This window comes from Somniosus microcephalus, chromosome 7, assembly GCF_052327205.1.
Source record: "Somniosus microcephalus isolate GS21.2 chromosome 7, FLI_Smic_1.0, whole genome shotgun sequence".
NCBI classification, from domain to species: domain Eukaryota; kingdom Metazoa; phylum Chordata; class Chondrichthyes; order Squaliformes; family Somniosidae; genus Somniosus; species Somniosus microcephalus.
In genome coordinates this window covers 237,318,793-237,390,881 of record NC_140993.1, presented here as the reverse complement: position 1 = coordinate 237,390,881, position 72,089 = coordinate 237,318,793, and the positions used below count along the sequence as shown (strand labels likewise).

At 50.8% G+C, this 72,089-nt stretch overlaps 1 long non-coding RNA gene across 1 annotated transcript; it reads right to left on the bottom strand.

The window, feature by feature from the left end:
- Nucleotides 1–15,994: 15,994 nt before the first annotated feature.
- LOC147115165 (uncharacterized) lies at nucleotides 15,995–44,408 on the bottom strand. The gene is made up of 3 exons (XR_015078931.1): nucleotides 44,283–44,408; nucleotides 16,547–16,633; nucleotides 15,995–16,127 (listed from the first exon to the last, which is right to left on the bottom strand). It is a non-coding gene; the product is annotated as an uncharacterized LOC147115165 (long non-coding RNA).
- Nucleotides 44,409–72,089: the final 27,681 nt, after the last annotated feature.

Genomic DNA, 72,089 nt, shown 5'->3' with positions numbered 1-72,089 from the left:
TAGAAAACTAAGCTTTAACTGAAAAAATGACATTTTGCAATATAAAATAAAAACTGCTCTACAGTTTTAAGAACTCTACTTCTACTTGCCAAGCCAGCCAAACACTCAAGCGCCTGTTAATGTGGGCAGGATCAACATGAAATTCAGTGCGAGACTAATCAACATGTATTCTGCAAGTATTAATGAGACTCGCACTGGACACCAAAAAATCTGCCAAAAGCTGGCTGTTTTCTTTGCTGCAAAATGCGGCGTACAGCACATTGGGCACACAGGCACGCATGCCCAACTTTAACCTCTGTTACCGATTAGCTAGGCTCCATTCTACCATCAGAGCCTTGTTAGTACGGGGCTCTAATTTCCAGGCTATGTCTAGCATAATGGCTTGTCACCGCCTATTATAGTTGTGATAAAACTGTTTCCCGCCTCCCAAATTATATCCAGAAACATCCAGCTACCTTTATAAAACAAGGCGATGGCTGATAGTGCCTTTCCTGCTGGACCGGTTTTCGTCTGGGCTGGAGAGGTCGCTTCTCCTTCTCTACATTTCTCCCTGTCTCTCGTCCCCCTTCATAGTTTCCCTCAGTAACCAACCTCAAAGAAATGATCGTTATGCCTCCTCTCATTTTTCTATGCCTCTGGTTCCCTGGCTACCTACTGTGAAGCTTTACTCTGGCTGCTGGCCACCAGCACAGCTGATGTGACCTGTATGTCCTCTGGTGGAGTCCCCTGGAGAACCAGGCTGTGAAATACACTGTAGGATAAAAGCATACGATCATTTAATGCATTCAGCTGAAATTTCCCTCTGCTATTTTAGCAGAGGTGTTAACTCATTTGTTTCAAGGCCATAAGTTTATTTCCATTCAAAACCTGGATTATTAAGAATGTTGATGGGTTTCAGGGTTAAAAAACAAAGTTGAGGTTTCTAGTCAATTAGTCTTAGTTTCAACAGAAATAATGGCCTTGGAATTTGTGGTCTGAATGACGGTGAACTGGCAGCGTTTGCCATCATTCTGCCTTTGAAACTGATCGCAACTTCGGGAAGTTGGGGTCTGTCATTCACTGCTCCGACACAGGCTGCGCTGTGACCCCCTACAGAGCCAGCAATCAGTGCAATCACTCAAATCAGGGAAACTGATGAAAACTTCAGCACTTCTGCAGTAATTACGCTGTTAAATTCCCCATTAAAAGTTAGACCCAAAGGGATTAGGTGTAATTGGGGTTTTAACAGCGTCTTCACCGCTAAACAGAATTCTGTGTTTTGATTGGCTGGTTACACAGCTTGTTGATGTCACAGCAGTTCGCACAAGGGGATCCTCACTATACCCCGTTGATTTGGATTGAACGTCGGAAAACCCAAACTTCTCGACACAGAGATCGCGAGATCGTTGTGCGAAGCTTACTTCGGGGCCAGCGGTGAACGCCTTTGCTTCGCCGCCTGCAAATTCCGGGCCAATATTTGACCTCTGTGGCGACTTATTACTGCCGAAATGGACCTTCAACTAAAGTAAACACTAATCTGGCAGGAAATTGCATTGGTTTGGTCTGTGTTTTTTTCCCCATGTGTGCCACTGTTACAAGAGGTGATTCAATGATCCCGTGCTCCCAGCAGGGAAAAGCACTGACAGGGAGCACATCTTTGGAAACCACAGAGAGCCAGCCTGTGACATGCGCTCTCTACTAGTGCAGCTACCCGCTGGGAGTGCCAATTTGTCGAATCACCCCTATAGGGTAGATTTCATGAAGCCAAATAATGGACCTCTGCCTGCCCACCCCCCATGTACTTCCGAAGCTCTACGTTGGGAGCACAAATTCATAAAATCTACCATTATGTGCTTTAACATTTTTTGTGAATATACGTATGCACATTGGGCTAGATATTTTGCTTTTGTGGAATTGGGGCATAGCTTCGGCGTGGTGCAACATCCGTCCACCACAAAGATTTATTCCTGGCGCTGGATGGTTTTCCGGTCTTGGGGTTATATACATAATTTGATGGGATATCTGGCCTCTGCCAGGAGTCTAACTGGGGGAGTTGAAGTGAAGATTGGTTGTGGCAAGCCTCGTAAGCTACCAAAGTATAGTGTTGCCTGCGGTCTCTGTGCTACCAATAAAAGTTCAGGAGAAATATGTTTATATTTTCAGAATTTGGGGCCATAATCCTGCCACAAATTCCACAGGCTTTCTGGGCTGTAAAATTTTAATCCTCTCCCCCTTCGCCATAGCAACACTGAATGCCAAGGACAAAACAACAATCCTGTCATCCAATGTTGCTATGGTGCAAATGACAGAAAATACGTTGAATGACGTATTCTGTCACTTGGACAATATTTCTGCCCATATATGGATGGATATAATGCACACTCATGGTAATTTCCAGCAGGAAGTCCCAGAAATTAAAGGATGCAGCATAGAGCCAGCAGTGTGGCTCAGAAACAATTTCCTACCCATGCCAAACTAGAGATATGCCACCACCCCGGTGTAACTCCATCAGAAAATATAGCCCATTGGATATACATACAATTTATGTGCACACATTTTATATACATATAAACATGAGGCTCAAAATTACTTTACTCCTGGCAGTCTCGCTTGCTAAAGATGAAGACCAGAGAATCAGGGGAGGAGGTCAGTGTACCAAATATGCAGCGCTCGCAATTTTCTGGTCATTAATGAAGGCCATTAATTAGTCCCTTACCCTATTTACTGAAGGCAATTTACACTAAATCTCACTATATCTTTGTGTTCGTACAGAATTGCAATTAATTCATTCTCTGTGATGTGAAAAACTGATATCAAGTCCACAGGAACCATCCGCTGCCCAGCATAGTTTGCAGTGTCTTTACTGTAATCGTGGTAGCACCAGTGTGGCCCTACTCTATAATCCAAGTGCAGTGAAAGTTACTCTATTCTAATCACTGTCCACTGCCTGACATTGTCCATTTGTTAATTTCAAAGATGTAAGTGTGCTGCCAATTCATTTAGCCTCTAGAGTTCCAAATTCTTCACCTCAGAACAAACAACCCACCAGTCAAAACCATTCCTACCCAATCAAGTCCACCACAACCAAACAATTTCACCGTGTGGGAGACAGATCATGCACAATATTCTCAATTTGATATCCATACTTGTAGCGTGCCTCCTTCTGAGCTTGGTACAGGAGAACATAACAAGGATAGACAAGTCTAACTTTATTGGGAGAAAAATGTGGAAGCTCTAAAGCAAATATATTTTATTTTCATATTTAATCAGCCTTCATTCAATTCTTGGTCAAGCTAATGGTCATTCTTGACAATCACAAAACAACCTGATAAGTGGTTTTCATTTTTTTTCAGCCTGAGCTCCATTATAAAACTCGCAGCCTCTCGCCCTCTAGCTAAGGATCCTTGTAATTTTAAGTCTGCAGAAAAATGCTCATCCTCGCCTCCTTCACTTCTGTTTTTCTCTCTCTCCTCCTTCACTTCTGTTTTTTGTCCTTCCTCCCTCACTTGATTTTCTTTCTTTCAGTTCTGTGTTTCACGCTGTCCTCTTTCAGTTCTGTTTCTACTCTCTTCACTTCTATTTCTCACACTCTCCTCTTCCGCTTCTGTTTTTTAATCTCCTCCTCCATTTCTGTTTCACTCTCTCTCTTGTTTTTATCTATCTGAGTTTCTCTCCTCTCACCTTCATCTCCCTTTCTACTGTTTTTCTTTGCATTAAATTTTCACTTCCTCCTCCTTCTTCTTAGCTCTTTCTCAAATGTTGCTTCTGCAACAATTTTCTTTTATAGGAACAGGAGTAGGCCATTCAGTCCCTCGAGCCTTTTCTGTCATTCAATTAGATCATGGCTGATCTGCACCTCAACTCCATCTACCCGTCTTTGCTCTATGACTTGATACACTTACCTAATAAAAACCTATCGATCTCAGTCCTGAAAATTTAAATAGGCCCAGCATCCACAGTGCTTTTGGGAAGCAAATTCCACATTTCCATTAACTTGTGTGTGGAAAAAGCCCTTCCTGATTTCACTCCTCGATGGCCTAGCTCTAATTTTAAGATTGTGCCCTCTTGTTCTGAATTCCCCCACTAGAGGAAATAGTTTTTCTGTATCTACCCTATTGAATCCTTTAATCATCTTACACCTCAATTAGATCATTCCTCAACCCTCTAATCTCAAGGCAATACAACCCAAGTGTATGCAACCTGTCCTCATAATTTAACCCTTTAAGGCCCAGTATCATTCTGGTAACCCTGCACTGTACCCCCCACAAGGCCATTATGCTTGCTGAGATGCGGTGCCCAGAATTGAATGCGGTACTCCAGCTGGGGTCTGACCAAGGCACTGTACAACTGAAACACAGCTTGCCCTCCCTTTGTACTCCAAACCACTTGAGTTAAAGGCCTACATTCCATTCTTGATTACTTTTTGCACCTGTGCACCAGCTTTTAGTGATTTGTGTACTAGGACACCCAAATTCCTTTGTTCCTCCACTGTTTCTAGTCTTTCATCATTAAGAAAATATTCCAATTTGTCTTTATTGGATTATCTCACTTGCCTATACTGAACTCCATCTGCCACAGTCTTATCCACTTACATAATTTTGTCTATGACCTGTTGTAACTTCCTGCTCTCATCTACACGACGTTCCTCATAATTTAATCTCATCTGTAGTCTTGGATATACTACTCTATGTTCCTTCATCCAAGTTGTTGATAGGTATGGTGAAAAGCTGAGGCTCCAGTGCAGAAACCTGGGAAACACCACTTACCACATTCCTCAAATCTGAATACATTTCCTTTATCCCTACCCTCTGTCTCTTACCTCCCAACCAATTATCAATCCATGTCCCAAGATTACCTCCAATTCTGTGCGCTCTCTCATTTTTGCTAATAATCTCTTGTATGAAACCTGGCACTAACAAGGGCATTGGCTGAGTGGTTGGTGGGGGAGCAGGCATGCTGTAATCCTGAGAGACGACAGTAGATGCCTCTCCCATGGAGCCAAGGCCACTCTCCTGAGATTATGCCTCAGCACTCCTGTGGCTCTGAGTGAGAACAGACATTCTTGAAGTCCAGCAACAGTGGCCCCAAAGCCATGATGGCAGCTGTGAGAGCGGTCAGGAGAGGCTCCATGAAGGTGGGCGCCACTGTCGTGTTGATGGAGATGCCCACTCGGACAATGTTGGACAGAATGGTCTTCATGCGCTGCGCAATGCCTTGACACAAGTTGGAGCTGGGCTCTTGCAGGCTCTTTGACATTCTGCACAATCTTGCCGGCAGCCTGTCCAGTATCCATAGCATTTCACGGTGTATGCCCATCAGCCTTCTTTGGTAGTCTGGGACCTTTTTCTTATAGTAGTAAAATTAACTATGGTACTTCCTTTCTGCAATGCATTTTTGTTACCATTGTGACTGTACTCCCTTTTGTAGCTTTCTTTGCTGTCCTCCTACTGTCATGCTGCCCTCATTCACTTAAGACTGAATGACCTGGTGGCTTCACCAACAATGTTGACCCATATTGGTCAAAGAAGGGCAAAATTGATGGACAGTACAAACCTTCCTGTAAGTTTTGCATCCTCCTGTAGTGAAATACTCCAGTCCTGCAACATATTCCCATGAAGCAGCCTGACTGAGAACTTGTAAAACTATCCTATAGAGAACGATTCCTGCAACAAGTCTAAAAGAACGTGCATGACCTGCTCCAAATTCACATGAACAGTTGGTCAGAATAGCAGAATTTACACCTCTTAATCAGAACAGATTGTGTTGGAAAGTGTTTTTTATATAAACAACTTGCTAGTTAAAGTCATTACTCAGACAAATTGCTTTGGACTGTTCAACACTTTCTCTGGTTTCCTTCTGTGAATATGTTGAAATTGACATAGTATCTTGTCTTCGGAGAATGTGAATCTTCTTGCTTATTGAAATTACCTGGCTAGCTTCCCAGAACTCTGAGAATCAATAAAATAAATCTTGAAGGTTACACAAGAAAACACTCAATCACAGAAGCCAGAATGAAAATCTTTAGTGCAATGCTATGTCACAGGCAGACAGTACACAGAATTATTTTACTGGTGTCTAAGTTTTGAAAAAAATTGCATAATAATAATCCTGGACAAACCATACATCTTAGTGGAGCACTGTCTAAAACAACTGCATTTGCATTGCCCAAGAAGATGGCTTATGCATTGCCAAAGACAAGTATCTGTACTGATTTCCTCTATGCTGATTTGCCAAATTGCTAAAACTTAGAGGATTTATTAATAATAAAATGGTGCTTTTTAAGACATAAATGGCAGAGAAATCATTCCAATCATCTCAACTAGAAAAAGAATTGCATTTATACAGTGCCTTTCACATCGTCGGGACATCCCAAAGCACTTTACAACCAATTAAGTACTTTTGAAGTGTAGACGCTTTAAAGTGTCAGCTCGACTCTGTTAGTAGCACTCTCACCTCTCAGCCAGAAGGTTCTGGGTTCAAGCCAAAATCCAGAGACTTGAGCACAAAAATCTAGGCTGACACTCCAGTGCAGCACTGAGGGAGTTCTTGTCCTTCCTCTTCCTCGTCTACATGCTGCCCTTTGTGACATCATCCACAGACATGGGGTCAGCTTCCACATGTCTGCTGACAACACCCAGCTCCAGCTCTCCACCATCTCTGTCCACTCTCCACTACTCCACATGTCTGCTGACAACACCCAGCTCCAGCTCTCCACCATCTCTCTCCACCCTCCACTACTCCACATGTCTGCTGACAACACTGAGCTCCAGCTCTCCACCATCTCTCTCCACCCTCCACTACTCCACATGTCTGCTGACAACACCGAGCTCCAGCTCTCCACCATCTCTCTCCACCCTCCACTACTCCACTTGTCTGCTGACAACACCGAGCTCCAGCTCTCCACCATCTCTCTCCACCCTCCACTACTCCACATGTCTGCTGACAACACCGAGCTCCAGCTCTCCACCATCTCTCTCCACCCTCCACTACTCCACATGTCTGCTGACAACACGGAGCTCCAGCTCTCCACCATCTCTCTCCACCCTCCACTACTCCACATGTCTGCTGACAACACCGAGCTCCAGCTCTCCACCATCTCTCTCCACCCTCCACTACTCCACATGTCTGCTGACAACACCGAGCTCCAGCTCTCCACCATCTCTCTCCACCCTCCACTACACCACATGTCTGCTGACACCGAGCTCCAGCTCTTCACCATCTCTCTCCACCCTCCACTACTCCACATGTCTGCTGACAACACCGAGCTCCAGCTCTCCACCATCTCTCTCCACCCTCCACTACACCACATGTCTGCTGACACCGAGCTCCAGCTCTTCACCATCTCTCTCCACCCTCCACTACTCCACATGTCTGCTGACAACACCGAGCTCCAGCTCTCCACCATCTCTCTCCACCCTCCACTACTCCACATGTCTGCTGACAACACCGAGCTCCAGCTCTCCACCATCTCTCTCCACCCTCCACTACTCCACATGTCTGCTGACAACACCGAGCTCCAGCTCTCCACCATCTCTCTCCACCCTCCACTACTCCACATGTCTGCTGACAACACCGAGCTCCAGCTCTCCACCATATCTCTCCACCCTCCACTACTCCACATGTCTGCTGACAACACCGAGCTCCAGCTCTTCTCCATCTCTCTCCACCCTCCACTACTCCACATGTCTGCTGACAACACCGAGCTCCAGCTCTCCACCATCTCTCTCCACCCTCCACTACTCCACATGTCTGCTGACAACACCGAGCTCCAGCTCTTCACCATCTCTCTCCACCCTCCACTACTCCACATGTCTGCTGACAACACCGAGCTACAGCTCTCCACCATCTCTCTCCACCCTCCACTACTCCACATGTCTGCTGACAACACCCAGCTCCAGCTCTCCACCATCTCTCTCCACCCTCCACTACTCCACATGTCTGCTGACAACACCGAGCTCCAGCTCTCCACCATCTCTCTCCACCCTCCACTACTCCACATGTCTGCTGACAACACCGAGCTCCAGCTCTCCACCATCTCTCTCCACCCTCCACTACTCCACATGTCTGCTGACAACACTGAGCTCCAGCTCTCCACCATCTCTCTCCACCCTCCACTACTCCACATGTCTGCTGACAACACCGAGCTCCAACTCGCCACCATCTCTCTCCACCCTCCACTACACCACATGTCTGCTGACAACACCGAGCTCCAGCTCTCCACCATCTCTCTCCACCCTCCACTACTCCACATGTCTGCTGACAACACTGAGCTCCAGCTCTCCACCATCTCTCTCCACCCTCCACTACTCCACATGTCTGCTGACAACACGGAGCTCCAGCTCTCCACCATCTCTCTCCACCCTCCACTACTCCACATGTCTGCTGACAACACCGAGCTCCAGCTCTCCACCATCTCTCTCCACCCTCCACTACTCCACATGTCTGCTGACAACACGGAGCTCCAGCTCTCCACCATCTCTCTCCACCCTCCACTACTCCACATGTCTGCTGACAACACCGAGCTCCAGCTCTCCACCATCTCTCTCCACCCTCCACTACTCCACATGTCTGCTGACAACACCGAGCTCCAGCTCTCCACCATCTCTGTCCACCCTCCACTACACATGTCTGCTGACACCGAGCTCCAGCTCTTCACCATCTCTCTCCACCCTCCACTACTCCACATGTCTGCTGACACCGAGCTCCAGCTCTCCACCATCTCTCTCCACCCTCCACTACTCCACATGTCTGCTGACAACACCCAGCTCCAGCTCTCCACCATCTCTCTCCACCCTCCACTACTCCACATGTCTGCTGACAACACCGAGCTCCAGCTCTCCACCATATCTCTCCACCCTCCACTACTCCACATGTCTGCTGACAACACCGAGCTCCAGCTCTTCACCATCTCTCTCCACCCTCCACTACTCCACATGTCTGCTGACAACACCGAGCTCCAGCTCTCCACCATATCTCTCCACCCTCCACTACTCCACATGTCTGCTGACAACACCGAGCTCCAGCTCTCCACCATCTCTCTCCACCCTCCGCTACTCCACATGTCTGCTGACAACACCGAGCTCCAGCTCTCCACCATCTCTCTCCACCCTCCACTACTCCACATGTCTGCTGACAACACCGAGCTCCAGCTCTCCACCATCTCTGTCCACCCTCCACTACACCACATGTCTGCTGACACCGAGCTCCAGCTCGTCACCATCTCTCTCCACCCTCCACTACTCCACATGTCTGCTGACAACACCGAGCTCCAGCTCTCCACCATCTCTCTCCACCCTCCACTACTCCACATGTCTGCTGACAACACGGAGCTCCAGCTCTCCACCATATCTCTCCACCCTCCACTACTCCACATGTCTGCTGACAACACCGAGCTCCAGCTCTTCACCATCTCTCTCCACCCTCCACTACTCCACATGTCTGCTGACAACACCGAGCTCCAGCTCTCCACCATCTCTCTCCACCCTCCACTACTCCACATGTCTGCTGACAACACCGAGCTCCAGCTCTTCACCATCTCTCTCCACCCTCCACTACTCCACATGTCTGCTGACAACACCGAGCTCCAGCTCTCCACCATCTCTCTCCACCCTCCACTACTCCACATGTCTGCTGACAACACCCAGCTCCAGCTCTCCACCATCTCTCTCCACCCTCCACTACTCCACATGTCTGCTGACAACACCGAGCTCCAGCTCTCCACCATCTCTCTCCACCCTCCACTACTCCACATGTCTGCTGACAACACCCAGCTCCAGCTCTCCACCATCTCTCTCCACCCTCCACTACTCCACATGTCTGCTGACAACACCGAGCTCCAGCTCTCCACCATCTCTCTCCACCCTCCACTACTCCACATGTCTGCTGACACCGAGCTCCAGCTCTCCACCATCTCTCTCCACCCTCCACTACTCCACATGTCTGCTGACACCGAGCTCCAGCTCTCCACCATCTCTCTCCACCCTCCACTACTCCACATGTCTGCTGACAACACCGAGCTCCAACTCGCCACCATCTCTCTCCACCCTCCACTACACCACATGTCTGCTGACAACACCCAGCTCCAGCTCTCCACCATCTCTCTCCACCCTCCACTACTCCACATGTCTGCTGACAACACCCAGCTCCAGCTCTCCACTGAGGGAGTGCTGCACTGTCGGAGGTGCCGGCTTTCAGCTGAGACATTAAACCAAAGCCCCGACTGCTCTCTCAGGTGGACATAAAAGAATTCATGACACTTCTTTGAAGAAGAGCAGGGGAGTTATCCCTGGTGTCCTGACCAATATTTATCCCTCAATCAACATCACTAAAAAGAACAAATTATCTGGTCATCACCACATTGCTGTTTGTGGGAGCTTGCTGTGCGCAAATTGACTGTTACGTTTCCTACATTACAGCAGTGACTACACTGCAAAAGTGCTTCATTGGCAGTAAAGTGCTTTGGGGCATTTTTAAGTTGTGAAAGGCGCTATATAAATGCAAGTCTTTCGTTTTTTCCACTGTCGTAATGTAGGAAACACAATTTGCACATAGCAAGGTCCCACAAACAGCAATGTGATAATGAGAAGATAATCTATTTTAGAGGTGTTGGGTGAGGGCTAAATATTGGCCAAGATACTGGGAGAACTCCCCTGCCATTGTATCTTTTGTATCCACCTGAGAGGGCAGACATTTAGGGCAGGATTTTCATTGGGCCGTGGAGGCGGGATTGGAGGTGTTTGGGGGGTCAAAATCTCGAAATCGGGGGGCACGAACCCTTCTCGCCCCCAACCCACCTCCATGCCAGTTTCAAAGGAGGCGGATACCCGACCTGTGCTGGGAGCCACCTCCCCGAGGCGGGAAGGGGATTAGTGCCAATTAACTGCCTGCTAACAGGTAGTTAACAGGCAGTTTTTAGCCTAATCACTATTTTTATTCCTGAAGTGTGGGATTCCCGACGGCTCCAAACCACGCCAAGTTAGCGAGGCGGACCGTCGGGCTGAAGGGCTTGGAGGGGTCGAGATGTCCAGTGTTCAGGTGAGTGATGGGTGCATGAGTGCAGAGGTAAGTGTGTTTGGTGTGTGTAAAGTGTTTAAATAAGTTTTACTTACCTTTTCTTACCTTTACAGCCTTTCTTCCTTCAGGTCTCGGGAGTCCCTCATCTCACCGGCACAGAAAGCAGAATGGCTGTGAGCTGTCAAAAGTTGCAGCATTCAGCTTTCTGTTCTGGAGAGATCTCTAAATCAGCCTGAGAGGAAGGAATTAACTTAGAGTACAGATTGTCAGTGTGTGACAGCTTCAAAGAGCTATCAAACGCTGATATTTCATCTGTCAAAAGCTCTTGACAGATGAAATGTCAATCTGTGATGTCACCTGTTGCCGGGTGGCCCTTAATTGGCCTGCTGAGCCCGCAGGGCGGGCTCAACAAGGTCAATCAAGTGAAAATTGCGTGGGTTGGCCACAGCTCGATGGAGGCGGGACTACAACCCCGAAAGTTGTAGTCCCGCCTCCTACATGCCTCCAGTATCAAAATCCAGCCCTTATGTCTCATCCGAAAGATGGCACCTCCAACAATGCAGCACTCCCTCAGTACTGCACTGAAGTGTCAGCCTAGATTATGTGCTCAATTCTCTGGAGTGGGACTTGAACCCACAACCTTCTGACTCAGAGGCGAGAGTGCTACCAACAGATTCACTGGCACCAGAACATTTGCAACAGAAGAGAATGTTGCAGATGTTGCAACCTGCAATGATAGAAAACTTCAACAACAAACAGTTTCTATTTTCGTGACAAAGAACCAGTGGCTGGGTTACTGGGAGAAATTGGCTGTGTAAACCAAAAACAAAAATTGGGCTGAATGTTATTGCATATTCATGTTGGTGTGGGTAATGATGCACTGTGGCTTGCTGTGATAGATAATAATACAACTTAAAACATAAGGCATGGTGCTCCATTAACCTTGTCACACTATCTACTGATCTTCATTGTTCAAGACTCCAGTATTTGAAACTCATCTGTTGTATAAATAAATATACAAGGATTGTTTTCCCCTTGGGTGCCACTATTAAGCATTCAAGCCCAGGGGCAGGCCTGTGGTTGCCAACTCTAATTGGAGGTATTCGTGAAGGTGACACCGGACCATGTGGCACATGATCATATGACATCTACAAATGTTATTGCATTTACCATACATCGGTTAGGTCCTCTGTAGTTGAGAATCTTTGCTGGTGGTGTTGCGCCAGCAGCTGTTATGCATAGAAGTTCCGAGAACCATCCTAGAAGCCACCTGTGAGCAGACGAAGAAGGGAAATGGATGACAGAGAAGAGGGGAAAACTGAAGGTGGGAGGAGGGATTCGCAGGGGAAACCAGAGGATATGTGATTCCACCAGTAACTCACCTAAATTGCACTGATAACTGATAGTAATACTGGTAACACTTAAATTCCCCAACTAACCAACAGTAATACAATAACTCCGTGATAGTTTATATGCAGATAGTAGTAATAGGTGTGATATCCTACCTGTAACTAATAGTAATCCTATAGCCCACTGATATTCCCCCTGTAATTACAGCCAAGAATTCCCCTGCACTACACAAGATGTGGTCATGCTCCCTAGTCGATGCCACTTTTAACAGGCTCCATCTCTCTCCCCATCTCCTTGGACTCTGGTTTGGATTCCGGTTCCATGTGAAGGTGGGGGGCTGGATTTTCATTGAGGGGTCGGGTAGGAGGCGGGACTACAACTTTCGGGGTTGTAGTCCCGCCTCCATCGAGTTCTAGCCAGCCCACATGATTTTGACTTGATTGACCTTGTTGAGCCCACCCAGCGGACTCAGCAGGCCAATTAAGGGCCACCCGGCAACACGTGACGTTACAGATTGATATTTCATCTGCCAAGACCTTTTGACAGATGAAATATCAGTGTTTCACAGCTGTTTGAAGCTGTCAAACACTGACAATCTGTATTCTAAGTTAATTCCTTCCTCTCAGGATGATTTAGAGATCTCCCCGGAACAGAAAGCTGAATGCTGCAATTTTTGACAGCTCGCAGCCATTCTGCTTTCTGTGCTGGTGAGATGAGGGACTCCCGAGACCTGAAGGAAAGAAGGCTGTAAAGGTAAGTAAAGGTATATAAAACTTCTTTAAACACTTTACACACACCAAACACACTTACCTTTGCACTCATGCACCCATCACTCACCTGAACACCGGACGTCTCGACCCCTCCAAGCCCTTCAGCCCGACGGCCCACCTCGCTAACTTGGCATGGTTTGGAGCCGTCGGGAATTCCACACTTCAACATTAAAAATAGGGATTAGGCTAAAAACTGCCTGTTAACTACCTGTGGTGTTCCCAGGGGTCGGTCCCCAACTCTTTACAATCTATATTAACAATTTGGAGGAGGGGACCGAGTGTAACATATCAAAGTTTGCAGATGATACTAAGATGGGAGGGAAAGTAGTGAGTGAGGAGGACATAAAAAACCTGCAAGGGGACATAGACAGGCTAAGTAAGTGGGCAGAGATTTGGCAGATGGAATACAATACTGGAAAGTGTGAGGTTATGCACTTTGGCAGGAAAAATCGTAGAGCAAGTTATTATCTTAATGGCAAGAAACTGGAAAGTACTGAAGTACAAAGGGATCTGGGGGTCCTGGTGCACGAAACTCAAAAGGTTAGTATGCAGGTGCAGCAAGTGATTAAGAAGGCCAATGGAATGTTGGCTTTCATTGCTAGGGGGATAGAATATAAAAATAGGGAGGTATTGCTTCAGTTGTACAAGGTATTGGCGAGACCGCACCTGGAATACTGCGTACAGTTTTGGTGTCCATACTTAAGAAAGGACATGCTTGCTCTCGAGTCAGTGCAAAGAAGGTTCACTCGGTTAATCCCGGGGATGAGGGGATGGACATATGAGGAGAGGTTGAGTAGATTGGGACTCTACTCATTGGAGTTCAGAAGAATGAGGCGATCTTATTGAAACATATAAGATTGTGAAGGGGTTGGATCGGGTGGATGCGGGGAAGATGTTCCCGATGATGGGTGAAACTAGAACTAGGGGGCATAGTCTTAGAATAAGGGGCTGCTCTTTCAAAACTGAGATGAGGAGGAACTACTTCACTCAGAGGGTGGTAGGTCCATGGAATATGCTGCCCCAAAAAGCTGTAGAAGCTACATCATTACATAAATTTAAAACAGAAATAGACAGTTTCCTAGAAGTAAAGGGAATTAAGGGTTACGGGGAGCGGGCAGGAATTTGGACATGAGTCTAGGTTCGGATCGGTCATGGCCCTGTGGGTAGCGGAGCGGGCCCAGGGGCCGTGTAGCCTGATCCTGCTCCTATTTCGTGTGTCTAATTCTGTTAGATTCAGGAGATGGTTCTGTGATAGTGGATTGGCGGTTAGGATCAGATCAGCCATGATCTTATTGAATGGCGGAGCAGGCTCGAGGGGCCGATTGGCCTACTCCTGCTCCTATTTCTTATGTTCTTATGTTCTTATGACCACTGCTTTTCTTGGTATATATTAATGACTTAGACTTGGGTGTACAGGGCACAATTTCAAAATTTGCAGATGACACAAAACTTGGAAGTATAGTCAGTGAACAGTGAGGAGGATAGTGATAGACTTCAAGAGGACATAGGCAGGCTGGTGGAATGGGCGGACACATGGCAGATGAAATTTAACACAGAAAAGTGCGAAGTGATACATTTTGGAAGGAAGAATGAGAGGCAATATAAACTAAAGGGTACAACCCTAAAGGGAGTGCAGGAACAGAGAGACCTGGGGATATATGTGCACAAATTGTTGAAGGTAGCAGAGCAGGTTGAGAAAGTGGTTAAAAATGCATCGAGGATTCTGGGCTTCATAAATAGAGGCATAGAGTACAAAAGCAAGGAAGTTATGATGAACCTTTATAAAACACTGGTTTGGCCTTAACTGGAGCACTGTGTCCAATTCTGGGCACAGCACTTTAGGAAGGATGTGAAGGCCTTAGAGAGGGTGCAGAAAACATTGACAAGAATGGTTCCAGGGATGAGGGACTTCAGTTACATGGATAGACTGGAGAAGCTGGGGTTGTTCTCCTTGGAGCAGAGAAGGTTGAGAGGAGATTTGATAGAGGTGTTCAAAATCATGAGGGGTCTAGACAGAGTAGATAGAGAGAAACTGTTCCCATTGGCGGAAGGGTCGAGAATCAGAGGACATAGATTTAAGGTGATTGGCAGAAGAACCAAAGGCGACATGAGGAAAAACTTTTTACGCAGCGAGTGGTTAGGATCTGGAATACACTGCCCGATAGGGTGGGTGGAGGCAGATTCAATCGTGGCTTTCAAAAGGGAAGGAAACAAATTTGCAGGGCTACGGGGAAAGGGCGAGAGAGTGGGGCTAGCTGAAGTGCTCTTGCAGAGAGCCGGCACGGGCTCAACAGGCCGAATGGCCTCCTTCTGTGCTGTAACCATTGTATGATTCTACATGGTGAAGCATTCTATGGTCTAATAGCTGTGCCCAGGGGATTCATGCCCCATTCCAGGAGACTCCCGGGAAATCTGGGAGATTTGGCAACCATATTCTTAGATGATGTACTAAATGTTGTTGATTTGAATCTTACCATTTTGCAAGAAATCAAATGATGAGAGTTTCAAGCTGTAGGTACTGACATGAATCAGTCATTCATAAAAGAAAGACTTATGAAATGATACTGAGCGGCCTGCGGGTGGCGCTGTCCAGGGAGTGTATAAATACTTGGGCACAGGCCCAGCTTGCGAGGGACATTCTTAACAGGAACTAGTGAAGGACATAACTAGATCTCCATATTGAAAAACAGTTGATTAAAGCTTTGTTTAACGCTTAGACCAAGTGCCTAGTAATTTTCTTACGTCAGGTACTCCCCGAAAAACAGTATACGTACCAAAATACACTGCTACTGATTTAATTTCTCATAACTTGGCTCTCCCTCAACGACCATACAGCACCAATGTAGATGTTGTAAATATTTAACTTTACTGCTTAGTGCATCAAGGATTAAGGAGACTGATAAAGGAAGTGTAGACTGGTTAGAAATCTTTATAAAGTCATCTGCATGATATTCCATTGTTGGTTATATTCCTTTTCAGCACATTTGCACAGCTGCACAATATTCATCATAGTTCCTGCAATGCAGTGGGTGGGTTATTAATAACTGAAGATCATTGTCAATAAATATCATTAGCAGCAGCAAAGGAAACAATTTAAGTAACTGATGTGATTTTCCTTACATTAATCCAAAAAGGCAATGTATGTTAAGAGAGGGCAAAACATTTAATGCATTTAAGAGGAAGCTAGATATGTACATGAGGGAGAAAGGAATAGAAGGTTGTGCTGAGAGGGTGAGATGAAGAGGGGTAGGAGAAGGCTCGTGTGAAGCTTAAACACCGGCATGGACCAGTTGGGTCGAATGCTGTAATTTCTATGTAACTCTATGTCGTATTTCATCCCAGGGTAATTTTCCAATATGGGCAGTAAATGTCATCGTAAGGTACAGATTCAATAATGCTCCTCTTGGGTGGATGACACTGCTCTGGAAACCCACCTGGTATGTCACCATTTCCATTATGCACTACTTTAGATCAACACTTTTTTTCAATGTCGACGGTGAATCCTCTGTAGCTGTTCAGAGCTGTGGAAAGAAAAACAAACAATTTATTTCGTAAAAGATGAGCACGCATTAGCCATCAAAGAAGATTCAACAAGAATGATTGTAAAAAATGTAACACTTGTATTTCCACCCATAGAGTGGGCATTTATGAAGGAGCCAATGACACTTACAAGTGGTGTTGAAACAGGGACAGGGCCTAGTGGGGCCTGAGAGACAGGGACTGGCGGGGCGGGCCTGGAGAGACAAGGGCCTGGCGGGACAGGCCTGTGGATGCTGGGCCTGGCGGGGAAGGCCCGGAGAGACAGGGGTCTGGCGGGGAAGGCCCGGAGAGACGGGGGCCTGGTGGGGAAGGCCCGGCGAGATGAAGGCCTGGCAGGGAAGGCCTGGGGAGATGGGGGCCTGGCGGGGAAGGCCCGGAGAGACGAAGGCCTGGCGGGGAAGGCCTGGGGAGACGGGGGCCTGGCGGGGAAAGCAAGGAGAGATGGGGGCCTGGCAGGGAAGGCCTGGGGAGACGGGGCCTAGCGGAGAAGGCCCAGAGAGATGGGGGCCTGGCGGAGAAGGCCCAGGGAGACGGGGCCTAGCGGAGAATGCCTGGGGAGACGGGGGTCTGGCGGGGAAGGCCTGGAGAGACGGGGGCCTGGCGGGGAAGGCCTGGGAAAACGGGGGTCTGGTGGGGAAGGCCTGGGGAGACGGGGGTCTGGCGGGGAAGGCCCGTGGAGACGGGGTCTAGCGGAGAAAGCCCAGGGGCCTGGTGGGGAAGGCCCAGAGAGACAGGGGCCTGGCGGGGAAGGCCCAGGTAGACGGGGGCGTGGCGGGGAAGGCCCGGAGAGACGAAGGCCTGGTGGGGAAGGCCCGGAGAGACGAAGGCCTGGCGGGGAAGGCCCGGAGAGACGAAGGCCTGGCGGGGAAGGCCCGGATAGTCGGGGGCCTGGTGGGGAAGGCCTGGGGAGATGGGGGCCTGGCGGGGAAGGCCCGGAGAGATGAAGGCCTGGCGGGGAAGGCCTGGGGAGATGGTGGCCTGGCGGGGAAAGCAAGGAGAGACGGGGGCTTGGCAGGGAAGGCCTGGGGAGATGGCGGCCTGGCGGGGAAGGCCTGGGGAGATGGGGCCCTGGCGGGGAAGGCCTGGGGAGATGGGGCCTAGCGGAGCAGGCTCTGAGAGAAGGGGGCCTGGTGGGGAAGGCCCAGGGAGAAGGGGCCTAGCGGAGAAGGCCTGGAGAGACGGGGGTCTGGCGGGGAAGGCCTGGGGACATCGGGGTCTGGCGGGGAAGGCCCGTGGAGATGGGGTCTAGTGGAGAAAGCCCGGGGGCCTGGTGGGGAAGGCCCGGAGAGATGGGGGCCTGGCGGGGAAGGCCCAGGGAGACGGGGCCTAGCGGAGAAGGCCCGGAGAGACAGGGGCCTGGCGGTGAAGGCCCAGGTAGACAGGGGCCTGGCGGGGAAGGCCCGGGGAGATGGGGGTCTGGCGGGGAAGGCCCGGGGAGACGGGGGCCTGGTGGGGAAGGCCCGGAGAGACAGGGGCCTGGCGGGGAAGGCCCGGAGAGACAGGGGCCTGGCGGGGAATGCCCGGGGAGATGGGGCCTGGTGGGGAAGGCCCGGAGAGGCAGGGGCCTGGCGGGGAAGGCCCCGGGCAGATGGGGGCCTGGCGGGGAAGGCGGGGGGGTCGGGGCCTGGCGGGGAGGGGTCGGGGCCTGGCGGGGAAGGCCCGGGGAGACGGTGCTTAGCGGAGAAGGCCCAGGGTGATGGGGGCCTGGCGGGGAAGGTCCGGGGAGACGGGGGCCTGGTGGGGAAGGCCCGGAGAGATGGGGGTCTGGCAGGGAAGGCCTGGGGAGATGGGGCCTAGCGGAGAAGGCCCAGTGTGACGGGGCCTAGCGGAGAAGGCCTGTGGCGACGGGGGTCTGGCGGGGAAGGCCTGGGGAGTCAGGGGCCTGGTGGGGAAGGCCTGGGGAGATGGGGGCCTGGCAGGGAAGGCCTGGAGAGATGGGGGCCTGGCGGGGAAGGCCTGGGGAGATGGGGGTCTGGTGGAGAAGGCCTGGGGAGACAGGGGTCTGGCGGGGAAGGCCAGGAGAGACGGGGGCCTGGTGGGGAAGGCCCAGAGAGATGGGGGCCTGGCGGGAAAGGCCCGGAGAGATGGGGGCGTGCTGGGGAAGGCTCGGGGAGACGGGGCCTAGCAGAGAAGGCCCGGAGAGACGGGGGCCTGGTGGGGAAGGCCTGGGGAGACGGGGTCTAGCGGAGAAGGCCCGGAGAGACGGGGGCCTGGTGGGGAAGGCCTGGGGAGACGGGGCCTAGCGGAGAAGGCCCGGAGAGACAGGGGTCTGGCAGGGAAGGCTCGGAGAGACGGGGCCTTGCGGGCCATCACCAGGACCAAAGTGACTGGTGCATGACGGAACGGGCAGATTTAGGGCAGTCGGACTGACGGTATACATGTTGTTGACCACTGCTCATTTTATTTTTACTGCTACTGTTAATAACAGTGGCAAAGGAAAGTCAGGCATCTGGTGTCTCTGATTTATGGAACCCCATCAACACAGTGGGTTTCATTAACTTGATTTAATTTTCATTTGTGTTTATAGCGTCAAAGGAAGCTGAATCTTGCATTTATTCAGATTCTGTTTGCCATGATAAGTAGGGAATTAGTTCAAAGTATCGTAGCAGGTTAATAAATGAAGTTTGGGTGGATTAGCGATTTAATGGGCCTTGAGATAAGTGGCTGGCTGGTTTGTCGAGCCAATAAAAATTAGTTCCTACCCCTTGTGAATTGAGAGAAAGATATTACAATGACACAATAGTGGCTTTTAAATTATTTTCCTTTGAGCTGGATCTGGCGGCTCCTAATAATAAGTAAAGTTGTGTTTGCATATTGCATGCCTGTAGGGCTGTAGAAAATGGAAATTAAATAATCTGATATCAAGACTGGCAACTGATGGCTCAGTTCGTAAAAGGGGCGTATCACAGCGATACAGACCAGACAGTCTCGAGCTCGATTCCAGGTCTGTGCTAAATTAGCTGATCTTGGCTAGGATGGCAGTAAAGGTGCTACAAATGGCCTCAGCACTTCTGTTCCAATGGGACAGGGCAGACAGGATGGTGGAGGGGAGGGAAATCAGCCAGGATTCCCAGCCCTGATCACTATCCAGTGACCACTGCTGGATGGTGGACCATTCTTAAGTCTATGATTATTTAATAACAAACTTATTGGATGAGAAAGCCTTGCCGTAAAACAAGTAGAACTATAGGGTGGGGGGTTAAACTGGATATGACCCAAAATCCGGTGTGGGGATCGCGGTGCACGACTAACCCGCACCTGTTCATTGCATTGCAGGCAGCACGTTAAATTGGTGCTGCCTGCTGCTTTACAAGATTGGTGTGTGCAGCCAGCACTACCCACGCTGCTCATTGGCTGCACCTATCAGCAGGGGGCCCGATATCGTGAGTGACTAGCACTACTTAAAGGAAGCCTGCACCTCTTAAAGGGGAGATGCACTGTGGCTGGAACAGATGGAGGGAGTCCTTTGTGAACTGAATCTGTGCTGTGAAAGATTGAAGAATGGCCGAACATGCAAGAGAGCGTGCACCAAGGTTTTCCGATAATGCACTGGAGGCCTTGGTGGAAGAGGTAGAAAGGAGTCCATCAATCTGTTCTCCAACAGATCAGTAGAATTGCTGAGGCACTGCCCCAGAAGAGTGGCTCATGGAGCACGAACCTGCTGTCCTCTCTCAGGATGACAGCATTCCTGCTTCCACCCCTGCCACTCTGCCAGTGCCCTTGTTGTTGCCCGTCAGCCAACTAGCCCAGAACACTGTAGCCCAGGCCGAGATGGTGCAGTCTGAAGTCAGACCTTCTAGGCCCAGAGCTGCTCAAGGTTGTCCTCCAAGGCCATCTGCAGTCTCCTCAATTGATGGTCAGCAGCCTTCCACCATCAATGCTGCAGCCACTGGGGAAGCACCTCATAGGAGCACTAGGACAGGCAAAGGCACACGGAAGACAGGCACTGAGGGAATGCACAAGGGTGATTAGTTTATTTTTGTTTGCATTATATAATGATTGAATTTATAAATTTAGATTGGAATGTGCATTTTTTGCTTGTTTTTATTTCTGTGTTGTCTAAAAGAGGATGATATGATGGATAGTGATAGAGGAAAGGTAAGGAATCTGGGACTGTTGGTGAATGGGGAGGTGTGGTTGAGGTTACTGGTATCGCTCATTAATTATTTCATCATGGAGAGCCCGGGCACAAAGGGGCTGTCTATGTTGTAGCCTCCCTTCCTCCACTTCTTGTTGCACTTCCTCCTCCTCCTCCTCTTCCTCTTCCTCATGCTCCTAATCCTGAGTTTCTCGCCTGATAGGTGGTGGCCAGGTCTCTTCCCTCAATGGCCAGGTTGTGCAGCACACAGCATACTACCACAAATCTTGATACCCACTCAGCTGAGTACGGCAGGGCTCCTCCAGAGCGGTCCAGGCAGCGGAAGCGTTGCTTGAGGACGCTGATGGTGTGCTCTATAATGTTCCTTATGGCAGCATGGCTGTCATTGTAGGCCTGCTGTGCACATGTGCATGGGTTCCAGACCGGAGTCATGAGCCATGTCATGAGTGGATAACCCTTGTCGCCCAGTAGCCAGCCTTTGACTTCCCAGGTGGCACGAGGACTGCCGCAGAATGACGGAATCGTGACTACTGCCAGGATATTGGGCATTGACCTGCACGATGCACTGCCCATGGTCGCACACCAGCTGCGCATTGAGGGAGTGGAAACCCCTTTTGGTTCAGGAAAATGGCAGGATTCACGAGGCGCACGCAAGGCAATGTGCGTGTAGTCAATGGCACCCTGCACCATGGGGAAGCCTGCAATCTGAGCAAACCCTCATGCTCGCTCCCCCTGCTTGCCTCCGGCAAGAGGGAGTGAGATGAGGCTGTCTCTCTGTGTATAGAGAGCCTCAGTGACCTACCTTATGCAGCAGTGTACTGCAAACTGCGAGGTATTGCTTATATCTCCAGCAGCAGCCTGGAAAGAGCCAGACGCATGAAAGCTAAGAGCCATGGCCATCTTGCCAGCCACAGGCAATGCGGTCCTTGCCCTGCTTTGAGGTTGGAGTTGTGGCTGCAGCAGTTGGCAGATTTCAGTCACAACCTCGTTAGTGAAGCGAAGACATCTCAAGCGTTAGTCGTTGCTGAAGTTGAGGCAAGAGAATTTCTTCCTAAAGACCCTTGGCGGATATAGCCTCCTGCTGAGAGCCCTTCGCCCCCTCCTCCTTCTCCCTCTTCTAGCAGCTAGTCCTGCCCTGCGTGGCACCTCTTCATTCTCCCAGTCATGCTTAGTTCCAAAAGGAAGGCCTAACAGGCCACCCATATCTGGAAGCAACTTGTTTCAGCACAAGCTTTTAAATGAACAAAAAAGTACTTCAGTGCCAGCCAGACCACTCCCTGTAGACTACTGAAACTTTAGGCAAGTATAGAAAAGCTCCAAAAATATGTACAATTGCACCAGCAGCCAGAACCTACACCACAGCAACTAACCTGTAGGTAATTCACAATCCCTTTAAGTAGCACTGGTCGAGGGTGGAGGGGGTGGTCCTTCATGGCATAACATCATGATCAGATGTGCGAGGTTAAGATAGGGAGTAGGCCAGAGCATGGCATTCGGAAATGGCAGCGCTGGCATCAAATCAGCGTTGCACACTGATTGAAGTCATAATCTGCCTGCTCTGCATGCAGGTCATTAGTTGCGTGCGCACAAACCCCTTTACCAAGATGGCATTTGGCACACTTCCTGTCGAAAGTGTGCGCACATCACTGACATCATTTTCGAGTGTTAGGAAGCCACGTAGAACCTAAAAGAAGGGTGCTACACAGCCCAATTTCTCCCCCGTGGTCTTAAAGCAGTGGTGGGCAGATTAGGGCCCGGGGGCCGTATCCGGTCCATCAGTTCATTCTATTCGGCCCACTCGAGCTCGAGCTGCACATACGTCTGAGTCTTGTGAGGAGGGCCCCCCCACCACCCCCACGAGGAGAGCTCGCTCAGGCTTACTGCAGCCTGGGAGTAGGCTGCGGCCCTCAACCGGGGCAATTAAAAAATAAAGCTGCCTGGACTGCTGCTAGATGTCTGATGCAGATCTGCTTCCCTTTTGTGTCTCGGAGCCGGCCTAACCTCTGCCTGTTGCTCTCCCCCACTCTGGCTCCGTGAACCTGCCAAATCACCCTCTCATCGCTGGCTGGTGCGTGGGTGCACTGGACGCTCCTCCTCCGTCAAGTCATGATTGTTCATCTCAACGACTCTTAATTTTACCACAAGAATCACCCCACACTCTCCGAGCCCTGAACTCATCCCACCCCGAACCCTAACGACTGACTCTCAGTTTTACTGCGTCTTTCCTCTCCCTAAACTCACCCCACTCTCTCCGAGCCCTGAACTCTCACCCCACACTCTCCGAGCCCTGAACTCACCCCACTCTCCAAGCCCTGAACTCACCCCACACTCTCCGAGCCCTGAACTCTCACCCCACACTCTCCGACCTCTGAACTCACCCCATTCCCTCCAAGCCCTGAACTCACCCCACACTCTCCGAGCCCTGAACTCTCACCCCACACTCTCCGACCCCTGAACTCACCCCACTCTCCGAGCCCTGAACTCTCACCCAATCTATCCAAGCTCTGAACTCACCCCACACTCTCCGAGCCCTGAACCCTCACCCCACACTCTCCGAGCCCTGAACTCGCCCCACACTCTCCGAGCCCTGAACTCTCACCCCACACTCTCCGAGCCCTAAACTCACGCCACACTGTCCGAGCCCTGAACTCTCACCCCAAACGCTCCGAGCCCTGAACTCTCATCCCACACTCTCCGAGGCCTGAACTCACCCCTACTCTCCGAGCCCTGAACTCACCCCACACTCTCCGAGCCCAGAACGCTCACCCCAGTCTCCGAGCCCTGAACTCACCCCACACTCTCCGAGCCCTGAACTCTCACCCAACTCTCCGAGCCCTGAACTCTCACCCCGCTCTCCGAGCCCGGAACTCACCCCACTCTCCGAGCCTGGAACTCACCCCACTCTCCGAGCCCTGAACTCACTCCACACTCTCCGAGCCTTGAACTCTCACCCAACACTCTCCGAGCCCGGAACTCACCCCACACTCCGAGCCCTGAACTCACCCCACACTCTCCGAGCCCTGAACTCACCCCACACTCTCCGAGCCCTGAACTCACCCCACACTCTCCGAGTCCTTTCTCATCCCACACTCTCCGAGCCTGGAATTCACCCAACATTCCGAGCCCTGAACTCACCCCACATTCCGAGCCCTGAACTCACCCCACACTCTCCGAGCCCTGAACTCATCCCACTGTCCGAGCCCTGAACTCACCCCACTCTCCAAGCCCTGAACTCACCACACACTCTCCGAGCCCTGAACTCACCCCACACTCTCCGAGCCCTGAACTCACCCCACATTCTCCAAGCCCTGAACTCACCCCACTCTTGTCACGGGGCCGTGCATTCACGGGGCCGTTATGCTAGGGTTTCGGTGGTGGACCAAGCGCAGGAAACCTATCCAAGGACTCGAGACCGGGTAGAACTCGAAAGATGCTTCCTTGAGACTCGAGAACATAGAAACAGGGTAACACTCGAAAGGAGATTCACTTGAGACTCGAAAACAGAGACATGGTATACACTCGAAAGGAGATTCAGTTGAGACTCGAAAACACAGAGAAACTCGGGAACGCCAGAGACACAGCAAGAGCTGTTACTTGCAGGCAGGCAAACCCAGGACTGAGCAAAGAGGACAGGAAACAGGAAGCTTAAATACAGGCCAGAGTGATCACGTGACATAATTAATCAAATGAGACAGGAGACAAATACATTAACAACACACAGGTGAGGCCAGAGGCACAGAGGACAAGACAAGGACAAACCTCACAACTTTATTCATTCTCTGCCTTGCTCTCTGTGCTGCTGGTTGACCCAAAGCAGAGTGGAAAGTGGTGGTCTCCTTGACCAGGGAGTGGAGGAGAAGGAGAGACCCCAGACCACCACTACCATCTACCAGCAACAGCAGCTACTGAGGTGCCTGGAGAGAGAAGAGGAGAGGGAAAAAGGAGGCCAACATCTGCAAGAGGAGAGGCCTTTCCACCACTGCCTCCCCAAATTGGCCTCCATTCCAGGAGAGGGAGAGAGGGGAGAGAAACAGCATCGACACCAACTGCTTGGAAGGAGGGTAGGAGCAACTTCTTTTACTGAACATCTGCAGGTGGGTGTCATTTGGTGCATTCCCCAAAAGACTTTGTATTGTAGGTGGGGGGAGGAAAGAAGACTGGCCGGAACACCAAGGGGTGTCTGTGTGTGGCTCTTGTAGAATACTAGGCCACACACACCACTAATAGCCGCCCCTTCTTTTGCCTGGCCTGGGACAGCTGGAGCTGCCTAGGTGAAGCCTTTAAAATCAATTAATACATCGTTAAGACCTGGTGTAGGGCTGAGCCTGGGAATTCTCCAGCTTTCCCAGGCGAAGACATCTTCTCCCCCTACCAGAAGAACACATTTCAGAGACTTTATTTTTTCCATCGGGGAGTGCACCCCTGCCGACACCCACCCACCTACCATCCTGAGTGGCGCCCCTGCCTTTGCGGCCTCCCTCCTTCCCACCCCCCCTCTCTCTCTCTCTTTGTCTCTCTCAAGAGGCACCTCTTTCCCAACCTTTAATTAATTGCCACTTGAGCAGAGGGGAGAAGGCCCCTCTCCCAATCCCAATCAACAAGGGGAGAGGTGGGCCTTTAATTTAACAGCTCCCTCTGCTCAAGGGAGAACTTAAAAAAAAACCGGAGGCCTTTTCAACATCTTCAGGCCTGTGACTTGGGGTGGGTGTAGCTCTTTTTAAAAAAACACCTCATAATGGCGTCTAATTCTTCGCCGGTGGCGGGGCCAGCCAGGACTTATGCGGGAGTGGCAGCCACAGCCACAGCTGCTCCCGCTTCTTCTGCTGCCCCATCACCTTTCAAACTCATAACAAAAAAGCTTGGGGTGAAGAGCTACGCCCACCCCACAATGACCATTGAGGCGTGCGTTAAGGCCGTGGCTGGGGTTGTCGGCCCTTCAGCCATCCTCGCCGCCTCAAAAATGTACGGGAAGGCTGTGTTCTTCCTGGGGTCGGAGCGGGCGGTGTCCCTGGCCGTCACCAAGGGGCTTACCGTGGGCGGGACCTTCCTGCCGGTGGATCCTCTTGAGGCCACCGTGCGGAAGATCGTTATTTCCAACGTCCCGCACTATATTCCTGGTGAGCTCCTCCTCCCCCACTTGCGCCAACTTGGGGAGGTGAGGTCGGGGATTGCACCTATCCCGCTTGGCTGCCGGGAAGCCAGCCTTCGGCACGTCTTCTCCTTCCGGCGCCAGGTCTTCATTCAGCTGGCGCGGGAGGAGGACACCGACGGGGCATTTGTCGTCCTCCATGAGGGGACCGCCTATCGCGCCTTTTGGACGGCGGATGGTGTGCGGTGCCACGCCTGCAAGGAGGTGGGGCACATCCGGAAGAACTTCCCCGCCTCCAAGGCCGCCAGATTGTCTGGTGCGGCCGAGGCTGGCGCCGCCGCTGCTCCTCTCCCCGGGTCTGGCCGCACCCCCCAAACAACCGATGCGCGGTCGTCGTCGGAGGCCGATGCCATCAAGGCCTCCGGCGGGGGGGAGGGAGTGCGTCCGGGCGGAATGAAGGCGCGGGGGAAAGCCAAATACCTTAGCGTAGGTCCCCCCGTGGAGGGCGAGCCCTTGAACCTAGAGCCCCTGACACCCGCGCTCATCGCGGAGTTGGTCGGGGCAGACGAGGGTGGGAGGGACCTCGTGCCCGAGCCTGTGGTCGCGATAGCCGAGGCGGAAACGTTAATACCTGCGGCCGGGCTTGGGCCCGAGGGACCCGACGAACCTGCTCCGCCGGAGGGAGCAGAGGAGGGGGCCCCTGCAGACATGGAGGTCTCCCTCGCTCCCTCCGCGTTAAAGAGAAGGCGCGACCCCCTGGAAGAGGAGGAGTACCGGGAGGAGGAAGGTCCCTCCGAACAGTGGGAGTCGTCACCCACCGCGGGTACTGCGCCCCCCCCCCCCGCTGTCACCATCACCAGCGATCGGCAGGGGTCGCCTGTCCCTCGGGAGGCTGAGGCAGATGTGTCTGTCCAGCACGTGCCTCCCGGGGATGGGGACGAGACCCTGCCCGTGGGGGGATATAGACGTTTTATCGGTACCGTTACCCCTCGACGGGTCGGGCGGCCTGGGGTCTGGGTCGGGCGAGTTCGAGGAAAGTGAGCTCGCCCAAAGCGACCCAGACATTTCCCAGGGGCTGCTCGACCTGGTCGCGGTTTTAGTTAAAAACACCCCATCTGCTGGGTCAGAGGCCGGTGGCGGGGAAGAGGAAGGCCCTCTGACTGTGTCTCCGGTGCCGGACGTCCTGGAGGAATTCGGATTTGTTTTCTCCCCGATTTCTCCGGTCGTTCTGGCATCTGAGGCGGAGGGGGGCCCCGAACCGCCGCCGTCTTCTGGCCCGGCGCCCCCAGAGGAGCCCAGGGAGGAATCCTCTGCCACCGATCCTGGGGGTGGGATCCGGGCGGAGGCAGGGCCGGCCGATGCGGCTGAGCCGTTCGCTGCACACTGCGCGACGGATGGGTCGGCCGCTGGTGGCGACCCCCCGGAGGAGGACGGGGGCTCGGTGATGGGCGCGGAGGACGAGTTGGATTCCATCGCCGACGAGGCGATGGATGACCTCCTGCCTCTCGCCGAGTCTCCCCTCATTCCCGTCGGGGAACTCCGGGATTTTGTGGGCGTGTGCCAGGGTCGTCAAAACAAGACCCGGCTGGCCCTCGCCAGGTGGTCGGAGCTGGCGCTGCTCATCGGGTCGGTCCGCGCTGCCGTCAAGACCATGGGCGCGGACGCGGGCGTGAGCCCGCTCGAGCTGCGTCAGCTCAGGTCGTTCCTCACTGGGCTGCTGAGGGAGTGGCGGTCGACTAGTGGCTGCGCTCCCTCCTCCCGTTAGGTGTAGGTAGAGGTTGCACTATGCTTCTGATATGAAGATAACCATAGCCAGCCTCAACATCAACGGCAGCAAGGAGGCTCGCCGCAGATTTAATAACCTTTCGGTCCTTCGGGACAGGAAGTATGCGGTGTGCTTCCTGCAAGAAACCCACACCGTTCCGGGAGACGTGGCCACGTGGCTCCTGGAGTGGCAAGGAGGGGTCAGCATGAGTCACCTCTCCAGCGTTTCCAGCGGGGTGGCTATCTTGCTGGCCCCGCATTTTCAGCCGGAGATCTTGGGGGGTCAAGGAGCACGTGCCGGGCCGATTGCTCCAGGTCACTGTTCACCCGGGGGGCGTGCCGCTCCATCTAGTGAATGTGTACGCCCCTCAGGCCGGTGCGCAGCAAGTGCGCTTCTTTGAAGAAGTGTCTGCTCTTCTGGGCTCCATCGACGTGGGTGAGTGCGTCATCCTCGGGGGGGATTTTAACTGCACCCTCGAGGCGAGGGACCGTTCGGCTCCCGAGCGATGCCCGGCGGCAATGGAGAAGTTGAGGGACCTGGTCGGGTCCTTCGACTTGGTGGACGTCTGGCGACATCTCCACCCCGACTCCAGCGCCTTCACTAGCATGAGGTCTGGAGGAGGATGGTCCAGAATCGACCGCCTTTATATTTCCCGGGCGTACGTCTCCTGCGTTCCGGCGGCTTCCATGCGGCCGGTGCCGTGCACGGACCACCACCTGGTTTGGGCGGAGCTCGTTCCGCTGCGCGTGCGGGGGGGGGGTCGGCGTACTGGCATTTTAACAACCTGCTGCTGGAGGACGCGCGGTTCCAGGATTCGTTTCGTCGGTTCTGGGCTGACTGGAGAAGGAAGCGGGGGGGCTTCCCCTCCTTGAGGCTATGGTGGGACGTGGGCAAGGCTCACGTCCGTCTCTTTTGTCAGGAGTACGCGAAGGGGTTGACCAAGAGGCGGGAGGCCCGGGTCGGGCGGTTGGAGAAGGAGGTGCTCGACCTGGAGTCCCGTCTCGGTCAAGTCATTGAGGACCCGGCCCTGCGGAAGGTGTACGAAGAGAAGGGCGCGCTGAAGGACCTGCAGCTCGTTGGGTCCCGAGGCGCGTACATGAGGTCGCGGATCCAGTTCCTGCGGTACCTGGACCGCGGCTCCCCCTTCTTCTACTCGTTGGAAAAGAGACGGGGGGTCCGTAAGCAGCTCTTGGGGCTGCTGGCTGACGATGGATCTCTGGTCTCGGATCCGGAGGGAATCAGCGCGGAGGCCCGCGCCTATTACGGGGCTCTGTTCTCTCCGGATCCGTCCAGCGAGGATGCGCGCAGAGTTTTGTGGGAGGACCTGCCGAAGGTCGGCCTGGAGGGCGCCGAAAAATTGGACGCTCCTCTGAGTCTGGAGGAGGAGCTGACCGGCGCCATGTACGCTGCCGCAGAGTGTCTGATTAAAGTTAACGGGTCCTTGACGGCGCCCCTTCGCTTTGGGAGGGGGGTGCGTCAGGGATGCCCCATGTCCGGCCAGTTATACGCCGTTTGCGTAGAGCCTTTCCTGCGCCTCTTGCGGAAGAGGTTAACGGGACTGGCTCTGCAAGGGCCGGGCGTGGAGGTGGTCCTCTCGGCTTACGCCGATGACGTGCTCCTCACGGTCACGGATCCCGCTGACTTGCGGAGGATGCGGGAATGCCAGCAGATTTACTCGGACGCATCCTCCGCTAAGATCAACTGGGAGAAATGTTCCGGACTCCTGGTGGGTCAGTGGCGGGTGGACTCCCTGCCAGAGGAGTTCAGGCCCTTCGCCTGGAGCACCACGCACCTCCTCTACTTGGGAGTCTACCTTAGCCCTGCCGAGGACGCCTAGCCGGCGAACTGGCAAGAGTTGGAGGCCAAGGTCACCACTCGCTTAGGACGCTGGACAGGATTGCTCCGAGTGTTGTCCTACAGGGGTCGAGCGATGGTCATAAACCAACTGGTGGCCGCCATGTTGTGGTACTGGTTCGTCACTTTGATCCCTCCCCCTGCGTTTGTCGCCAAGATGCAGAAGAAGCTCGTCGACTTCTTCTGGGACAAAAGGAAGCACTGGGTCGCTGCCGCGGTTCTGAGTCTCCCGCTTAGGGAGGGCGGTCAGGCGCTGGTGTGCCTCCGCACCCAGGCTGCGACTTTCCGTCTTCAGACGCTGCAGAGATACCTGTACGTCGAGAATCCTCCAAGATGGTGTGCGCTGGCGACGTATTTTTTCCGCCAGCTGCACGGCCTCAATTACGACATGCAGCTCCTGTTTTTGGAAGTGGGCGGCACGCGTGCCAGCCTGCGGAAGCTGCCTGTCTTCTACCAGGAACTGCTATGGGTGTGGAACTACGTCGCTTCCAGGCGGATCTCTCCCCCGTCAGGAATGGCGGCTGTCCTTCGGGAGCCGCTGTTCAGGAATCCGCACCTCCACGTCCACGGGTTCGGGTGGCTGGCGGAGGGCAGGGCTGTGCCTGGCAAGGTGACTAGAGTCGGGGACCTGCTCGATGGTGGAGGAGCGGGCTGGATAGCGCCGGAGGAGTTGGCGCGGCGCATGTCTTGGGCCAACGTCCAGCTCGCGGTCAATGCCATCGAGTCGATGAAAGCGACGCTGCGCCCTGGTGCCACGAGGTGTATCGAGGCGGCTCAAGCGCGTGGGGCGATCCCGTCCGAGCTTTCCCCCGTTCGGACGGAATTCCTTATCGGCGCCCAGCCCCGAAACCCCCCTCGGGAACCGGCGCCTCACAACTTGAGCCATCTCGAGGAAATACCCTCTGTGCCTTTCCGTTCCGCACGGAGGTGTTTCCTGTACGGGCTGCTCCTGCACACTTTCCACTTTGTCATCTTCGCCTACCGTCCGGACACGCCGTGGCGTGCCGTCTTACCTTCCGGCGGAGGCGGAGGTCCCCAATGGAGGGCTCTCTATGCGGGAGTCCACCCTTGTTCTATTGGGGACTTGGCCTGGAGGGTGTTGCACGGAGCAGTCCCGTGCAATCTATTTTAAAGTAGGTTCACGGACTCCCAGGCCGCCTGTTTGTTCTGCGGCCTGGAGGAGTCCGTTTTTCACATTTACGCGGAGTGTGAGAGGTTGCAGCCCCTCTTCCATTATTTGAGGGGGCTGCTCCTCGATTTTTGGTTGCGCTTCAGTCCCACGCTCTTGATCTACGGTCACCCGGTGCGGAGGGGAGCGGGCAGGTTGGAGGACCTCCTCGTGGGTCTGCTCCTGGGCCTGGCTAAGAAAGCCATCAATTGGTCCAGGCAGCGGGCGGTCGAGGCGGTCGTCCAGCCAGATTGCCTCCCTCTCTTCCGCGGCCATGTTCGCGCCCGTGTGGCCCTGGAGATGGAGCACGCGCTGTCCGCCGGCACGCTCGAAGACTTCTGTGACCGGTGGGCGCCGCGGGGGCTGGAGTGCATAATTAATTTGGATAACCAAATTCTAATTTGATTTATTAACGTGTATGTAAAGTTCTATTAGTTAGTTTATTTGTTTATTTTTGATTCGTCCTACCAAAAGAGTGACAAAAACAACTTTATTAACTAGCCTAATTACTCTGATGAGATCAATTACTCGAGAAACAGGTGAGGAGAGGGGCCCAAAGGCACGGCAGCAGCGCACCGAAGCCTCAAAAACGCCCTCAGGCGGCGAGCAGAGGGAAGTGCCGCTGAAGCCGTTACAACTCTCTGGTCGCTGAACTCACCACACTCTCCGAGCCCTGAACTCACCCCAGACTCTCCGAGCCCTGAACTCTCCCCAGACGCTCTGGTCCCTGATCTCACCCCAGACTCTCCGAGCACTGAACTTACCCCACTCTCCGAGCCCTGAACTCATCCCACTCTCTGAGCCCTGAATTCACCCCACACTCTCCGAGCCCTGAACTCACCCCACACTCTCTGAGCCCTGAACTCACCCCACTCTCCGAGCACTGAACTCACCCCACACTCCGAGCCCTGAACTCACCCCACACTCTCCGAGCCCTGAACTCGCCCCACACTCTCTGGGCCCTGAACACACCCCACTCTCCAAGCCCTGCTCATCCCACTCTCTCCGAGCCCTGAACTCTCACCCAACACTCTCCGAGCCCTGAACTCACCCCACACTCTCTGAGCCCTGAACTCATCCCACAATCTCCGAGCCCTGAACTCACCCCACACTCTCCGAGCCCTGAACTCATCCCACTCTCTCCGAGCCCTGAAATCACCCCACACTCTCCGAGCCCTGAACTCATCCCACTCTCTCCGAGCCCTGAACTCATCCCACTCTCTCCGAGCCCTGAACTCATCCCACTCTCTCTGAGCCCTGAACTCATCCCACTCTCTCCGAGCCCTGAACTCTCACCCCACACTCTCCGAGCCCTGAACTCACCCCACACTCCGAGCCCTGAACTCACCCCACACTCCGAGCCCTGAACTCACCCCACACTCTCCGAGCCATGAGCTCACCCCACATTCCGAGCCCTAAACTCATCCCACTCTCTCCGAGCCCTGAACTCACCCCACTCTCCGAGCCCTGAACTCACCCCACTCTCCGAGTCCTGAACTCACCCCACTCTCCGAGCCCTGAACTCACCCAACTCTCCGAGCCCTGAACTCACCCCACACTCCGAGCCCTGAACTCACCCCACTCTCCGAGCCCTGAACTCACCCCACTCTCCGAGCCTTCAACTTACCCCACTCTCCGAGCCCTGAACTCACCCCACACTCTCCGAGCCCTGAACTCACCCCACACTCTCCGAGCCCTGAACTCAACCCACTCTCCGAGCACTGAACTCATCCCACTCTCTCCGAGCCCTGAACTCACCCCACACTCTCCGAGCCCTGAACTCACCCCACACTCTCCGAGCCCTGAACTCACCCCACACTCTCCGAGCCCTGAACTCACCACACTCTCCGAGCACTGAACTCACCCCACAGTCTCTGAGCCCTGAACTCATCCCACTCTCTCCGACCCCTGAAGTCACCACACTCTCCGAGCCCTGAACTCATCCCACTCTCCGAGCCCTGAACTCACCCCACTCTCCGAGCCCTGGACTCACCACACTCTCCGAGCACTGAACTCACCCCACAGTCTCTGAGCCCTGAACTCATCCCACTCTCTCCGACCCCTGAAGTCACCACACTCTCCGAGCCCTGAACTCATCCCACTCTCCGAGCCCTGAACTCACCCCACTCTCCAAGCCCTGAACTCACCACGCTCTCCGAGTACTGAACTCACCCCACAGTCTCTGAGCCCTGAACTCATCCCACTCTCTCCGACCCCTGAAGTCACCACACTCTCCGAGCCCTGAACCCACCCCACTCTCCGAGTCCTGAACTCATCCCACTCTCCGAGCCCTGAACTCACCCCACTCTCTGAGCCCTGAACTCACCCCACTCTCCAAGCCCTGAACTCACCCCACTCTCCGAGCCCTGAACTCACCCCACACTCTCCGAGCCCTGAACTCACCCCACTCTCCGAGCCCTGAACTCACCCCACTCTCCGAGCCCTGAACTCACCCCACTCTCCGAGCCCTGAACTCACCCCCTACAGAAATGGTGGCCGTGGCAGGACACCGGCAACAGGGGTGCGATACAGTAGACAATGGTTCAGAAGAGCAAACCATGATGGAGGAAAGGATTTCTGATTATGTGTTCAGCAAGGTGAATATCACGAAGAAGTGGATCACCAATCTGTTAAAGGCGGGGCGTCCGGTAGACGCCACAGCTAAGTGAACAGAAGGGAAGGAGCATAAGAAATCCCTAGAGATGGCTGATGTGCTTCAAGAAGCAGGTCCAGCTTTTGGACAGGCTCGTTGCAGCACAGGCAGCCGAGCTAAGGGAGTCAGCCCTGGAGGTCCAGGACAAGGCTCTAGCATGGGAGAAGTTACTAGTAGCATTGCAGGCCCTGAATCACGAAAGGGTACAATTAATGGGAGAACATAAGGTTAGGTTGGAATACCTACAGTGCCAGGTCACCGAGGCCAAGGGTAATGAGTTGAGGTTGCGGGAAAAGAACGCCCGCCTAGCGAGACAAGTAAGAGAGCAGGAGGAGAAAGTAAAAGAAGTAAAGGCAGCCTATAAGTTGGCAAGCGAACAGGGGTTTGAAGGTGCAGATCATGGCCCCTGCAAGGAACAGATAGAGAATCTGAGCCTGGCCCTAAGGAAGGCAAAGGGCATGGTGTGCCTCATAAGCCCGAAGGCAGGCCAGGCGGATTTTACAGGGAACGAAGGGAGAACAGTTCAGACACCACAGGTAGGGCCAAGGGATGACCCGGTTGAGGGACAGGAGGACCAACGACCACCAACCGTAGCGCCAGGTTTTAGCGAGGTCTGGCAGCAAGGGGGGGTGGAGTCAGGGGTAGAAGCGGAGGTGGAACAACCCCCGCAAGAGAGGCTAGAACCAGGCCCGATGTGCCCAGCCCGGCATCGGCGGTTCGGCCCACCCATTAATGGCGAGGACGTGGGACCCCTCCAAAACCAGTTCGTATTACCCTATAGCACCCAACAGCTTAGGGCTATGGTGAGCCATATCCCAAAGCTCTCCGAAAAAGGGGACCCCTCGGTCCACTTCAGGGAAGTGGAACAGGCAGCCAGCATCAACGAGTGCGATGACGCTGAGCAGGCCAAACTGCTGCTGTTCTCTTTGGAGAGTAGGCTCCTCCAGTCCCTCTCTGACGAGTGTAAGAGGGGGCAGAGCGGGTATGAGGAGCTCAGTGATGAAGTTCTGGAGGCCATGGGGATGAATGAGGGAAGTCCTTTCTCCCGTGTGGAGAAGACAGTGCAGCTCGCAGGGGGAAGCCCGCAGGCTTTCGCGGACAGGTTATGGCCGGTATATAGGAGCGCCTGTCCTGGGGCACCTAACCGGACGTTCCTGAACCGGGATCAGCTGGCCCACTGGCTCCGTTGCCTGGTGGCAAACAGCTTGCCACAGGTCTGGGCCAAGGCGGAAGTCTGGTTCGACCCTAGGAATCCCCTGACCACCGAACTTACGGTGATCAGACAGTTGACCCTAGCCTATAAGAACGGCAGGGGAACCGATGCACACCCACCTAAGGGGAAGGTGCATGAGGTGAAACCCGGACAGGGTAGGAAGGAGTGGCATCAGGAAGGGAATAACCCTTCTAGCACTAAGCTCAATTGTTACGGGTGTGGGAAGGATGGTCACTGGAGGAAGGAGTGCAAAAACCCTTGGAAAGATAACAAGAGAAAGAACTCCACAGCCCCAGTCCAAAAGGCAGAGACAGGAATCCCTCCCGCCGTGGTCGAGTCATTTTTGGACACCATGAGGTCCTTATTGACTGGCCAGGGGAGAGTAGCAGCCGCTACCGGTGCTCTGACCCCATCAGCCCCATCCAACCCACAGCCATGACTAGAGCCAGCGCAGCCTGTTTACCTGTGTTCCCTTCGGTACGATGTATGGAAGAGACCCCTCTTGGAGATGGAGGTAGAAAAGGTGAAGGGGACCTATCTGTTGGATATGGGGGCATCATGCACCGTGGTCCATTCAGCTAACCCCACCGCCTCACCTCTATCTAGCGGGATCCCATACAGTCTGGCGGGATTCACAGGCAGAGAACAGGCCGGCTCATTTTCCATCCCGCTCGCCATTCGTTTAGGTATGCTCCGCTCTAAGTGGACATGTATCCTAATGAAGTGGGAACAGGAGGGTGGAAAAGGGATCCTGGGAGCCGACTTTATTGTAGGCCACGGGATCCTGGTGGATTTAAGAAACCATTGCCTATGGGGGGCAAGTACAGGAAAGGAAGGCGAAGTAGTAGTCATCCCAGGGAAAGAAGGGAAAGGGACCCTTTGCACCATGAAGCCTAAAGAGGGTTATATCCTCGAGCTCATGGTCAGTAATACCCCAAAAGAGTTCCAGGCATTTGTGCAAGCCCACCTAGCCACATTTGCCACACACAAACACGACTGCGGGAGGGTCAACGGGTTTGAGGTCAGCGTAGACGGGTACCCCATGGCCCGACCACAGAAACAGTATAACTTCCCCAGGGAAGCGGAGCCAGACATGGAAGCAGCAGGGGGTCCTGAGACCGATAGCCACCCACGTAAACTCTCCACTGTGGCCGGTTAGAAAGCCGGACAATTCCTGGAGGGCCACGGTGGACTATCGGGTGCTCAATAGTAACATCCCAGCCTGTGCACCCACGGTAGCAGCAGTTGCCGACCTGATAGGAAGTATGCCAGCATCCACGACCACTTTCACGGTGCTGGATATTTCCAACGGGTTTTGGTCCATCCCTTTAAGGAGGGAGGATCAGTACAAGTTTGCCTTTACTTTTAAAGGGCAACAGTACACCTGGAACTGTTTGCCTCAGGGCTTCCACAATAGCCCCAGCATCTTCCACCAGTGCATGGCAAACAGTTTAAAGGATTTCAGTCAGCCCAGACAGTTGGTGCAGTATGTGGATGACCTGCTGCTATTCACGGATTCGAGAGAGGAGCATGGCCCACTACTGGCCGAACTGCTGGAGCTGCTCAGGCAGGAGGGTTTTAAGGTAAACCCAAAGAAAGCGCAGATCGGCCAGTAGGAGGTGAAATTCCTGGGCCTGACCGTACGCGCTGGGGAAAGGGCCATAGATAAGGCTAGGAGGGAGGCGGTACAGGAGTTACCAGTCTCTAACACAGTCACAGGTGTGAGGTCGTTTCTAGGGCTAACCGGGTACTGCAGAGACTTTATTGAGGACTATGCAGCCACAGCAGCCCCTCTGCTCCGACTCCTACACAAGGGAGTGGAGTGGGCGTGGGATGAGAGTTGCCAGGCAGCATTTGTCAGGCTCAAGAAAGACCTGCAGACCGCACCAGCTCTAGGAGCCATAGATGGGGGAAAAGAGTTCTTCCTGGAGGTAGCAGCCAGCGGGGACAGCCTGAGTGCTGTGCTGCTCCAAGAGCGGCATGGCAGGCTGAGGCCGGTGGTCTACTCCTCCAGGATACTCACGGATGTGGAGAAGAGCTACTCCAATTGTGAGAGGCACCTCTTGGCCACACATTGGGCTGTGAAAAGATCACTGATCTTCACAGGCACCTCTCCCTTCACCCTCCTCAACCATCACACACCCATCCAGATGCTCCTGGATGGGAGGATCAATGATGGGACGGTGAGCAGTGCCCGCATTGCTTGCTGGACCCTGCTCCTCTCACAGATGGACCTAAAGGTGAAGGATCTCTGTGAGCCAAAACTCTTAGCCAACCTGGTACAGGTAGACTATCCTTTATCCGAAAGCCTCGGGACCAGCCGAGTTTCGGATAAAGGAGAATTTCGGATTTCGGAAGGTGGGTCGGCGGGGGTCCGCGGGGGGTCGTGCGCACGACTTACGCTGACGCTCAGCGTAATCAGTCGGGGTCGGCGGGGGTCGGGGCCGGCGGGGTACGCGGGGGGGGGTCGGCGGTGGTCGGGGCCGGCGGGGGGGGTCGGCGGTGGTCGGGGTCGGCAGTTGTCGGGGCTGGCGGGGTCCGCGGGGGGGTCGCCGGTTGTCGGGGCTGGCGGGGTCGGCGCTTGTCGGGGCCAGCGGGGTCCACGGGGGGGTCGGCGGTTGTCGGGGCTGGCGGGGTCCACGGGGGGGTCGGCGGTTGTCGGGGCCGGCGGGGTCCGCGGGGGGGTCGGCGGCTGGCGGGGTCCACGGGGGGGTCGGCGGTTGTCGGTGCTGGCGGGGTCGGCGGTTGTCGGGGCTGGCGGGGTCCGCGGGGGGGTCGGCGGTTGTCGGCGGCTGGCGGGGTCGGCGGTTGTCGGGGCTGGCGGGGTCCGCGGGGGCGTCGGCGGTTGTCGGGGCTGGCGGGGTCGGCGGTTGTCGGGGCCGGCGGGGTCCGCGGGGGGGTCGGCGGTTGTCGGGGCTGGCGGGGTCGGCGGTTGTCGGGGCTGGCGGGGGGGTCGGCGGGGGGTCGTGCGCACGACTTACCCTTTATCCAAACTTCCGCAACCGGAGCCCTCTAAAAACCGAAGGTTTTTTCGTTCAGCGTAAGTCGTACGCACGACTTACGCTGAACGAAAAAACCTTCGGTTTTTAGAGGGTTTCGGTTTTCGGAAGTCCGGATAAAGGGTAGTCTACCTGTATATCCTGGAACAGCCCACCGGTGTTCCATAGAAGGGGTTTGGGAAGTGGACATAGGTTTGCGAGCCGGGATACACCCCACAGGCCGCAAAATCCATGTGGACGGCTCCAGCACGGTATCTGCTGGCGAGCGACTCACAGGGTGTGGAGTTTATGACCCAGCAACAAATATTGCCCTGGCAATTAAGCTCCCCAGCACCATGAGCGCCCAGCAGGCTGAACTGTCCGCGGTAGTGTACGTTGTTACACACCCCGAAATCTTCCCCACCCCGTACACGATTTGCTCGGACAGTATAGAAACATAGAAACATAGAAGATAGGAGCAGGAGTAGGCCATTCGGCCCTTCGAGCCTGCTCCGCCATTCAATGAGATCATGGCTGATCATCCAAGTTCAGTACCCTGTCCCTGCCTTCTCCCCATATCCCTTGATCCCTTTAGCCTTAAGAAATATATCCAACTCTTTCTTGAATATATTTAATGAACTGGCCTCCACTGCCCTCTGTGGCAGAGAATTCCACAGGTTCACCACTCTCTGGGTGAAGAAATTCCTCCTCATTTCAGTCCTAAATGGCTTACCCCTTATCCTTAGACTATGACCCCTGGTTCTGGACTCCCCGGCCATCAGAAACATCCTTCCTGCATCTAGTCTGTCCAGGCCTGACAGAATTTTATAGGTTTCGATGAGATCCCCTCTCAATCTTCTAAACTCCAGTGAGTATAAGCCCAATCGACACAATCTCTCCTCATACGTCATTCCTGCCATCCCAGGTATCAGCCTGGTGAATCTTCGCTGCATTCCTTCCATGGCAAGAACGTCCTTCCTCAGGTAAGGTGACCAAAACTGCACACAATACTCAAGGTGCGGTCTCATCAAGGCCCTGTACAACTGTAGTAAGACATCCTTGTTCCTGTACTCGAACACTCTTGCTACGAAGGCCAACATACCATTTGTCTTCTTAACCGCCTGCTGCACCTGCATGCTTACCTTCAGCGACTGGTGCACAAGAACACCCAGGTCTCATTGCACTTCCCCTTCTCCCAATCTATTGCCATTCAAATAATAATCTGCCTTCCTGCTTTTGCCACCAAAGTGGATAACCTCACATTTATCCACATTATAGTGCATTTGCCATGTTTCTGCCCAATCACCCAACCTGTCCAAATCGTACTGGAGTTTCACGACATCCTCCTCACAGCATACCCTCCCACCCAGCTTTGTGTCATCTGCAAATTTGGAGATATTACATCCAATTCCCTCGTCAAGATCATTAATATATATTGTGAACAGCTGGGGTCCTAGGACCGATCCTTGCGGTACCCCACTAGTCACTGCCTGCCACTCGGAAAACGACCCGTTTATTCCAACTGTTTGCTTTCTGTCCACCAACCAGTTCTCTATCCAAGTCAATACCTTGCCCCCAATCCCATGTGCCTTAATTTTGCACGCTAATCTCTTATGTGGGACCATATCGAAAGCCTTCTGAAAGTCACAATGCGGTCTGTCAGTAGCTGCAGCTGGATGCACTTCCTGCACATGTAGCTGTCAGGGACACAGGAAGTGTCCCTGAGTTCCCACATATCGCAGGAGGAGCATATCACGTGGCCGGGCTGTCCTGCCATGACTTACCCTTAATTTAAATTAAATCAATCAATCCCACTAATTACACTACAGTTAACTGGTTTACCAACAGTCCCCGCTACACCAGAGAGACCTTAGAAACTATAAACCACAGAGTTAATGTTGAAAAAAAAAAGAGAAATACTCACCAACCAATCACTTACCTACTTCCTGGTGACGTCACACTTTGATTACTTTTTACCTCTCTCCCCCGCTGTTGAATTGGTAAGCCTCGCCTCACTGCTCACACCCAGGTCCGATGCTCTGTATGTTCACATGCAATTCGTGTACGGAGTACCTGGCCATCTGGTCCCGCCGCGGATACACCGCCGCCGACGGGAGACCCCTCACAGTGAAACCCCTGCTGGAGAAAATCTTAGCAGCAGTGGGGGAGGAAGGGGAGGTTTTCATCCATAAGGTGAAAGCCCATTCCTCCACAGAACCCCGTAGTCAGGGCAACCAGCAGGCTGACATGCTAACTAAGGAGGGTGCCCGCACCGGCACTTTCTGGGACCCATATGGGTCCAGACCCATAGCAGCAGTCAGGGGTAGGAATGGGACACAAGGGAGTGCAGAGGTAGCTTTAGCCCCGGACCTTAAGACAGTCCAAGCCCAAGACCCCGTCCTCAAGGCAGTCCTCAGTGCAGTGACTGAGGGAAAAAGGGTAGAGGGCCCTTACGGCACAGCAGCCCTCTCTGTGAAAGAAGGCATGCTGTTTAGGGGAGAACAATGGGTGGTACCACAGCAGCACCGGAGGGAATTCCTTCAACTGGCCCATGAGGGTCCAGGAGCAGGGCATCCCGGGCCTGAGACCACCTGGCAGTGGGTGGAACAGGCAGGATGGTGGCCAGGACTCAGGGAAGATGTCCGCGAGTTCTGCGCCGGCTGTCTGGTGTGTGCTGCTAACACCCCTGACCCCCACAAAAGGAAGGTACCTATGGGACACATCAGGAGGGTAGAGGGACCATGGCAGTCGATACAGGTCGACTACATCGGGCCCCTGCCCACCACCCAGGGAGGCTATAAGTACTGCCTAGTCCTGGTGGATGTGTTCACAAAGTGGGTAGAAGCCTTCCCCTGCAGAACAGCCACAGCTCTGGGTACAGCCAGGATTCTGGTCTGGGAAGTGTTCTCGCGATGGGGGCTACCACAGTATATGGAGTCCAACCAAGGGAGTCACTTTACCGTGCAGGTAATGCAGAATACCCTTATGCTGCTTGGCATCGAGGGAAAGTGGCACCGGTATACAGGGTAGAGAACATTGGAGTCATTCAAGGGGGTGCACACATCCGTTTCACAGCGGTCCCACCTTATGTCATAAAGTGGGAGCACGCTATGACAGCTACTGACCTCTCGGGGTGCCGGAGCCAGGGAGCACACATAATACTGTGTCCCCAGCACTTGAACACCTATTCAAAACCACAGTGCGGGTTTAAAGCTGCTGGCGCAAAACCTATAAACTGTACCATGGAGGTAATGGCACAAGACCATGTTCCCCCACAGGTAGCATATATAGGAGGTGGGATATATTGTGTCACCACGGGTGCGCCCCACTACCAGCATGGACAGCATAGCTGGTGTCCGGTAAGTGACAGCAGTTTCTGCTTTAAACCTGAGGCAGAAGTTCAAGTGGTCCAGGAACGAATTGTCCCCATTCCTGAACCCTCACTGTAAAAGAGAATTTCACCAACCTGCAAAAGTATGTAGCGCTTTTCGGCTACGAAATCCCCCCTCTCCCAGAACATCTTACCAAAATACTCAAAGCAGTAATAGTCTCACAGAAACATTTCTACACTCTGGAGCAGAAGACAGTAGAGATAGGGGCCAAAATATTGGATATTGTGGTTCCACCCTGGTGGGACATTTTTGAAAACATAGAGGTCCCTTCGTGGATTAGACTGCCTTCCCACATCCTCGTGGTTTGCCAGCTGGGAATAGTATTGTACCTAGTGTGCACTCAGTGCAAGGGAAAAGGTCAGATACTAGAATTCCAAAACCAAAAGACCTGGAAGGAACATATGTGAAGGTGGAGGGAGATACACATGTTTGAATTTTTTGTGTGTTTCTGAATAAAGATTGTTGTTTTTTGTGTTCTTTTGTTATTTTTAATAAAGGCTTTCGATTTGTTATTTTTAATAAAGATGTGTGTGTACCAAGTGGTGCAGGGGTGTTGGACCCCCTCCATGCTTGGATGTGTGTAAACGCCTGTATTCTGTCTATGTATGCTTATGTACACTACATTTTTACAGAATGGGAAATGCATGTGTCGAGGGATCATAGATAGGTAATTACAGGGGAAGATTGACTATGGAGGGTCGGGAATTTTGCTCACCTTGTCAGGATGATACTTAAAGCGTGTTTAGTATCAACAGGGGGGAGTGTAGGGTTCTCAAAATTCCCACATTCTCCAAAAGCTATGGATAAAGGGACCCTGTATGGACAAGTTATTAAAAAGGGTACCCAAAATGGCTTCTGAAAGCTCGTGACCAAAACCTACAGGATTTTAAAAGCAAGGCCCTGCAAAAGGCAGGCCCTTTCAAAACCTGAAACGAAACCTAACATGCATGGATCTGTGAAAGACTTTGTGAAGCCAGACAGCTAGGTAAACACAGAATGTGCATTCTTCATCTTGGAACAGATCAAGTCAGGACGGACCTAATCTGGAGGGCATTAACTTTTGCATAAATAATCGGTAACAGCTCACAGTAGCTGCCAAGCCAGGAAAAGACGATTAAATTTCATAAATAACAAACAGCCAGGATATTGAAGCCATTAAACCAGGAGACAACCGCCCCGAAAGCCGTTAAAGTGGATGAATGTAATCACTTTAGACAAGCCCGCCAAAAATTAGACAAAGAACTGACCTGATTTGGCGCGCAGATAAGGGGTGAAGAACCGGGTATAATTGTAGGCCCACCGGTAGCCAAGGTCTCTTGCCTCTTGCCTCTCGCTCTTGCTTCATGCCTTGTCACGGGCTCTCTTCTCCCTCCCCTGCTCGACACCGAGGACGCCCATTACAACACCGGGGGCCAAACACGGGAGGAGAACGGGACCCGAATCGAATGCGCACAGGACACACGGGGCCATGAATGGGCAGACGAGATAAAACGAACGGTAAAACTGATAAAAGCAGAGAAGGGCAGAAGAGACGAAACGAACGGTAAAACCGATAAAAGCAGAGAAGGGCAGACGAGACGAGACGAACGGTAAAACCGATAAAAGTAGAGAAGGGCAGCAAAAAAGAAGCATTGGGGACGAGTGGGTACACACCCCGGCCTAGTTATAAGCTGGCATTTGAAGCATGGGTAGTAAGATCAAAGTGACGATATAAACCACCAACCGAGCCCCAAATGCAACAACGCCGTCGGCGACCAAACCACCACCAGAAGAACAACCATCTCTGCAAAGTAAAGTACCCAACAAAGACTTTAACGGAGGAAAAGGAGGGTACTTCGCACAGACGACTCCATCGCCGCGTCCTGTGACCACATGACGACGACAGGCCCCAAAGGACAAGAGCGAACCCCAAAAACCACAACCAGTTTAATCAACAGGTTTCGAATTGGTGAGCATGAATCCCTGGCCCCTCATAGCTTAATCTAGTTAAGTATTGGGCGTGGGATAAGGATAAGGGGATTTTTAATGTGTTTGTTCCCTCAATGTGCCGTGTGTTCCCCATACCCAAATAAGTGTACTTTTATATGCCTGTAACTATCCTAGTAATTCTCAGTGTTGTGATTTTATTGTGCCTTTAATAAAAATTACGGTTTTCTTGTACCAAACCAGTTGTCTACTCTATTTTCTGTATTGCCGCCTGTACCTAAGTCTGGTGTCTAGAACCCAGGGGTGTGGGAGCGATTCGAACCGCTCAGAGACAGTCAGGGGCAGAGCTGACTGGGCACACGCCACCCCACTATATCCTCTCGTAGTCTTCTAAGCACCACATTCATCATATGACACACCCTTCACAGTGTTGAAATTCAGATTTTTTGCACAGCCGCCCACTCTAATTCATTCTTTCCAAGAACATTAAAGGGACAATTTATCTTTGACTTGTTTCATTTATTCCCTACGAACAAAGCACAGAACAAAAGGAGTGGAATCCTGTGACACCTGGGATTTCCCCATGGGGGAGCAGTGCACGTGCACCTAAAGAGACGCACTCAAAGTGTTGTCATGCAAATGTGGCAAGTGCAGGTGTTCCCTGTGCCCCACCTCATTTTCCTCTAGTATCACTAGAGTACTGTGAGTACTGGCCACTTGCAAAATTTGTTAAAATAGGACAATGATCACAAGACATGTACTATGAAAATTCTAAACTTTTCTTCCAAGCTTATTTTAGGATTATAGTTGAATAGGAACCATATATTTTGTAGGCATCTATGTATATAATTTCAATAAGAACAAAAAAAACTATAGATCTTAAATATTTCTTTGTTCAGCAGGTTCATCAGCATTTTCTTGATGTAAACTGGATCTTGATGAAAAGATCAAAAAATAAATTAAATTAAGCAATAACGAAAAAGAAGTCAGATCGATCTGGATCATCTTAAACAATTTTTGCAATAAACTAAAAGACAATTGAAGTCAGTTATTTGGGTGGAACTTATTTAAAAGTAGCACGGTAAATGCAACTTGAAACATATTTTTATAAAAAGGGAAACATGAACCTCTTGGTCAGGAGTTTACTGGTGTAAATCGTGTGAATGAGTTCAATTAAATTTATAACAACAGACCTTTGAAGATCTCTTGGTGGAAATATGGTGTTACATTTTCCTTAATTCTTGGCCTTTTAAAAACAGAGATCAATACTTTGTATAGTATTTTGTCAGTTCCTAAACTAGAAAACCCAATTTATAAAATTTAAGGAAATGCAGCATTGACTTTTTTCCTGAGATTCTTACAACTGTAGTACAGTAGTTTATTTTAAAAGTATTTACCACCTATAATGTTTGACTGACCAGGGGGGAGATTTTATGCATCTCATTGGAAGCAGTTTTCACTCCAATTACATAGTCTGAGCTCTCCATAGTTACCAGTTATCTCAGCCGCTGTTTACTGTGCGGTTTATAACTCACCGCCGCTTACTCCCGGCTGCACGTGTTGTCAACGGCTGCGCACACGGGCGTGCTTTGGAGTGGGCGGTGAGAGTCGCACGGCGATTGACGTCACGCTCCTGGTAATTAAAATACTTGTGGTGAGTGCGGGCAATGGCAGCGCTGCCGACCTGTCCAATGTGGCGACCGCCGCGTTCCGTGCCGAAAGTGGGCAGAAGCGAAGCGGCCGTCATCTTTTCTTCAAAACCGGCCTTAAGGGCCAGCGCTAAAGGTTCAAATTTCTAGGCCTTAACCTCTTCAAAATCAATTGGTTACGGCCTCTGTTAAAAAGTCAACAAAGGAATGTCCTGTGAATGTAACTGTTCATCCACTAATATCACGAATAGTCATTTCTAGGTTTGTACCTGTTCAGAATATTAAAACCTTTTCAGGCACAAAAGAAAATTATTACTACTATAAGAGGGAAGATGTTGCATGAATATCAGTGCAATACTTTTACATTTTATTTTGTGTGAAAATTGAAGGCCTCAAGATGAGAGATACCAATACTGAGAAATGGAATGACTTCCCATTTTGGGAATTCGGTGTCCGTATCACGCACTCCTTAATCAGGAAACGAGAGCGAAATGCAGAGTAAAGATTCCTTTACTCTGTTCCAACAATGTGTCGTAATCCATAACAACAACGGCAACTTGCATTTATGTAGTGCCTTTAACATAGTAAAATGTCCCAAGTGCTTCACAAGAGCATTATCAAACAAAATTTGACACCGAGCCACATAAAGAGGTAGGTTCTAAGAGGAAGAGAAAGAAGTAGAGAGGCGGCGAATATAGGGAGGGAATTCCAGAGCTTAGGGCCCAGGGGACCCCTCTTTCACCACTGTTAGTTCTGCAGTTTGCAACACCAGGGCCACAAAATTCTAAGTGGTGAGTTGCACCGTTTTTAAGCCAATAGAAAATGAGTTGTGTGCGCTGATGGTCAGCTGATTTGCATGTACACCTGAGTAGTGATTGGCATAAAACCTGTGTAAGATGGGAGTAATATGCTGGGGTGCATGGAAACTAGGCTGTAGCTTATAAAAATTCAGCGCTGGCTGAAGATTGCAGCAGCAGTCTGGGGGAGTAGCAGGCAAGTAAGGTGCAGTGCTTGACTCAGTGAGTTGATTGTCATCTAGCTTCACTGGATGTCTCCTGTCTGTTTTTTTTAACACTTTACAAGAATGTCTAACACAGAAGAACCTGGCAGAAGCAGGCAAAGAAGAAGCATGGCACAGATGTTGGAAAGAAGATGCCACAATTTCACTGAGTCCAACTTGCAAACCCGGCTGGAAGAAATGAACACAGGAAAGACAGAGAGCTGGGTGCCCGTGATAGAAAACCTGTCAAAATGGTCATCCATGTCAAGTAGGGTGAGGTTCCACTAAGTGCCAGCTCTCTCACCCCGAGAACTGCACATCAGTGTTGGAAAAAGTTCAATGACCTGACCGGGGCAGGCAAGGTAGCACACTAGCCATTCACTCTTCTTCTTTAGGCACCCTGGCACCAGCACACTCCTCACCCTCTAAAAGTACAGACGTATAACTAACCCTTCACAATACACTCAGGTTAACGGGGGCAATACCTCAAGACCTTACAGTATAGCTATGTAACTCCCCTAACAGCAATTACATACATGCACAACACTAAAATATCTTCACCACATTGTTCAGTTCATCAATCCCTTGCCACTTGGCACACCCTCCTCAATTCATCTAATTTACTTAACCTTATTGCAGGAGAAAAGGGCGCACCCTGCCCACAAGAGGCAGGCCACCAGAGGGGGTGTCCCCAACTTGCAACACCTCATGCCCTATGAGGACCACAGCCACAAGCTTCCAACCCCTTCTCTGTTCCCTTAATCTGAAGGGTGTAATGCGCACCATCCTTAGCTTGTAACCTCCTTTCCTACAGTTCCATCACAGCATTGGGGCAAAGGAAATGGAAGATGATGATGAAGAGAAGGAACAGAAATAGAACTATTTCCCTGTGAACTATAAAGATGATCAAGAAGAGAGATGAAGTCAGACTCAACTGTTCCCATGAGTTCCTGAAGTGACCTCTTTCCCAGTGTTCTTCTGCCACAACCTCCTTGAACTCCCTCCATGCATCACTTGCTTTTTTACCAGTGAGGAAGTGGCACCAGTGTAGTGTCCACGTATCAATAATACACAGACTGCAGGAGAACAATAATAACAGGTATTTACTGAACAGAGGGTAAGCTTAAACTGAAAGTACAGAAGCCTGCTATGGCTTTATATACAGGTGTGGTCACTGCCGGTACTGCAGTATAAAATCAGTTCTCTCTTAAAGGTACATACACAACAATTCCTCCCCTTTTAGATAAACAGTACATAACATTCATTTAACAACTAAATAATAACTAATTACAATTACAATTTTCTCTGTACTATATACATCAACTGAAATAATCATTTATAAGTTCAGTCTTTGAGGAGGCTTCCTGATCCTGACTGGATAGCGCCTTTCTCGAGTATCCTGTTCTTGCGGCGGAGTCGATTCTGGCTCAATGTCATTGGTTGGTTCGTCTGCTTCCAATACCACTGATTCTGAGGTAGACGCAATCTGTACTTCGGGTTCATTGCCAGGTGCACATGCTCGTGGTATGGGTTTGGCTTGTTCCTGTGACTCTAGAATCTGGTCAGCATGGCGTCTCACGATGCTCTCTCCAACGTCCACTGTGTACATTAGTGGTCCCTGCTGTGTGCATATCATTCCTGGCTGCCATTTTTCTGTTCGGTAGTCGTGGACCAAGACTGGTTGCCCTATCTTGAAGCTCCTGGTTGGCTTCTCATTGATGTGCTGGAATTGCTTATCCTCAACATCTCATCTTATGTTTGGTTTGAGCAAATCCAGGCGACATCTTAGCCTTCGGTTGAAGAACATTATGGCTGGAGCTTGGTTGGTGACTGCATGTGTCGCATTCCGGTAAGCAAGCAAGAAATTATCCACCTTGTGTTGTAGTGGTATGTCGTCGTTATACATTGCCTTTATTGCCTTTTTAAAGGTCTGAACAAACCTCTCAGCCAATCCATTTGTGGCTGGATGATATGGGGCAGATGTGTAATGTTTCACCCCATTATTCCTCAGAAACCTCCGGAAATCCTTGGGCACAAACTGTGGTCCATTGTCGGAGCAAATCTGTTCTGGCAAGCCATTCCTGGCGAAGATGGTCCGTAGGACTGCAATAGTTTTCTCCATGGTGGTGGAGGACATTTTGATGACCTCTGGCCATTTCGAATGGGCATCCACGGCGATTAAAAACATTGAGTCCATAAATGGACCAGCAAAATCAATGTGTACCCATTGCCATGGAGATGAGGGCCACTCCCATGGGTGTAGCGGGGCCTGTGGTGGATCGTTTTGGACCTTCTGGCATCTTGTGCATCTCTTGGTCATACCCTCGATTTCTTTATCGATTCCCGGCCACCACACAAAGGCCCTGGCTAGGCTCTTCATTTTTACCCCTCCCAGATGACCCTCATGAAGCTCATTGAGCACTCTATCTCTCAACTTGGGTGGAATTACTACTCAGGATCCACACATCAAGGTCCCCCGGCACACTGACATCTGTTTTCTCCTTGGCGAGAATGCTGGCAACAGTGAGTCGCCATGTGCTGGCCATCCCTTCACCATCAAATCATAGACCTGAGAGAGTGTCGGGTCATTTCGGGTTTCCTTCTCTATACTTGAGTTTGTAACAGGTAGACATTCGACTATGGTCGAATGGAATATCTCAACAGGGTCCACTGCAGGTGCTTCCTCCACCATAGGCAACGGTAGGCGCGACAGCCCATCAGCGTGTCCATGCTGTTTCGTACCCTTGTACTCTATGTCGTACTGATGTGCCCCTAGAAAAAGTGACCATCTTTGCAGCCGTTGCGCCGTCATCACCGGAACGCCCTTCTTTGGGTTAAAAATGGAGACCAGGGGCTGATGATCAGTCAGTAGGGTGAATTTCTGCCCGTGCAGATAGTGATTGAACTTCTTCACCCCCCACACCAGGCTGAGGGCCTCCCTGTCAATCTGGGCGTAGTTACGCTCGGCTGAGGTTAATGAGCACGACGCAAAGGCTATTGGCCTCTCTGAACCGTCAAGGAATTTGTGTGACAGCACCGCTCCAATGCCGTAGGGAGATGCATCACATGCCAACCGAATCAGTAGTGTTGTATTGTAGTGGGCCAATACTTCTTTTGAAGTGATTAGGCATTTACATTTCTGAAAGGCACGCTTACACTCATCACTCCATTTCCATGTTACTCCAGTTTGCAGCAGGGCATTCAGTGAGTGCAGAATTGTAGATAAATTCGGCAAGAACTTATGGTAATAGTTCACCAACCTGAGAAACGACCTCAGTTGCGACACATTTTCCAGTGCTGGAGCCTTGACTACTGCCTCAATCTTGTCTGGGGACTTATGCAACCTTTCCTCATCAATCATGTGGCCACAATACGAGATTTGTCTCCTGAAGAACTCGCATTTGGGGCGGTTGGCTCGTAGCCCATATTCTTGTAATCTAGTGAGCACCTGCTCCAGGTTGGCAAGGTGTTCACTGTCATTTTCGCCTGTAACCAGGATGTCGTCCAAATAACACTGGGTCCCCGGGATCCCTTGCAGGACTTGTTCCATCGCCCTCTGCCAAATAGCCGGGGCTGATGCTACCCCGAATACCAGTCGGTTGTACTGGTAAAGTCCTTTGTGAGTGTTTATCGTGAGGTATTTCCTAGATGCTTCTTCCACCTCCATTTGTAGATACGCTTGGGCCAGATCAATCTTCGTAAAGCGTTTCCCTCCAGATAGTGAGGCGAAAATATCTTCTGTCCGTGGAAGTGGATATTGTACTGTGCGCAGGACTGGGTTCACAGTTACCTTGAAGTCCCCACAGATGCGAACCTTCTTCGGCTCCCCAGGCGTGCTGCTCAATGATTTCTTCATTACAGGAACGATGGGTGTGGCCCACTCGCTCCAGTCTACCTTGGACAGCACACCCGAACACTCCAGACTCTCCAGCTCTGCTTCAATGGCTGGGCGGGTCGCGTACGGTACCGGTCTGGCCTTAAAGAATTTTGGGTTTGCGTTATCTTCGATTTTTATCATTGCCGTTACTCCTTTTAGAGTCCCAAGTCCTTGTTGGAACACCTCTTTCACGTCAGTTAGAATTTCTGACAGTCGTCCAGGTGTGACGTCATCATCCTTTTTGTCAGTCACAGTTAGCGCCTGAAAGGCATGCCAATCCAATTGTATTTTTCGGATCCATTCACTTCCCAATAATGGTGGTCCTCCATGTTGTAGTATATATAGATACAGTTTCTGTGTTTCCTTGCCGTTGTATTTAACTGGCACCCTTATTTTTCCTCTGGGGTAGACTTTTTGCCCCGTGTATGTCTTCAATACAATGGACGTGTCCTTCAAGGGTATGTGTGAGAATAGCCGCTCATAGTCTCATCGATTCATGACAGTTAGGGCTGATCCTGTGTCCAATTCCATCTTTACTTGGGACCCTGCTATCATGAGGGTGACCCAAATGGTTCGGTGATCCTCCTTTGCGATCACGTTGTGTAACTTTAGACAACTTAGTCTCCTGCTCCCGGAGTCATTATCACTCTCCTGATCTTCCGAACTACTGTCTGTCATTTTTTTTACTTTCTTGTACTTTTCCTTAGTAGTTCTTTTAGTGTTGGTTTTCTTTCCCGACCTGCAGACTCTTGCTATGTGTCCCATTTTCCCACATTGCCTGCATACTTTGTCCTTAAACCAGCAGTCCTTCTGATCATGGGTTGTTCTGCCGCAGCAATAGCACTTTTCTGCTCCATATGCCATTTCGTTAGCGCTATATTCTTGTGGTTTCTGTTGTATTTCCGCAGCTCCCCGTGCTGCTGCTTCGTAGGATACTGCCACGCTGAAAGCCTGTTCTAGCGTCAGGTCCTTTTCCGAAAGTAGTCGTTTCTGGGTTCCTTCACTCTGGAGCCCGCAGACAAACTTATCCCTTAAGGTGTCTGCCAGTCCTGCTCCAAACTGGCAGTGCTTCGATAACTTGCGTAGTTCCGTAAGATAGTCAGCATTGCTCTCATCCTTGTGCTGGTTTCTTTTATGGAACTTGAATCTTTCTGCTATCAGCAGCAGTGTAGGGTTTAGATGTTCCTGTAAGATATTAACAATCTCTTCAAAACTTTGCTCCATTGGTTTAGCTGGGGTAATTAAATTCCGCAATAGGCCGTACGTTCTCGCGCCCATCAAATTTAATAATACTGCCGCCTTCTTTCCATCGGCCACCTCATTTGCCTTGCAGTACACTTCAATTCTTTCCACATACGTGGTCCAGTCTTCTACCTCGTTGTCGAAAGCAGTGATACTGCCTGTAGTATCTTGAGCTGGCCATAGATGGAGACAGACACAGGTTAACTCCTTAACATGGTTTAATCAACACTTGCACATAAAAGCTTCTGCCATGAGGCGGCAAAAACAAAGAGTACCACAGTACAGATCAGACTTAACTCAGGAGAGCAATTGCCACAGCACCACCTGGTGGATCAGGTTACTCATAACCTCCCAGGTTACTACACTCCTCCCCCCTTAAGATTGCCGTATGCAATTCTTAAACAATAACCCTTACTAGGTACTATGTTTTAATTAACCAGTATGCTCTAACCATGGTTAACCCCTGACTAATTTAACAGGTTTGTATAAGTCTTTCTGGTTGCTTGCGAATCCTTTGTGAACGTCTTAATTCCACTTGTGGTGGATTCTCAGATTCATTCGCACTTGAGATTGGAGTAGTCTCTGATGTTGGTTTTACTCTGTCCCGCTGTGGCCTGGCAGTACCAGTGTCCACTGGCACCTTATAAGCCGTGCTGGGTCCTGGAACAGCCTCCTCTACTGCCCTATGTTCCATCTGAGGCAGTTCCCCCTGCTGCCGGCTGAAAAGCTGATCCACATGCCGACAAACCCCTCGACCATCCCCTAGTAACACGGAGTACGACACAGGTCCTGTAATGTCCTGGATTAGTCCTGGTATCCATTTAGGTCCATAACCGAAGTTCCGGGTGTACACAGAGTCCCCTATGGCGAAATGGCGAGCTTTAGTATGTTTGTCATGGTACGCTTTTTGGTTTGTTTGTTTTGTCTCAACCTTGCTTTTGAGATCTGGGTGCATCAGGTCTAACGTGCACCGCAACTTTCTCCCCATCATCAACTCAGCCGGAGAAAGCCCCGTGGTAGCTTGGGGTGTTATATGATAACTAAACAAGGCTCTATTGAGCTTGGTCTCCGGGGTGTCACCTGAGCTCTTCCTCATGAGCTCCTTAAAAGTCTGCACGGCTCGCTCGGCTAACCCATTTGAGGCTGGGTGATATGGAGCCGAGGTGACATGTGTGATTCCATTCCTTACCATGAATTCTTTGCTCCCTTCACTAACAAAACGCTGTGCATTGTCGGATACAATCATTTCTGGAATACCATGCGTGCTGAAGCTGTTCCTGAGACAATTCAGTGTGGCATCAGTCATTGCAGAGCTCACTGGATAAACGTCGATCCACTTTGAGTGAGCGTCAACCAGCACCAAAAACATTTTGCCCATAAAAGGTCCCGCATAGTCTATGTGAATTCTCCTCCAGGGTTTGCTGGGCCACTCCCAGGGATGGAGTGGTGCCCCGGCAGGTGCTTTCCACTGTTCCTGACATATAGTGCATGACTTTACCTTTGACTCAATTTCAGCATCCAAGTTAGCCCACCACAGGTAGCTCCTAGCCAGTCCTTTCATTCTAGTCATTCCTGGGTGCGATTGATGCAACTGTTCCATCAAAGTAGAGCATCCCCGCTCTGGGACAATGATGCATGCTCCCCATAGCACACATCCATCTTGGACACTGAGCTCGTGCTGTCTCTGTCTGTACGGCACGAACTCCGGTCCCTCACGGTGATCTGGCCAGCCTTTCAACACATACTCACGGACCCTTGACAGAACGGGGTCCTTGGCTGTCCAGCCCTGGATTTGCACTGAAGTCATCAGGGGACTGATCTCCTGATCCAGCATCAGGACGTGCTCCACAGGGGAAGTACTGCGAGGAGATTTTGAGAGGGGCAGGCGGCTGAGAGCATCTGCGTTCCCGTTTTCCTTGCCGGCTCTGTACGTGATCACATATTCATAGGCTCTTAGTATTACTGCCCATCTCATTATTCTCTGTGATGCCATTTGAGGCACCGCTTTCATCTCATTCAGTAAGCTAATAAGAGGCTTGTGGTCAGTACTGATTACAAACTTCCTCCCATATATGTACTTAATGGAATTTCTTTACTCCAAATATAATGGCCAACCCCTCTTTATCAAGCTGTGAATAGTTCTTTTCCGCAGCTGTGAGCGTGCGTGAAACAAACCCGATGGGCCTTTCTGCTCCATCTGGCATGCGGTGGGCCAACACTGCCCCCACTCCATAGGGTGATGCATCGCAGGACATTATCAGCTCCTTCTTCTCGTCGTAATGCACTAACACCCTGCTGGACTGAAGTCGCTCCTTTGACTGCTGAAACGCTTTCGCTTGCTCTGGCCCCCAACGCCATGGCTCCTCCTTTCTCAGCAGTTTGTGCAGGGGTGCCAGCAGCATCGATAAGTTTGGAAGAAACCGGTTATAATAATTCAGGAGCCCTAGATAGGCTTTCAGTTCAGTCACTGAGGTGGGTGCAGGTGCATCCTGCACTGCCCGCACTTTCCCTGGTAATGGATGGAGGCCTGTGGCATCCACCCGATGTCCCAGGAATGTAACTTCCTTCTCCATGAAACTACACTTACTCCGTTTCAGGCGTAGCCCCGCCTCTTCCAGCCGCTGTAGCACCTTGTCCAGTGTTTTTAAGTGATCCTGATCGTCACTTCCTGTTAGCAGAATATCATCTAAGTACACGGCCACCTTTGGAATGCCCTGCAGAATGCCCTCCATAGTCCGTTGGAATATTGCTGGGCTAGAACTGACACCAAATGGTAACCTGGCATACGTGAACAGCCCCTTGTGCGTGTTCACCGTGACAAACTTTTTTGATTCTTCATCTAGCAATATCTGCTGATACGCATGACTCATGTCCAGTTTGCTGAATCTTTCTCCCCCAGCGAGCGATGTTAACATGTCCTCCATTCTCGGAATGGGGTACTGTTCCAGTGATGATACTCTGTTCACTGTTAACTTATAGTCACCACACACCCTTACGTTACCGTCGGGCTTCAATACCGGGACTATTGGTGCCGCCCAGTCTGAAAATTTCACTGGTTCTATTACTTTGTCCCTTAGCAGGCGATCTAGTTCCGCCTCAACCTTGGTTTTCATTGCAAAAGGTACCGACCTTGGTTTAAAGAAACGAGGCGTGGCATCACTTTCTACATGAATCTTGGCTGTGGCTCCCCTTAAGGTGCCCAGTTCGTCCTTGAACACTAACTCATGCTTCATCAGCACTTCTTGCAGTACCTCTGTACTGTCCTCCATTTTATTCATTGCCTGCCAGTACACACTCAACTCACTGATCCACCCTCGCCCTAACAGGTTTGGCCCTGACCCTGCTACCACTACCACCGTAAGCTCTTTGGTGACTCCTTTGTGTTCCACTTGTACTTCGGCCGCCCCCAAAATGTTCACCTTCTGTCCTGTGTAGGTTTTGAGACTAATGGGGCATGTACCTAGCTCTGGTACTTTTGCTTCCCCCCATAGCTTGGCGTACTCAGTCTGCGACATTATGGTTACACTACCTCCGGTGTCAATCTCAAATTTTACTTGACCTCCGTTCACTATCAAATACTGAGTGAGAGGGGGTACGTTGGGCCTTGAAGTGTCTATACTGTATACAGTGAAAACCTCCTCACTAGACTCACTGGACTCTTCCTCCTCTTGTATGTAATTTACCCGCTTTGTGTACTTCTCCCTCCCCCCTTTTGCATGCTTTGCCCCTTTAGCACTGCTTCTCTCACTCACTGCCCTTTTACAGACTTTCTTTAAGTGCCCTATTTTTCCACAATTGTGGCACTTTGCCTTTGCAAACCTGCAGTCCTTTGCATAATGGCTCGTCCCGCCACATCGGTAGCAATCCCCAACCCTGACTGGTGGACTTTTCGCGCCAGCTTCCATCTTGAAAACAGCTCCTCCCACTGGTTTACTCCATTTCTCCTTGCTCATACTGTTTAAGTCCTTAATGTCCTTGTTAGCCGTCTCCATGGCTTGTGCTTTTTTAAGTGCCGTCTCAAACGTTACTCCTTCTTCTGACAGCAACCTTTGCTGTATACTGTCGTCGTTAACTCCGCATACTAGTCTGTCCCTTAACATGACTGTGAGCGTATTTCCAAAATTACAGTCCTGTGCGAGCTTCCGAAGCTCCTCCACATACTCAGTAACGCTTTCTTCCAGCCTCCTAATCCTCGAATTGAATTTCCATCTCTGTACTATTTCACTAGGTTTCGGATTGAAATGATTCTTTAGTAGACTCACCAACTCGTCAAAAGATTTTTCTCCTGGCCGCTCCGGGCTCAGCAGATTCCTCATCCGTGTATAGGTTTGCGCTCCCACACAACTCAGTAAAATGGCCCTTTTCTTTTCAGCACTGTCCACATCGTTTGCCATAAAGAAATGGCTCAGTATTTCAATATACTCCTCCAAAGACTGCGACTTGCTGTCAAAAGGTGCCACGGAGCCTACCGTTCCTGCCATCCTTGGAGTCCGGTCACTTCAGCCAAAAAATCAAACTCCGTTTCGACTCCCGCGGCCTAGCCTCGTGCTTTTCCGACTAGTTTGCTAACCAACCCGAGCGCCTCTTCCGAATACTCCAAAACTTTTCCGTCCTTTATTCTCGTCGCCATATGTGGTATCTTGAGCCACACTTGCACATAAAAGCTTCTGCCATGAGGCAGCAAAAACAAAGAGTACCACAGTACAGATCAGACTTAACTCAGGAGAGCAATTGCCACAGCACCACCTGGTGGATCAGGTTACTCATAACCTCCCAGGTTACTACACTGCCACTCTTCGGCATCTTGGGTGGTTTAAATTGGCGCCTCCCGCGTTTTCTTCTTCCCCAATGGATTAAAATGGCGCCTCCCGCGCTTTTCCTTCTTCCCCAATGGAATAAAATGGCGCCTCCCGCGCTTTTCCTTCTTCCCCTTGCTGCCACGCTGCTCCTAGCGTTCTACAGGGTAATGGCGGCAACCCGCGGCTTCGGCGCGTCTCACTTTTCCTTCCCCTCGTTTTATTTTCTCTACGCTGCCCGGTACTTGAGCACCGACCGCGCCCTGTGCGCTCCACCCTCTCTCTCTCTCTTTTCCTCCCGACGACGCTGCACGGTCCCTTTTGCAGAGCCGCTCGATCGAGCTCGAGCCCGCCGCAGTCCGGAAGGGTCAGCACACTACCTGCTACCAGCACGATTTGCTGGAACACCTTGACTGGGGAGCCAAGCCCAGCTCTCCACAGCCTCCCCTGCAATTCTCCGAACTCCGATGGATCCCTGGGCGGTTGCCCGCGGTCGACGCCCGTTGCTCTGACTTCGACCTCCAAGAAGCTTCTTTTCAGGGAAAGATCCCCGTGAGGTGATGCAGTACTGCAGGTGAGTTCGAACCTGCTCGTCGCCAGTGTAGTGTCCGCGTATCAATAATACACGGACTGCAGGAGAACAATAATAACAGGTATTTACTGAACAGAGGGTAAGCTTAAACTGAAAGTACAGAAGCCTGCTATGGCTTTATATACAGGTGTGGTCACTGCCGGTACTGCAGTATAAAATCAGTTCTCTCTTAAAGGTACATGCACAACAACCAGGTGATTCACAGAGTACGAGGGAGCTGGACAAGTGGGTGAGGACATGCCATTTTCTTAGTGGGGGCTTTGGAGTCATGGGACCCAAAATTAACCTGAAAAGAAGAATGTTTGAAGAACATCACATGACATGCAGGCTCTGAGGTCAGTCTCCAAGGATGTGCGCAACTGACAGGTATCATTCTTGAGTCCACAGCTCTCATTTGTGAAAATATCAGGGAAGCTTCATTTATTTTAAGCAGACATCACTGGAATCTGCAGCACACCCCCACTTAAGAAGTGACCAACCACCCGTTGGTGCCTCCACCTCCACAGAGGCATAGACTGGAGTTTTGGTGGCAATAGACAGCACCCTGCTTAATGGTTTCCAGGCTGTGATTGGCGATGCATGCTGCCTTCTCTCAGGATCTGATAGATAAAATTAGAATAGCCATCCCGCTAATCAATGGGGACACAGATCCAGGTCCCAGTGGAATGGTGGTTGCTAGAGGTGACCTGCCTGAAACTGCTGTTTCTCAGAAAAGCAACATATGCCAGGCCTCCGGCCTTTCACCTCAAAGTGCTATGGCAGAGAAACGTAAGCGATGACACCAAGGTGCCCAGAAACAAGCTCTAGAAATGTAGCCAAGAGCAAGTTACCATGAAAGGAGGCGAACTCAGAAACATGACCTGTTTGTAGAAATTGAACTGCCAACCAAAGAGGAGCTGATGTGACATCATGATCTAGGATGGGTTCTGGATTGAAGATTTGTTCCTTTATTTGAAGGTGGAGGAGAAGGAGTTAAGGCACTGATGTCAGAGGTAGACTGTGTAAAGAGAAAGCTTCACTTATCAATTGTGCTCTAATGACCCCTACAACATTCACTGAGGAACTCTGTGTGTGCAAGTCACCATGATACTCTCCTCCATGTAGTTCTGCTTGCAAAACAACTAGAGCCAACTCCCAGCAATGTCCAATGTCCTATTTGTATGGCAAAGTTGAGCAGGGTAGAGCAGGCTACACCTATGCATGACAAACGAGCTGGAGCATACTGCAAAGTCCCTCTAGGCAGTGAAAGCATCCTTTCAAGATGCTAATGGTCCTCTCAATGACCAGTCTTGTAGAGGCATATGCCTCATTGTAGCATTCCTCTGCTGCTGCTCGGGCCATTCTTGGTGTCATTATCCATGGGAGCAGGAGTTAAGCTTTGTCTCCCACAAGTCATCTGTTGACATGATTTTCTTCCGTGAAGATATCAGAGAGGGCCAAATATTGAAGGATGAATGCATTTTGACAACTTACGGCATATTTTGCATTGACATGTAGGATTCTTTGCACACAATCTGTACATTCAGGGAGTGGAAACCCTTCCTGGTGAGGCAGTTGAAGTAGTTTTCTGTAGGAGCTCACAAAGGAACATGGAAGTCATCTATTGCAATTTGAACCTTGAGAAAGCCAGCAATGCTGTAAAACTGAATGTTGTGGCGGTACCACCGGTTGTCCCTTACATTGAGATACATAATTCCCTTTAACTTACCTTTAAATGTATCTGTTACTGCACTCAGGCTTCATTCCTGTACTCTGCGTGATGACGTCAGAGCTCAGAACCTGCTAGCAGTTGAGCTCGGAAACTTCTAGTCAGTTCTCGTGACGTCCCCGCTGGGGAAAGACCTACACCACGGTGCTCCTACAGTCAGCCATCTTACCTGCTACCTTACCTGTTGTATTTAACCTGTTCCTGTAAATAAACAACTTATTTATAGTTCGTCGAAGTCGAACTCGATTATTTAGTGGCAATGCACACGAATCGCTACATTGGTGACCCAACGATGTGAGTACGGGAGCTCATCAATTCCAACACTACAATTGATGACCCCGTATCCGTGAACGATTTTCACGGTAGCAACGTGTAGCCTGAACCTCGTCTTCCCACAAGACGACCGACGAACAACCACGGAACAGCAAACGCCTAACACCGATTCCTCCAAAGGCGACCCCGTCTTTGCGAACATATTTGCAAGGTAATCGCAGCCTGGAGCAGATCCCGTTTGACACGGACAAAACTCAACCGGACCCCGTTTTTTTGTGAGCAATTTTCACAAAAGAAGCACGCCATGGAAGCACCAGCCGTTTTGCTGTCGCTACCGCAATCCAGGGAGCCACAGTCTCCCTCGTGCTTTATAAAGGTAGAAGCCCCGTTCGACGAGAACATCGATGCGGCGCCGACCACGCACTTGCTTACGGTCCCCGTACTCGTCTTTCCGACCGCCACACGGATCGTCCGCCTCTACGTCCAAAGCAACAGCAAGTATACATCTCTCCAAGCGCAGGGTACAGCATGTTCGGGCCCACAAAATCGGAGCGCGCCCTGCGGGGATACCACGAGGACTCACCCCCATGAAACACGAGGACGCACTCCTCGTGCACGAGGACCCATCCCTCGCGAACCACGAGGACCTATCCCTCGTGAAAAACGATGACTCCTTCTCCGCCACCAACGCACCAGCCCTTCAGCCTGCTGGTTGTGTTACCTACTACACGATTCGGCATGAACAAAAAGCGTGCCACCCTCCCGGCTGTATTCACCTAAATCTACAATAGTTACAAGTGTTGCCACCCTCCAGGCAGAGTTGACCCCTCCTGAAAGCAACAACAATCTGGGCCGTTGCCGCCCTTTCTCCAGTTTTCCCTTTAACAAACGCAAACCTCTAATGACGCTGCACACATCGAGGACGGGTCCAACGGGCATCCTGCAGCCGTGATCAGCCATGTGAAAGTTGCTGGCCTTACCGATCACTGATCAACGCAGCAACTCTTCACCCTCTGTTGTGTTAACGTCGTAGCACTATGGCACGTACCGTTCCGCGTGTTCCAGCCTCCTGAAGGTTTCGCTCACCTGTCGGCGAGTTCACCGACCTCGCTAGTCAAGTCCTTCTGGATCGCCCGTCGGCGTTCCTGCAGATTTCGTCAGAACAAGGACTTGTTCCAACATCAACAGAGTCATCGCCCGCGTCCGCCCAACCTGCCCGTCACTCTGACAAGGCCTGCTGTTTCGCACATCTCCACGGTCCTTCGCCTGACGGATACGTTTTATTTGCCACGACGTGCGTAAGGATCTGCTCACGAGCAGCATCTTCAGACCTCGCCTACCAAGTCGAGACAGCACGACCGCCGTGACCACTAGCTCGTCAGACCATCTCATCCTTGGACTTTCGTTAAAGCAAATTCTGGGGGGGCCTATGTGGCGATACCACTGGTTGTCCCTTACATTGAGATACATAATTCCCTTTAACTTACCTTTAAATGTATCTGTTACTGCACTCAAGCTTCATTCCTGTACTCTGCGTGATGACGTCAGAGCTCGGAACCCTCTGGCAGTAGAGCTCGGAACCTGCTAGCAGTTGAGCTCGGAACCTGCTAGCAGTTGAGCTCGGAAACTTCTAGTCAGTCCTCGTGGCGTCCCCGCTGGGGAAAGACCTACACCACGGTGCTCCTACAGTCAGCCATCTTACCTGCTACCTTACCTGTTATATTTAACCTGTTCCTGTAAATAAACAACTTATTTATAGTTCGTCGACGTTGAACTCAATTATTTAGTGGCGATGCACCCGAATCGCTACAATGTCCCTATTTCATTGCTGCCTTGCTGTGATACCATAGGTGATTAATTCCCCAGCTCTTCTGTAAAGTGTGTCGGTCATAACAAATACATGCCCAGACTGCGCCCTGGCTGATATTATGTAGATTCCCTAGTGACTACCTGAAATTACTTTATGGCATTAAAGTTGACTGCAGTTGTCACCTTCATTGGCACAGAGAGAGCAGTGCAGGCAGATGACCGTGGCTGCAGATCCTCATGCAGTAGGTGGTGGGGCTCCCCATTGCCTCATTGGTGAAGTGTACTTTTGTTATACACATCTCCTCACATGACTTGTTTTGCCTTACATTTTATGGGCGGAGGGTAATACATGGTGGATGCACCTGGCTGTCTCTCCCTTGCTCCATCCTGTGCTGCTCCACCTCCTACTCTATGGTAATGGAATACAAGGGTGTGCCAATAAAAAAATCCCATTCCTGCTCTTGAGAAGCTCACTGTGGGTGGGGGTGGGATCCAAATCTCCCAGTGGGCTCACACTCTCAGAAGCAGTCTGAAGAAAGTCCAGCTATGTAGGCAGAATATGACAAAAAAAAATTAGATTAAAATTCCCCAAAGACATTTTGAGTATAATGCTTACACTCAATAGGCAGTTTCAGAGCACCAATCCAGGCGGCATTTGAACCCAGCTCCCAGAGTGAAAGGATGTGTGCTAATTTACTGTAGCATTCTGTCATGAGTACATAATGCACACAACTTAGAAGGAACAAAGTCTCATTGACCAGTGAAATAAATCTAGATGTATTCCCCCCTTCCTTACCTGAAGGCACTATTGTTGCTAGGTTATGGTTCCATGACTGTCATCCGCCCTCCAATTTCTTTCCCAAGTGACCATTCTCAACACGTGAGCATAGATGACAACTGTTGGCAACCTATTTTATTATGACCATTAATCAAACCCGATCCTGTTCTCACTCAGTGTCCACCCACGCACATATCCCAGGAGGGTTGAATGGAAGCAATCAACAGTGCGAGCCACGGCGGATTTTTTATTCCCTCCTTAACTGGGGGACACTGAGCTTAATTTTAGCACCTTTACCACAGCTACCTCATCAAAATCAGAGATCGAACCAGGGGCTTGATCTGAATAGCTCAGTTGACTCTTGGCATTGCATTTGTTAAATTAAAAGGTAAGACATTTGAAATGCAGTGGCGGACATTTAAGGAGATATTTTATAACTCTCAACAAAAATATATTCCAGTGAGAAAGAAAGATTTTAAGAGAAGTAAAGGATGGTATCAAATTGAAAACAAAGGCATACAATGTTGCCAAGATTGGTGGGAGGCCAGAAGATTGTGAAATTTTTAAAAACCAGCAAAGGATGACTAAAAAAAAATAGAGAGAAGATGAATTATGAGAGTAAACTGGCAAGAAATATTAAAACAGAAAGTAAAAGCTTCTACAGGTATATAAAAAGGAAGAGAGTAGCTAAAGTAAACGTTGGTCCCTTAGAGGATGAGAATGGGGAATTAATAATGGGGAACGGGGAAATGGCAGAGACCCTGAACAAATATTTTGTATCTGTCTTCACAGTAGAAGACACTAACAACATCCCAATAATGGATAATCAAGGGGCCACAGGGAGGGGGGAACTAAAGACAATCACTATCACTAAGGAAAAAATACTTGGTAAAATAATGGGCCTAAAAGTCGACAAGTCCTCTGGACCAGATGGCCTATACCCCAGGGTCATAAAAGAATTGGGTGCAGCGATAATGTATGTATTGGTTGCAATATACCAAAATTCCCTGGACTCTGGAGAGGTCCCAGCAGATTGGAAAACCACAAATGTAACACCCCTATTTAAGAAAGGAGGGAGACAGAAAGCAGGAAACTATAGACCAGTTAGCCTAACATCTGTCGTTGGGAAGATGCTGGAGTCCTTCTTAAGGAAGCAGTAGCAGGGCATTTGGAAAATCAAAATGTCGTCAAGCAGAGTCAGCATGGTTTTATGAAAGGAAAATCATGTTTAACAAATTTGCTGCAGTTCTTTGAGGATGGATAAGGGTGAGCCAGTGGATGTGGTGTATTTGGATTTCCAGAAGGCATTCGATAAGGTGCCACATAAAAGGTTACTACATAAGATAAGAGCTCACGGAGTTGTGGGTAATATATTAGCATGGATAGGGAATTGGCTAACTAACAGGAAGCAGAGAGTCAGGATAAATGGATCATTTTCCAGTTGGCAAACGGTAACTAGTGGGGTGCCACAGGGATCAGTGCTGGGGCCCCAACTATTTACAATCTACATTAATGACTTGGATGAAGAGACCGAGTGTAATGTAGCCAAGTTAGCGGGTGATACAAAGATGGGTGGGAAAGCAAGTTGTGCAGAGGACTCTAAGGGCTGGATTTTGATACTGGAGGCATGTAGGAGGCGGGACTACAACTTTGTGGCCAACCCACGCGATTTTCACTTGATTGACTTTGTTGACTTGATTGACTTTGTTGAGCCCGCCCAGCGGGCTCAGCAGGCCAATTAAGGGCCACTCAACAACAGGTTTTGACATTTCATCTGTCAAGAGCTTCTGTTAACAGGCAGTTAATTGGCACTAATCCCCTTCCCGCCTCGGGGAGGCGGCTCCCAGCACAGGTCGGGTATCCGCCTCCTTTGAAACTGGCATGGAAGCGGGTTGGGGGCGGGATGGGTTCGTGCCCCCTGATTTCACAATTTTAACCCCCCACATGCCTCCAATTCCGCCTCCGTGGCCCAATGAAAATCCTGCCCAAAGAATCTGCAAAGGGATATAGACAGGCTAAGTGAGTGGGCAAACATTTGGCAGATGGAGTATAAGGTGGGAAAGTGCGAGGTTATCCACTTTGACAGGCAAAATAAAAAAGCAAATTATTATTTAAATGGAGAGAGATTACAAAATGTTACAGTTCAGAGGGACCAGGGGTTCCTTGTGCATGAAACACAAAAAGTTAGCATGCAGGTACAGCAAGTAATCAAAAAGGCAAATGGAATGTGTGGTAAACCACTGTTATACCTGTCTGTATGTGTATGTGTATTCCACCAGGTACAGGTCTGGACATGCCTCGGCTGACTCCTCCCACTATTCCAGGTATATAAGTGACTACCTCCCAGTCCCTTAGTATTCTGGACGGGTCGACCACTCGAGACTAGACCTTCATTCTTTAGTTAATAAAAGCCTGGTTGTTACTCGCTTAACCTCAGTCTTTTGAGTAATTGATGGCGCATCAATTTTATTAACTAAATTTTTTATAATGGAGAAGATCCTCACACCAGCATGCCTGGACCTGGACAGTCGGGAAGCAGACGCTTCCACCAAGTTTGCTCACTGGCTCATGTGCTTCGAGACATTCCTGACTGCCTCCACTGCGGTCGTAACGGATGCGAACAAACTGTCTGTCCTGATCTCCAAGGTGAACCACCGAGTGTACTCAGTCATCCGGGACGCGACCTCGTGCACAGCCGCCCTCCAGCTCCTCAAGACCCAGTACACGCGCCCTGTGAACGAAGTTTACGCCAGGCACCTACTGGGGAGTCGCAAGCAACAACCTGGGGAATCGACTGAGGAATACCTCCAAGCACTGTCCGTGCTTGGCCGGGCCTGTGGGTGTAAGGCGGTAACGTCCACTAAGTACACGGAGGAACTGATCCGGGATGCCTTCGTAGCGGGCCACAGGTCCAACTACACCCGACAGCGACTGCTGGAGCAGAGTGACCTCACCCTCGACAAAGCCTCCGAAATCGCACTAACGCTGGACGCAGCCTACCGGGGCATGGATGCCTACTCCTCTGCACCGTGGACGCCGCGGGGAACGACAACCTGGGACACGGTAGGACAGCCCCATAGCAGCGTGCCACCCCAGCCACAGCCCAACAACGGCCCAACCACCGCAGCAGTGTCCCAAAGCCAGACAGCAGTATCCCAAGGCCAGAAATGCTGCTTCTGTGGCCAGGCCAAACACCCCAGAGCGCGCTGCCCGGCGAAGAATGCGACCTGCTCGGGCTGCGGGAAAAAGGGACACTACGCTAGCGTCTGCAAGGCCAAAGCCACCCCGAACGCCAGCAGCGCCGCGTGTGGGCCGTGCGAGCCGCCATCTTGGGCCCCCAACAGCGCCACATGTGGGCCGTGCGGGCCGCCATCTTGGGCCTCCCCAGCCATGTGCGAACCACCGCAGCAGCAGCCATCTTGGACGACTCCAGCCACATGGGAATCATGGACGCCGCCATCTTGGACACCAGCCGGGACGCAGCAGGCCGCCAACGCCCCCCCCCATCTGATACCCGCAGCGACACACCGACCCCTACGCTGGCCTCTGTTACGCTGGACCAAACGAGACCGCACCAACTAGCTCGGTCCAAAATGGACGTTAAGGTAAACGGCCATGCAATAAACTGCCTTTTTGACTCCGGGAGCACAGAGAGTTTCATCCACCCCGACACGGTGCGGCGTTGCTCTCTCCCAGTCCTGCCTGCGCACCAGCGGATTTCTATGGCCGCCGAGTCCCAGTCAGCGGACATTGGCGGCTACTGCGTGGTGACACTAGTAGTAGACGGGACTGTGTTCAATAATTTTAAACTCCTGGTCCTGCCCCAACTTTGCGCTGCCGTTCTACTGGGGTTGGATTTCCAGTGCCACCTCAAAAGCGTTACGATGGCGTACGGTGGCCCCCTCCCCCCACTCACAGTCCACAGCCAGCAGCCTCCAAATTGCCCGCCGCGCACCAGATGCAACCTCTCCACACTCAGAGTCCCACCCCCCCCACTGTTTGCTAACCTCACCCCCGACTGTAAGCCCATCGCCACAAAGAGCAGGCGATACAGTGCCGGGGACAGGGTTTTCATCAAAACCGAAGTGGAGCGGCTCCTGAAGGAGGGGATTATTGAGGGCAGCTCCAGCCCCTGGCGAGCCCAGGTTGTGGTCGTTAAGACCGGCGAGAAACAACGCCTGGTCATCGACTACAGCCAAACAATAAACTGCTGCACCCTGCTGGACGCCTACCCACTCCCCCGCATAGCTGACATGGTCAACCAGATCGCGCAGTACCGCGTCTTTTCGACCATTGACCTGAAATCAGCGTACCACCAGCTCCCCATCCGCCCCGAAGACCGCCAGTATACTGCTTTTGAGGCAAACGGCCGCCTCTATCACTTCCTTAGGGTTCCCTTTGGCGTTACCAACGGGGTCTCCGTCTTCCAAAGGGAGATGGACCGGATGGTCGATCAAAACGCGCTGCAGGCCACTTTCCCTTACCTAGACAATGTGACCATCTGCGGCCATGACTTGCAGGACCATGACGCAAACCTCGAGAAATTCCTCCGCACCGCCCAACTCCTGAACCTGACATATAACAAGGAGAAGTGCATATTCCGCACAGACCGCCTCGCCATCCTTGGCTGTGTTGTGGAACACGGGGTCATCGGTCCCGACCCGGACCGGATGCGTCCCCTTATGGAACTCCCACTGCCCCACTGCCTAAAAGCTCTGAAGAGGTGCCTAGGGCTTTTTTCCTACTACGCCCAGTGGGTCCCCTACTATGCAGACAAAGCCCGTCCGCTGATCAAATCCACCTCTTTTCCCCTGATGGCAGAGGCCCGCTCGGCCTTCCACCGTATCAAGGAGGACATTGCCAAAGCCACCATGCACGCAGTGGATGAATCCATCCCCTTCCAGGTGGAAAGTGATGCGTCCGACTTCGCTCCGGCCGCTACCCTTAATCAGGCGGGGAGACCTGTGGCATTCTTCTCACGAACCCTCCAGGGCCCGGAGACCAGACACTCCGCGGTCGAGAAGGAGGCCCAGGCTATTGTGGAGGCTGTGCGTCATTGGAGGCACTACCTGGCCGGAAAACGATTTACCCTGCTCACTGACCAGCGTTCAGTTGCTTTTATGTTCAACAACAAGCAGAGGGGCAAAATCAAAAATGACAAGATCTTGAGGTGGAGAATCGAACTTTCCACCTACAATTACGAGATCTTGTACCGGCCTGGGAAGCTCAATGAACCCCCAGATGCCCTATCGCGTGGCACCTGCGCCAGCGCGCAGATCGATAGGCTGAGGGCCCTCCACAACGACCTCTGCCACCCGGGGGTCACCAGGTTCTTCCACTTCATCAAGGCCCGCAACCTGCCTTACTCCATTGAGGAGGTCAGGACCATGACCAAGAACTGCCAAGTCTGCGCTGAGTGCAAACCGCACTTTTATAGACCAGACAGAGCCCACCTGATAAAAGCCACTCGCCCTTTCGAACGCCTGAGCGTCGATTTTAAAGGGCCTCTCCCCTCCTCCGACCGCAATGTGTACTTCCTCAACATCATTGACGAGTACTCCCGTTTCCCGTTTGCTATCCCCTGCCCGGACATGACCAGTGCCACGGTCATTAAATGTCTGAACAGCCTCTTCACCCTGTTCAGTTTCCCCAGCTATATCCATAGCGACCGGGGCTCATCGTTTATGAGCGACGAACTCCACCAGTACCTGCTCGCTAGGGGTATAGCCACAAGCAGGACCACCAGTTACAACCCCCGGGGGAACGGACAGGTGGAAAGAGAGAATGCAACAGTTTGGAAGGCCGCCCTACTAGCCCTAAAGTCTAGGGGCCTTCCGACCTCCCGCTGGCAAGAGGTGCTCCCCGATGCGTTCCACTCGATTCGGTCACTGCTCTGCACTGCCACCAATGCCACCCCTCACGAGAAAATGTTTGTCTTCCCAAGGAAGTCCACATCGGGGACAGCGTTACCGCCATGGCTGACGTCCCCAGGGCCGGTACTACTGAGAAGACACGTGCGGACCAATAAAACGGACCCCCTGGTCGAGAGGGTTGACCTCCTCCACGCCAACCCCCAGTACGCTTACATTGCGTACCCGGACGGGCGGGAGGACACAGTCTCCATATGAGACCTCGCACCCTCGGGGACCGCTGTAACCCACTACCCATTACCACACCCCCCACGACACCCTCGGGGACCGCTGTAACCCACTACCCATTACCACCCCCCCCCACGACCCGATATCCAACCCCAGCAGCCGGCTCGCCTTGGACCGTCACCCACGAGGACTACACTCCAGTGCCCCAGCCTACACGGGACGCGACGCCGGAAGCTCCACCACCCCTGCCGTCGCCACGTCGATCACAGCGGCAGACAAGACCTCCGGAGAGACTCCAATACACGAACTTTTAAATACACTTCACCCCGCCGGACTCATTTTTAAACAAGGGGTGAATGTGGTAAACCACTGTTATACCTGTCTGTATGTGTATGTGTATTCCACCAGGTACAGGTCTGGACATGCCTCGGCTGACTCCTCCCACTATTCCAGGTATATAAGTGACTACCTCCCAGTCCCTTAGTATTCTGGACGGGTCGACCACTCGAGACTAGACCTTCATTCTTTAGTTAATAAAAGGCTGGTTGTTACTCGCTTAACCTCAGTCTTTTGAGTAATTGATGGCGCATCAGAATGTTGGCCTTTATTTCAAAGGGGATGGAGTACAAAAGCAGGGAAGTCCTGCTACTACTGTACAGGGTATTGGTGAGACCACACCTTGAGTACTGCATACAGTTTTGGTCTCCTTATTTAAGGAAGGATATACTTGCATTGGAGGCAGTTCAGAGACGAATCACACGGTTGATTCCTGAGATGAGGGGGTTGACTTATGAAGAAAGGTTGAGCAGGTTGGGCCTATACTCATTGGAATTTACCAGAATGAGAGGTGAACTTAATGAAACACATAAGCATTGGCACCAGTACTGGGGCAGGAGGGAGCTGTTCCGTTGGGACGGGCTTCACTTGGCCAGTGCTGGGACTAGAGTCCTGGCGGATCATATAACTAGGGCTGTAGAGAGGGCTTTAAACTAACTAGTGGGGGGGAGGTTCCTAGAGAGCAAATAATAAAAATGACAACAGAGAAGGTCATAGACTTAGGTAGCAGTGGGGAAATTAAAAACCAGAGCGTGTCAGGAAGGGGCAGAAGGTATGGAGTAAAAGGTAAAGTAATAAAAAGGGCAAAAGCAGGAACTAAGTGTCACAAAACATATTTGAACGTTCTCTATTTGAATGCACGTAGCATTCGTAACAAAATAGACGAGTTAATGGCACAAATAACTACATATGGGTATGATCTTGTGGCCATTACAGAAACATGGCTGCAGGGTGACAATGCCTGGGAATTAAACATACCAGGTTATTTAACGATCAGGAAGGATAGGCAGGAAGGAAGGGGAGGTGGGGTGGCTATGTTAATAAAGGAAGGAATCACTGTAATACAGAGAAATGATATTGGGTCAAAAGATCAGGATAATGAAACAGTTTGGGTGGAGGTAAGGAATAACAAGGGGAAAAAAACACTAGTGGGCGTGGTCTATAGGCCTCCGAACAGTTGCAACTCTGTTGGACGGAGTATCAATCAGAAAATAGTTGAGGCTTGTAATAAGGGAACATCTATAATTATGGGGGATTTTAACTATCATATTAATTGGACAAATCAAATTGGGCAGGGCTGCCTTGAGGATGAGTTCATTGAGTGTATTAGGGATGGGTTTCTTGAGCAGTATGTAACTGAACCGACCAGGGGGCAAGCAACCTTAGATCTGGTCCTGTGTAATGAGACAGGATTAATTAAAAAATGTCCTAGTAAAGGATCCCCTTGGAATGAGTGACCATAACATGGTTGAATTCCATATTCAATTAGAGGGTGAGAAGGTTGGATCTCAAACAAGCGTGCTGAGCTTGAATAAAGGTAGCTATGAAGGTATGAGAGCGGAATTGAGTAGAGTGGATTGGGAAAATAGATTAAAGGGTAAGACGATACATGATCAGTGGTGTACATTTAAGGAGTTATTTTACAACTTCCAAAAAAAATATATTCCACTGAGAAGAAAAGGGTGTAAAAGAAAAGACAGCCATCCGTGGCTAAGTAAAGAAATTAAGGATAGTATTCGACTAAAAACAAGGGCATATAAGGTAGCCAAATCTAGTGGGAGGATAGAGGATTGGTAAAACTTTAAAAGACAGCAAAAAATAACAAAAAGATTGATTAAGAAAGGGAAGATAGATTATGAAAGTAAATTAGCAAAAAATATAAAAACAGATAGTAAGAGTTTTTATAGTTATATAAAAAGAAAAAGGGTGGCTAAAGTAAATGTTGGTCCCTTAGAGGATGAGACCGGGAAATTAATGGTGGGAAATATGGAGATGGCAAAAACACTGAATGAATATTTTGTATCAGTCTTTACAGTAGAGGACACTAAGAATATCCCAACACTGGACAAACAGGGGGCTATAGGGGGGGAGGAGCTAAACACGATCAAAATCACTAAGGAAGTGGTACTCGGTAAAATAATGGGACTCAAGGCGGATAAATCACCTGGACCTGATGGCTTACATCCTAGGGTCTTGAGGGAAGTGGCGGTAGGGATTGTGGATGCATTGGTAATAATTTTCCAAAACTCCCTGGACTCGGCAAAGGTCCCGGCAGACTGGAAAACTGTTAATGTAACACCCTTATTTAAAAAGGGCAGTAGACAGAAGGCTGGAAACTATAGACCGGTTAGCCTAACATCTGTGGTAGGTAACATTTTGGAGTCCATTATTAAGGAGACAGTAACAGGACATTTGGATAATCATAATTTAATAGGACAAAGTCAGCATGGTTTTATGAAGGGGAAGTCATGTTTGACAAATTTGCTGGAGTTCTTTGAGGAAGTAACATATAGGGTGGATAAAGGGGAACCAGTGGATGTAGTGTATTTAGACTGCCTAAAGGCATTTGACAAGGTGCCACACAAAAGATTATTGCTTAAGATAAAAATTCACAGGATTGGGGGTAATATTCTGGCATGGATAGAGGATTGGCTATCTAACAGAAGGCAGAGAGTTGGGATAAATGGTTCATTCTCAGACTGGCAATCAGTAACTAGTGGTGTTCCGCAGGGGTCAGTGCTGGGTCCCCAACTCTTTACAATCTATATTAACGATTTGGAGGAGGGGACCGAGTGTAACATATCAAAGTTTGCAGATGATACTAAGATGGGAGGGAAAGTAGTGAGTGAGGAGGACATAAAAAACCTGCAAGGGGACATCGACAGGCTAAGTAAGTGGGCAGAGATTTGGCAGATGGAATACAATACTGGAAAGTGTGAGGTTATGCACTTTGGCAGGAAAAATCACAGAGCAAGTTATTATCTTAATGGCAAGAAACTGGAAAGTACTGAAGTACAAAGGGGTCTGGGGGTCCTGGTGCACGAAACTCAAAAGGTTAGTATGCAGGTGCAGCAAGTGATCAAGAAGGCCAATGGAATGTTGGCTTTCATTGCTAGGGGGATAGGATATAAAAATAGGGAGGTATTGCTTCAGTTGTACAAGGTATTGGTGAGACCGCACCTGGAATACTGCATACAATTTTGGTGTCCATACTTAAGAAAAGACATGCTTGCTCTCGAGTCAGTACAAAGAAGGTTCACTCGGTTAATCCCGGGGATGAGGGGATGGACATATGAGGAGAGGTTGAGTAGATTGGGACTCTACTCATTGGAGTTCAGAAGAATGAGAGGCGATCTTATTGAAACATATAAGATTGTGAAGGGGTGGGATCGGGTGGATGCGGGGAGGATGTTCCCGATGATGGGTGAAACTAGAACTAGGGGGCATAGTCTTAGAATAAGGGGCTGCTCTTTCAAAACTGAGATGAGGAGGAACTACTTCACTCAGAGGGTGGTAGGTCCATGGAATATGCTGCCCCAAAAAGCTGTAGAAGCTACATCATTACATAAATTTAAAACAGAAATAGACAGTTTCCTAGAAGTAAAGGGAATTAAGGGTTACGGGGAGCGGGCAGGAATTTGGACATGAGTCTAGGTTCAGATCGGACATGGCCCTGTGGGTAGCGGAGCGGGCCCAGGGGCCGTGTAGCCTGATCCTGCTCCTATTTCATGTGTCTAATTCTGTTAGATTCAGGAGATGGTTCTGTGATAGTAGATTGGCGGTTAGGATCAGATCAGCCATGATCTTATTGAATGGCGGAGCAGGCTCGAGGGGCCAATTGGCCTACTCCTGCTCCTATTTCTTATGTTCTTATGTTCTTAGATACTGAGGGGGTTCGACAAAGTAGATGCAGAGAGGATGTTTCCCCTTGTGGGGAAATCTAGAACTCGGGGGCACCGTTTCAGAATAAAGGGTCGCCCTTTTAGAACTGAGATGAGGAGGAATTTCTTCTCGTAAATCTGTGGAATTCTCTGTCCCAGAGAGTCGTGGAGGCTGGGTCATTAAATACATTTAAGTTGGAGATAGACAGATTTTTGCAAGATAAGGGAGTGAAGGGTTACGGGGAGCGGGCGGGGAAGTGGCTTTGAGCCCAAGATCAGCCATGATCTTATTGAATAGCAGGGCAGGCTCGAGGGGCCAAGTGGCCTATTCCTGCTCCTATTTCTTATGTTCTTATGTTAAATAAGTAACTAAGGAGAGCTCACAATATTCTACTTTATTAAACTACTGTTTAAATGTGCTAAAGGACAGCCTTGTAGTGGTGAAAAAAACTCAATGTTTGCTGTTCAGTTCTGAAATATTACATTGCTTTTCTATTTGAGTTGAGTTCTAAATCTGTCAGTTTTTAGCAAGTTTTAACTGCTTTGTGGATCTTAAAGGATTTAGACCTTGAATTTCCTCGGCCCTCTCCTGCTGTGCTATCGTAACTTCATCAGAAGTGCGGTGGAAACCCCGTTTAAGTGTGTACACACTTCCTACCAAGTTATAATGGCGCAGCAGCAGAAATTCTGTGGAAATTCAGGGACTCGGTATTGTCTGTAATGGACGCAAAACCAAAAGGGATTATCTGATCATTTACTGTTTAAGCTACCACATTTAACTACATAACAACAGTGATTACACTTCAAAAGTAAATCATTGGCTGTAAAGTGCTTTGGGAGGTTCTAAAGGGTGTTATATAAATGCAAGTTCTTTCTTTTCAGATTGACAAGATGTGGGTGGTGTGCTCCAGAGGTCTATGCTGGGACTTCTTGTATTCCATTTATATAAATGATTTGGATATTTGCACAAGAGGAAAAATATCAAAGTTTACCGATGCTACAAATTAAGTGACATGACAAACTCAGAGGAAGAATGCAGGAGATTTCAGGAAGACAGGCAGGTTAGCAGAATGGAATGATAGGTGACAGATGCAGTGAAATGTGAAATAGTACATTTTGGGAAAAACAAAAGTGAATTTGTACAATGAAAACAGAAAATGCTGGAAATACTCAGTGGGCCAGGCAGCATCTGAGGAGAGAGAAACAGAGTTAACGTTTCAGGTGACTGTCCTATCGTCAGAACATTCTGATGAAAGGTCAT